The sequence below is a fragment of the Gadus macrocephalus genome, chromosome 8 (genome assembly GCF_031168955.1).
Source record: "Gadus macrocephalus chromosome 8, ASM3116895v1".
Taxonomy (NCBI): domain Eukaryota; kingdom Metazoa; phylum Chordata; class Actinopteri; order Gadiformes; family Gadidae; genus Gadus; species Gadus macrocephalus.
In genome coordinates, this window is record NC_082389.1 from 20,971,349 (window position 1) to 21,043,437 (window position 72,089).

A 72,089-nucleotide genomic window follows, 5' to 3' on the forward strand; every position below is an offset into this window, starting at 1 on the left:
CCAATCTTTTCATGATGGATCCAACTTCCAGAAGAATGATTTTTTCTCTGAAGAGGACAGACTTGGTCTTATCCTGTACATTGATGACTTTGAGGTGTGCAATCCTTTGGGAACTTCAAGGAAAAAACACAAAGTCACAGCTGCGTATTGGACCGTGGGAAACATTCCAGCACAGTCTCAATCAGCATTATCATCCATTCATTTAGCGGTTTTGTGTAAGGCAGTGGACACCAAGACATTTGGATACCCGAAAGTGTTAGAGCTATTGCTAATGGATCTGAGGACTTTAGAAAGAGATGGCTTATTTGTTCCAGGTCTGGGAAAAGTTCTCAAAGGAACTGTTGTGTGTGTGGTAGCAGACAACCTAGGAGCTCACTCAGTGGCAGGCTTTGTTGAAGCTTTTCTGGTTGTAATGCTTGCCGATTTTGTCTTGCTGAGCGGTCTGAGTATCAGTCAAGAGAGGTGAGATCTTTTTTTCAACAGAAAACTGAAGAGCAACATGCATTACATGTTCAGACGGCTTTGTCGAGTCTGAAAAATTCCCCGTGCTATGGTGTGAAAAAGCAATGTGCACTCTCTGAAAAGCTTGAGGACTTTCACGTTACATCTGGGTACCCTCCAGATGTTTTACATGACCTTCTTGAAGGCATCATTCCATTGGATTTGGCATTGTCTTTTGATGTCCTCATCAAGAAGAAGTATTTTTTTCTCATTGAACTAAATTATGTCATCCATCAGTTCCCTTACAAGTGGAGTGATAAGACAAATCGCCCTCATCTTGTCCCCGGCAACTTTTCAAAACGTAAATCGGTGGGAGGCAATGATCATGAGAATTGGTGCCTACTACGTCTGCTGCCTGTGATGATAGGTTTGAAAGTACCTGAAAATGAGCCTGCGTGGCACATGCTGATGACTTTGAAAAGCATTGAAAAGCTTGTTATGTCACCAAGTCATACAGAGGAAAGTATTTGCTATCTTGACAGTTTAATATCTGAAAATCGGAGCAGACTTCTTGAAGCTTTTCCCCAAACAGAGGCTCATTCCTAAGCACCATTTTCTTGAGCACTATCCTCAGCTTATCCGAGAATTTGGTCCTGTAGCTGCTCTGTGGACCATTAGATTCGACGCAAAGCACAGCTTCTTCAAGAGAGTTGTCAGACACACAGGATGTTTCAAGAATATTGCTTTCTCTTGCAAACAATCACCAGCTCATGATTGCAAACCATCTCCACGAATCGAATGCAGTCAAACCATCACTCTTGGTTGCAAAAACTACAAAGGTGTCTTTGGATGTTCTGAAGGATGACATTAAGTGCAGATTTCCAGGTGTCACAAGAGTACATATGGCCAACTCTGTGAACCGTTCAGGGACAACCTATGCTTCTGGAATGGTTGTGTGCCATGTTTGTACTGCTGGGTTGCCAGACTTTGCAGAGGTGCTACAAATTATGATAGTTCATAACTAACCAGTGTTTGTCATCAGACTAAAAATGGAATGGTACAATGAGCACCTTAGAAGTTATGAGTTGGAGAACACAAGCAATGAGCAAGTAACTGAGCAAAAGGATCTTTCATATTTTTATCCTTTGGCGGCATACATTCTGGCAGGAAGACATCTGGTAACCTTGAAGCACCACATTTGCCTCCCTTATTAGTGGTCACAGATGCGGGTTTGAGCTTTATTTTTGTCGGGACATTAAAAACACCCCTGTCCTGTATCCATCCACACATTCATTCACAGGGGTTTTCAAGTCGACAGCCTTAGGTGCAGCACAGATTATTCATCACCTCTCATCATATTTGTAATGACCAGCGTTTATTTCTGGCCATAAATGAGGACTTTTTTCTGGACTTAAATGAAAAACTGCAGATAATTACCATATTTTAATGAGTTAGGCTAACATCAGCACACTGTATATAGTTGCAACTTCACATCAGAATGAATATCTGTAAATGTCAACAAACAATTTGTTTTTAACCCAGCTCTGCCAGGATGGACACCCCAGCAAAGCTCCGCATAATTTTTGGAGACGATCTTTCTCCTTCCGAAGACAGGAAGTTGTAAAGCACTGCCCCGCCATCCAAGAATTCCGGGAGAGATGGCCTGCACTTTTCTCTGAAGTTCAGGTAAAACAAGTGTCTGTGTGTTGCATCCATTAAGAAATGGTGTTTGTGAAAAGAACAAAGTAAATAGCATAATCGTACCTCCTTTTTTCAGATCAAGGAGGAATTCAAAAGAATCACAACGGTTCCCTTGGAAAGAACTTTTCTCACTGAGCTGGACTTCTACACTCCAAAAATGCAGGAGATATTCAGCAAAAAGGGCGGAGTAGCTGGGACCAAAATACGACCACTTCTGGATTCACTCTAAACCTTTTCGGCTCATGACCGATTACAGATATTTGATGTTTTGCTGGGACGGACGGACGGACGGACGGACGGACGGACGGACGTCGTGTCTTCACTTTTTATTCCGCGTTTAGACGAGCGTTTTCGGGAAGAAATCTGCATGCATACGGTGACGCAAAAGTGTGTGGAATTTGATTGGGTATGCATGCCAGGCGGCTAGGTGGTGCTGTGATACACTATCACACAACACCGCCATGTCTGAGCGCATGCGTAGAATCTTACTTCTCTTACCTACACCGCGAAAAACAAAACATGGCTACCGCCGGTAACAAGAAAAATTTCGTCTGGTCAGACGAAGAAGTGGAATTATTGCTTCAGGTTACAGTACAGTACGTTATATGCTCCTATAACGGCTAGCCGCCCCAGGTTGCACAGGACTACAAAGCAACGAAGGCGCAACAAGGTGTGGACTGGGAGTCCTGCCAGACCAAATACACTGATATATGGACCGCATTCATAGAGCAGTATCCTACTCCCCCAGACGGCCAACCTAGAGTAACTTCATATCCACATGCAACTGATGAGATCAATAAAACCCAAGTTGCATCTAAACTTAAAGCCGTTAGGATGAAGTACAGGGGGGCCGTGGATACGCAATGCAAGAGTGGCCATGGGCGAGTTATCACACTATTTTTTGATTTGTGTAACGACATATGGGGTGGGTCGCCAGCCACCACCTCTTTGGAGAATGGTATTGAGACTGCCGAGGTCAACAGCGACACAGTGGACTCTTGCAGTGAATCAACCATATCTGAGCAAACTGAAGAAAGCGTCAGCCCCCAGACCTCGAGTGCCCAGACCCCACTCCAGAGACAAAAAAAAAAAAAACGTTCCTGGGGGCGGGACCATTTAGCTTTAAACCTATTGGTTGCTCTCGGCTGGCGTACATTCCAATCACATTCTTGTCATCGGCAGAGCACTGTCAATCACGCACAGCCCGGTGAACGGCACGTGTACATCCTTCGTCCCTCCCTTATCCCCATGCGGGTGTTGGCGGATGGGGGAGTCTGGGCGGTGGACTGCGACGGCATGATAGTTGTCTGACCCCTTGGAATATACTGACGTACATTCCAATCACATTCTTTTCATCGGCAGAGCACTGTCAATCACGCACAGCCCGGTGAACGGCACATGTGATTGGAATGTACGTTGGCCGAGAGCAACCAATAGGTTTAGAGCTAAATGGTCCCGCCCCCAGGAACGTTTTTTTTTTCTTCCGATTTGACTGTCAGGAGTTTCAAAACGAGTGCCTGCTTGCGCCTGTGTGGTCAAATCTCTGAAAAGTCAGTGCTGAAAAGTCAGTTCTGAAAAAATATGGTGCAATGGTGTAAACGTACACCTTTACAAGTTTTTAAAACTAAATATTCAACCTTTCAAAACTTATTTCTCAATGTATGAACACCTGTTTGCAGAATCCCATTTACAAGGTTTCAAAACCGGGAAACAATGAAATACACTGTTAGAACAGTGCCAGATTTGAAACTCTGCAAATGCGCTGGTGAAATTGTTGGAACTTTGAAAATGTGTTGGTGAAAATGATGAAGATAAAATAGAACACAAAATCATGTTTACAGATGTTTGAATTTTTGTTTGAATTTTATTCAGGTTATAATCTCTTTTTTTATAAACCTTTTCTCTTTTGGTCCCAACCAATAGTTTGGGAAAGGCTGAGGTAAAGTTTCAATTGAATAGTTACTTTGAAGTGGATTAACCTGCAGCAGTTAAGGCTACGTTTACACGATGACGGTCTGAACAGAAGACGCAAATGTGGCGTTGCGTCTTCACTTTTTATTCCGCGTTTAGACAAGCGTTTTCGGGAGGAAATCTGCGTGCATACGGTGACGCAAAAGTGTTTGGAATTCGATTGGGTATGCATGCCAGGCGGCTAGGTGGTGCTGTGATACACTATCACACAACACCGCCATGTCTGAGCGCATGCGTAGAATCTTACTTCTTCTCTTACCTACGCCGCGAAAAACAAAACATGGCTACCGACGGTAACAAGAAAAATGTTGTCTGGTCAGACGAAGAAGTGGAATTATTGCTTCAAGTTGCACAGGACTACAAAGCAACGAAGGCGCAACAAGGTGTGGACTGGGAGTCCTGCCAGACCAAATACACCGATATATGGACCGCATTCATAGAGCAGTATCCTACTCCCCCAGACGGCCAACCGAGAGTAACTTCATATCCACATGCAACTGATGAGATCAATAAAACCCAAGTTGCATCTAAACTTAAAGCCGTTAGGATGAAGTACAGGGGGGCCGGGGATACGCAATGCAAGAGTGGCCATGGGCGAGTTATCACACTATTTTTTGATTTGTGTAACGACATATGGGGTGGGTCGCCAGCCACCACCTCTTTGGAGAATGGTATTGAGACTGCCGAGGTCAACGGCGACACAGTGGACTCTTGCAGTGAATCGACCATATCTGAGCAAACTGAAGAAAGTGTCAGCCCCCAGACCTCGAGTGCCCAGACCCCACTCCAGAGACGAAAAAAAAAAACGTTCCTGGGGGCGGGACCATTTAGCTTTAAACCTATTGGTTGCTCTCGGCTGACGTACATTCCAATCACATTCTTGTCATCGGCAGAGCACTGTCAATCACGCACAGCCCGGTGAATGGCACGTGTACATCCTTCGTCCCTCCCTTATCCCCATGCGGGTGTTGGCGGATGGGGTAGTCTGGGCGGTGGACTGCGACGGCATGATAGTTGTCTGACCCCTTGGAATATACTGACCTACATTCCAATCACATTCTTTTCATCGGCAGAGCACTGTCAATCACGCACAGCCCGGTGAACGGCACATGTGATTGGAAAGTACGTTGGCCGAGAGCAACCAATAGGTTTAGAGCTAAATGGTCCCGCCCCCAGGAACGTTTTTTTTTTCTTCCGATTTGACTGTCAGGAGTTTCAAAATTAGTGCCTGCTTGCGCCTGTGTGGTCAAATCTCTGAAAAGTCAGTGCTGAAAAGTCAGTTCTGAAAAAATATGTTGCAATGGTGTAAACGTACACCTTTACAAGTTTTAAAAAATAAATATTCAACCTTTCAAAACTTATTTCTCAATGTATGAACACCTGTTTGCAGAATCCCATTTACAAGGTTTCAAAACCGGGAAACAATGAAATACACTGTTGGAACAGTGCCAGATTTGAAACTCTGCAAATGCGCTGGTGAAATTGTTGGAACTTTGAAAATGTGTTGGTGAAAATGATGAAGATAAAATAGAACACAAAATCATGTTTACAGATGTTTGAATTTTTGTTTGAATTTTATTCAGGTTATAATCTCTTTTTTCGGTGTTGCAAAACCTTTTTTTACAAGGTGTTGAGTTTTCAAACCCAGACTTACAAGCCTGTGAAACTTTTTTTTTCAGGTTTGAATTATGGCAGGAAACAGGCTCCATAGTCGCAGTCCAACGCCCAGACTCCCCCATCCACCAACACCCGCATGGGGATATGGGAGGGACGAAGGATGTACACGTGCCGTTCACCGGGCTGTGCGTGATTGATAGTGCTCTGCCGATATCAAGAATGTGATTGGAATGTACATCCGCCGAGAGCAACCAATAGGTTTAAAGCTAAATGGTCCCGCCCCCAGGAAAGTTTTTTTTTTCTTCAGACTTCACTGTCAGGAGTTTCAAAACATATGCGCGACAGAACACTGCCAATGTTCACGTGACTCAAAGCTTGCGGCTGTGTGGTCAAATCTCTGAAAAGTCAGTTCTGAAAAAATACGTTGCAATGGCGTAAACGTACACCTTTACAAGTTTTTAAAACTAAATATACAACCTTTCAAAACTTATTTCTCAATGTATGAACACCTATTTGCAGAATCCCATTTACAAGCTTTCAAAACCGGGAACAATGAAATACACTGTTAGAACAGTGCCAGATTTGAAACTCTGCAAATGCGCTGGTGAAATTGTTTGAACTTTGAAAATGTGTTGGTGAAAATGATGAAGATAAAAATAGAACACAAACTCATGTTTACAGATGTTTGAATTTTTGTTTGATTTTTTTTCAGTTTATAATCTCTTTTTTCAGTGTTGCAAAACCTTTTTTACAAGGTGTTGAGTTTTCAAACCCAGACTTACAAGCCTTTGAAACTTTTCTTTTCAGGTTTGAATTATGGCAGGAAACTGGCTCCATACCTGTTCCCCTTCGGAAAGAGTATCCCTAGTAAGCATGCCGCCAGCATTCACTCACACCACCACCCATGGCCCGAGTACATTCATACACACCACCACCCATGGGCTCCGCACATTCATACACTACACCACCCATGGGCTCCGCACATTCACACACTACACCACCTATGGGCTCCGCACATTCACACACTACACCACCCATGGGCTCCGCACATTCACGCACTACACCACCCATGGGCTCCGCACATTCACACACAGCTCAGCAGATGGGCCCTGCACCTCAATCCTGCTATAGACAATTACTGGAGGTACACTCCGATGAGGAAGACCATGATCCTGTGTCTTGGTAGGAAAACTGAGTTCAACACAATTTGTTTACACTTTGTTGCACTGTTTTTGTTCAGTACCTGCCTAGTTTTAAGCACTTTAAGTTCATTCTTTCTCACCACCAGGCAGAGGCCCACTAGTGGGCTACAAAGTGATATGGGCCACAAAGTATGATACATGTTAAGATAAGTTTACAAAAGCATTTCATGTTTACATTATCATTTAGATGCATAACCTCTGTTAACCATATTTACCAGTTTAATTTATCTGTTCTGTAAGTATGACTAGGTTTGCCCTGAAGTAAAAAAAGATTTGAGACTCTGTGGTTTGGTTAATACGGCACTTTATTATTCATTGCCTTGTTTGGTTTTTGATTTGACTATTGCAATGAAAATCAAAGTAAATGACAATTTTGCAGTCTGAACAAGTTGATGTTGCGACACACCTGAGCTTAAACATTTTGATCATGAGGATCAACTTCAAATGAACATATAAGGGAACATAGTGCTTGTTAGTTTAACTGAGTCCTAATGTAAATAATGCTATGCTGTATTTGAATATAAAGTAGGTATACTGATCTATACAATGTAAGTGCAACGTATTACAAAGTGCAAAGTGTCCTTGTAGACCCAGTATTCACCTTGCTGAAGGGAATGTACAGCCAGTAGTCAGCCACCTTGGACACTGTCCACCTGTGCACAGTCTAGTTCAAATGCCATCAGGGGTCAAGATATTTGGTGAGGATTCTCCTCACTCTCTTTCCTCTCAACTCATTACAGTCAGTCAGATAGGTGTTGGTCTGGGTGGGAGGCTGCAGATCCCTGTCATACTGTATGGCCTCCTGCACAACACGGGGATCTACAGTGTCGTTCCAGGCCTCACAGTAATTGTGGAGGACGAAGCAAGCGTAGATGACACTTGCAGGTCGGCGAGATTTATGTCCATGGGCCGTCTCAGGGCTGAAAACCTGCCCTTGAGCCGACCAAATGAACATTGTCCAAAGTACCGGAGCAGTACTTTTATGAGGTAGGGGAGAAGGGGGTAGGCAGGGTCTCCTAAGAGAAAGACAGGTATGGGCTCCTCTTCATCCACTATCTGCTTTTCCAGTGAAGGTATCTTGCCAGTCTTCAAGTAGGTGTTCACCTTGGAATTGGCAAAGACACGTGCATCATGGACACTTCCAGGCCATTGTATGGCATGAATCTGTGAGGCAAACCAATAGCATATTTTAAATTTGTACAAATACAGAGTGCTATACTTGTATACAATAACAATATAGTGAAACCTATATGGGCTATAGAAAAAGCAGAAAACCTTTAGCCTACCTATATTTGTGGTTGCAGACCGCTTGGACATTCAGGGAATACCTGCTCTTCCTGTTAATGTAGTCCATGGCATTGACGGCTGGCTGTTTAATTTCGATATGAGTCCCATCTACTGCCCCCAAACATTGGGGCATTCCATGGTCCTTCTGGAATCCGGAAACAAGCTTCTCTACTTCGGGCACAGTAGATGGCAACCGGAGGTACTTTGGACCAAGGTAGTCAGTTATGGCCTTGCAAGTTTGTCGGATGAGAATTGACACAGTTGATCGGGATAAACCGAAAGTTTTCCTTAGGCGCTGTCACGTTAAAATTGTACCGGGGGTGAAAATTGTATCGGCCTACGTCATCCATATTAATCCATTCCAAACCTGCCTGGCAACAGACGATCGCCAATGGGCGATCGAGTCGAATGACGTGGGAAGGTTCTTGAACATTCGCAAACTCGTTCATTGAGCGCGACAAGACAGATAACACTTATTTTACAAATTACATTTATTAGCGTTCCTAACATTATATTTTTATTGTATTGCATTGTATTTATCTATTTCCCTACCCAGTAATAGCTAAATGTTATGGGGATAACGTGAATTATAATAATAACATTTACCAGTTAGTAAATGCCTGCTCACCTATCTACCCATCTATCTATCTATTATCTATCCATCTATTACCTATAATCTATTCTCTAAATTAAATTAAGGAAATTCAATTATCACAAGCTAGCTAGACTATGATACACATTAAACACTAAATTCGATTAAACAATTAAATGCAATACAAATATAAAGTCAAAACAAGTGTTATCTAGCGATCCGTTATCTGTATTATATTATTTCGTCTTCGGCAACATGAGCGCGATTGAAACCTGCCTGGCAACGGACAACCCCTTACGTAATCTGTTGTCCGTTGCCTGGCAACGGACAACTGATTACGTACCCGGTACAATTTTCGCCCCCGGTACAATTTTAACGTGACAGCGCCCCTCGTCGCTCAAATAATATAACGTGCAATCTACCTTCTTCAAGACTCCGACAGGTGCCCTCATGTTGGTGGTTTCACCCTCTATGTAAGGTCGAAGTTCTTCACTTAAAGCGATAAGAGCATCTTTGCACATGCGGAAGTTTTCACGCCACGCATTTTCATCAGCTACTCCTTCCACAAAGTTATCCCACCATCGACTAGATCTCCCAGGTCTTGTCCAAAGCCGTCTGGCTCGCCTCCGACAAATTGGTGCATCCAAATGTTGATGGCGGTAATTACAGATCCTTCTCTGTTCACTGATACTATCCGTACATATCCTGTACATTACGCAGAAAGCCTCCTGTACGCTTGTTAGAGCTGCCAGAGCAGCTTGAAGGTCAGACGCATGGAAATAATCTGACATGTTTGTTTATGACTGGCACATGTATGTGACGTAAACGCGTACGCGACGTGAGCAGATCTGAGCAGTATTTTGCGTCTTGGCAGTGTAGACGGAAACGCTACGGCGGAGCGTATTCAACTTTTCCACTCTGGAGGGTGGTTTCAGATTTATGCGTTTTCATGCCCCAAAAACGCTGTCAACGTCTAAACGAAAGGCACTTCCGATAAAATATTTTGTCGTTTTTACCCGCAAGCGTCCTCGTGTAAACGGGGCCTAAGAGTAATGCCCTCTGAGGACTAACCAATGCAGATCCGGGATATCATAGTTTTTTATGAATTTTGATGTTGCTTCTATTGACAACATGTATAGATTAGTGAATTCATATGGTACTTCCAAAACAAGTATCTTCTGCCTGTTAAAACAGCGACACATTGAAGCAAGAAGGGAGGCCATTATTCGCGCCCTGATGGAATTCCTGGGGAAATCTTCGGGGGAACTCTTCAAGGACTACAAGGTAAATTCAAACATTTTCAGATCAAAAAGTTCACTCGAGTAAATTATATTGAATTCCTAATCACTTCCCCTTTAAATACAACTTGTTTGAACCATCAAATAATTGTCTGAAAATTCATTTATTTTTTAAAATGGAGCCTTTATTGGTCCCTTTTGAACATTTTTTTTTTCAAATATTTTCCAAATTTGAATCAGAATCAGAACAATTTATTTCAAACTGAATATTGTTACGTATTTTAAGCACATAAGCTGCCCCCACATAGCCACTAGGAAGCAGGATCGAACACACAAGCTTCATTACCCTCACATAGCCACTAGGAGGCAGGATCGAACACATAAGCTGCAATAACTACTCTAGCCACAGATGGCAGCACCTTTAGACAGGTGAGGAGGACGGAGCCATTACGTCACACCGGCCACACCTACTTCACATAGGCCACGCCCAATTGACCCTAACCAGCGCGGTATGAGTACCAAATGTGTTCGGCTGCCAGATCGGTTCGGGGTCCTGCGCTTACTGGTGACGTATCGACGCAAGCAAACGGCAAAACCCGGAAGTGTTTAAACGGTGCTCAATCAGTTTTGGCTTTGATTTCATTGAACGGAGCCCGTTCTCTCACAAAGCCATTGGAAACACGTCTTAAAGCACTGATGAATGCATATTTTTATTTTCACATATGTTAAAGTAAGGATTGGCATTGTTAAAGTTAGATATTAAGACAGTATTTTCTAGTTTCTATTAACTGAAAATGAAGAACTAGGACAGTCATATGATTGATGAGATTTTATCTGCTCACACAAAACAGAATAAATAAGACAAAACATTGATACAACTGAGGAACAGCTAAATGTAAATCCATAAAAAACTGCATGTTTAGATCCCATGGTGAATTGAGGATGAATGTGTTCAGATTAGTTTTTCATCCTATTCCTTGAAAATAGATTTTTTTAGGGGGGGGGGGGGGGGGGGGGAGAATGCCATCTGAAAGAAGCAGAGGTGTGCAGATGTATTTATCTTGAGACCTTCAACTTCATACAATTAGTCTCGTCAGGGATTTGTATCCATATTTACAACTTAAATGTACCTATGATCTTGGACGGCAGATGTCATCACAGTACCCCCCGTCGTAGCTGTCGGAATATATTCCTTCCAGTTTGCCTCTTTTCCCTGTACCTGTAATATATCCTAAAACAGAAATAAAAAATGAAATCAGTCTAACCACACACTTTGCATGCGGTTTATACAGGTATGACCTCAACACTTGTACTGACGCATAAGATTAGTGACTTGGAGCAGCAACCGTTGAGTGGAGGGCTACCTCGAGAACAACTTATGGCATTCTGGAATTTATGTTATCACCTCCTGTTCCAGTAGTCCCGTCTGTTTATAAGGAGGAATGGGTGTTTTGTCAAGCAAGTAGAGAGTGGCTAAGTGACACTTGAGTTATATTACGGCAACCCGATGCCGTTGCCTCCCATAAAACATTGCTGCTTAAAGTCCCTATTATCGAAGTTAAGAACCTGTGCAGACTTTGTAGAGCCGACCACATGCCATGCAGGTCCCAATACTGTACATGGTGTAGAACTCTGCTCTGGAGTTGGCGGATACTCTACACCAGGGGTGCCCAACCTTTTTTGACCCAAGATAGCCAACCTCCCGAAGCCAACCTCCCGAGATCTCCCAGTCTAGCGTCAACATTGCAAACCTACCTCCAAGTGGGGGGGGGGGGGGGGGGAGCCTACGGACTTCAGTGGGGGTTTAATTCTGTCTGCGCACGGCACCTTCTCAACAATTAGCAATAATCTTCCTCCCACTCAGGGTGAAAATGGTAGGTCTTAGCTCGTTTCCCCTCAACCATGTCAACGTTTAGGAGTGCGTAACTACTGTTGACGGCTTTCAACTACTGTTGACAGTGCATGCGCTACTGCGCGTATATGTCCCGCGCAGTCACCCCTCGCGGTCGACTTGGGATCTGTCGGCAGTCTACTGGTAGACCGCGATCGACTGGTTGGGCACTCCTGCTCTACACCATGTAGTGACGCCTGTGACAAACAAAGTGTAAGATGAAAGAGCACATTTATTTTTATAGAGCAGTAAAAACATGTATAGACCCCACAGGACATTACATTATATTAAATTAGGATATTGTACACTGATGCACCCTTCACTGAAGCACTTACTGTTGAGCCACAGAAAATGTGCCTGTCTTTTGAACTTGTCAGTGGACACTATGTCCCTGAAGGTGGAACACACCAGAGCCAGAGTTGGGTAAGCTTTATCTCCCTCTTGGAGTACCACCTCAGTGAGGATGTCAGACAGCACTGACTTTGGCAACTGTAAAATATATGTCAGGCAAGATCAAGAAGATTTCATAGATAACAACACAGTTTCAAACGCAATGGGGCTGTAACGGGTTCCAATGAGTCAGGACACAGTTCTTGGTGAAAATGAAGCGAACTCCGGTTTATTTCCCGTTCATGGCAAATAAACACAATGTACATGAACAAATGGACAACGACGAATGTTCGTTCAGTCCGTCCTGTGGTCTAGCTAAGCTCTCTCTGGCTCGCAGAGAGCGTCTTCCTTCTCTCGCTCAACCCCTCACTGAAAGACAAGCAGGCACATAAATACACACTTCCTGATTGGGTCAGATTGCAGACACCTGTCCGCAATCAGACCCCATCACCCCAGCAGATCCGGTGCTCCATACTCCCCCTGCAGGCCAGACGCCGCCCCACCTCCACAGGGGCGTTTAAAGCTTTTTTGCATAAGGCTGCAGCAATTTCAATATCGAAAATTATATGTAAATTGATTATAACACATCCCCATAGGTGCCCATTTGGTTTCCACTACCACAAAAACATATGGGATGTAAAGTGTTTAATTCTTTATCAATGTCCCTAAAGAGCTAAAGAAAGCAGTCGATGAGTTAATAATAATTACAGCACCAGTGAAGTAAAAACAATTACCTCCGAAATGAAGCACAGGTCGGACTTCTCAGACTGAACCTTTGAGGGATAAATAAACTCTTATTGTTCAATTACATTAAAAAAAGTTTAGTATGGATAAACGATGTACAGACAGATTGATATAAATATATATTGTGGCAGCCCGCTCCTTAAATGAGCCGGGTTACCGGTACAAACAACGCGTTTGGTGAAGGTTAAAGCCATTGCGGGCATTTATTAACTCAACTTTAGTCAACCAAGGCACTCTCGGTCTCTAGGGCCTCCGTGGGCCTCTAGCTGCACGTGGACCCGAGCGCTTCCTTCTTCCTCCCGTGCTGTGCCGTGCTGTCCAAGTGTCAGCCCTTTTATATCTCCTCTGCCACCGGCCAGGTGTCCCCCAATCACCCTGATTGGGGTGCCGAAAGGGCTGCTCTCTCTCGCCGGCTGGTGGGTGGGGGTGGTACACCCCGTCCTCTACGGTACCCCGGGCCCGTCCAGGCCGAGGACCACGTGGCGGGATGCCACACTCCTCCACCCTTTGTCCAAGCCCCAGGTAGCCGAGGGACCCGCCCAGGATGGTATCTCGCCGGGGCCGGGTGTCTCCTGCGGCGCCGGCTGCGTCGTCTCCGGCAGCGTCGTCTCCGGCAGCGTCGTCTCCGGCAGCGTCGTCTCCCGCCGCCTCGTCTCCCGCCGCCTCGTCTCCCGCCGCCTCGTCTCCCGCCGCCTCGTCTCCCGCTGCGCCGGCGGCGGCTGCCTCTCCTGCCGCGGCGGCGACCGCATCTCTCCTGCCCCGGGACTCTAGTGCCGGGTCCCAAAGCCGGCGAAATATCGGGCAATCCCTCCCGATTAGGAGCGGCACGGGGAGGTTGGGTACAATCCCCGCCCGTGCCGTAAACACCCCTTGTGGTGTCCGTACGACCACATGGCAGGTCTTATAGGACCGTATGTCCCCGTGCACGCAGGCCACCTCGATGGGTTTCCCCTCCCTCCCTCCCGCCAAGTCGGGGCGGAGGAGGGTGACCACGCTGCCGGTGTCCACCATGGCCTGCGTGTCCTGGTTCATAACCCTCGCCGGGATGGTCGGACTACCAGATGTCCCCTGCGCCCAGCAGGTCGCCAGCATACAGGGCCGACCCGTCCGCACGTCCGCGCCGGCCGGCGGCGCAACCCCGTCCCGGCCTCGCGCTGCGGCCTTCTCTCCCGCGGCGGCGGCGGCGTCCCTTGCGGCAGCGGCGGCGTCCCTGGCGGCGGCGGCGGCGTCCCTGGCGGCGGCGGCGGCGTCCCTGGCGGCGGCGGCGGCGTCCCTGGCGGCGGCGGCGGCGTCCCTGGCGGCGGCGTCCCTGGCGGCGGCGGCGGCGTCCCTGGCGGCGGCGGCGGCGTCCCTGGCGGCGGCGGCGGCTCTCGCGGCGCCAGCGGCGTCTGTCCCGACCGGGTTCGGCATACCGAATTGGTGGGGTACTTTACCGGGGGGTTGTAGTGGGATCTTCATGCCTGCATTCTCCACCATATGTGGCAGCCCGCTCCTTAAATGAGCCGGGTTACCGGTACAAACAACGCGTTTGGTGAAGGTTAAAGCCATTGCGGGCATTTATTAACTCAACTTTAGTCAACCAAGGCACTCTCGGTCTCTAGGGCCTCCGTGGGCCTCTAGCTGCACGTGGACCCGAGCGCTTCCTTCTTCCTCCCGTGCTGTGCCGTGCTGTCCAAGTGTCAGCCCTTTTATATCTCCTCTGCCACCGGCCAGGTGTCCCCCAATCACCCTGATTGGGGTGCCGAAAGGGCTGCTCTCTCTCGCCGGCTGGTGGGTGGGGGTGGTACACCCCGTCCTCTACGGTACCCCGGGCCCGTCCAGGCCGAGGACCACGTGGCGGGATGCCACAATATATGCATGTATGATCAAAACTCCATTTCTTCAAGCATGTCACCTTATGTTCAGTCTTTCTGGCCTTTTTGGACCCTGAACACTGGCTCCAGCAACCCTGCGAGCAATGCTCGTGCCTCCTTGGTCCAGTATGCAAGCCTCCGTCCGTGGCTTTTTTTTTTTTTAATACTTTATTTTTTAGAATCACCACGTGTCTGTACATTCAAATGTACACATGAAACAATGAGACAAAAAACACAACAACAACATTGACAACAAACTAGACACGCACATAAAGCAACATAAACAAACAAGCAAAACAAACAAACAAACAACTACATTGACAACAAACTAGACACGCACATGAAGCAACATACACAAACAAGCAAAACAAACAAACAAACAACAAAAAAAAAAAAAAAAAGCAAGCAAGCAACGAGACAAGAGACACATAAAACAGATAGAGAAAAATAATTAATAAAACAACAAAAAAAAAAAATAGACGAGTAGGATAATCACAGATATAGCATTATGATTAAGTTAATTATAGTAGGTTGACCACTTGGCCCATCTTAACTCATACTTTGAGGTTTCCCCTCATTTTATATGTTTTATACTCCATTTTGTGTACCTGCTGAGTGGTGTCCCTCCATTTTTCTATTGTGGGCGGGTTTTTTTGGAGCCAGTGTCTGGAGATTTGTTTTAAAGCGGTTATACGCAGCACTCTAAGCAAGTAGTTGTCTTTTTCCTCATGGGGTGTGTCTATGGTCTTTCCCAGCAGTATATAGTCTGTATTTAGTTCAACAGCACATCCTACAATGTGACAGATTTCTTTCTGTACCTTTTCCCAAAATATCTGCAATACAGGACATGACCAGAATATATGTTGTACGTTAGCGTATGATTCTCCACATTCTCTCCAGCAGTTTGTTGTGATTTTATTATTGTATTTAGCTTGCTGCACTGGTGTTATAAAGAATCGTGATTGTATTTTCCATGCATATTCTCTCCAATATGGCGATACAGTAGTTGTGTGAACATTCTGATTCATTTCCCTCCAGCTCTCCTCTGATATGCCTAAATTAAATTCTTCTTCCCATTTCAGTTTTGCTTTTGTGTCTTGATGTTCACAGTTATTTTCCAGAATAGTATATACTGCCGAAATTTGATTTGGGACTTTGATTTTATCATAATTCTTTATCAAAAATTGTACTAATGGATGTATGTCTCTGCTGGTCTTGTTTTTAATTTCACTATTTTGAATATAGCTTCTTATTTGTAGAAATCGGAAGAAGTGGGAATGTGGCAAATCATACTCCTTGCTTAAAGATTCAAATGATTTGATCCCCTTTTCATTCAAGCACTGTCCAAAAATGATCAGTCCCTTTTGTGCCCAGATATCAAAGGCTTCATCAATTTTATTAGGCATGAATTCAGGATCTTCTTTTATCTCTCTCAGAGCCACCAAGTCTGTCTTTATTTCAACAGTGTTTTTAATTCTGGCCCAGGGGCCGTATTCACAAAGCATTTTATCTTACCGCTAGGAGTGCTCCTAACTCGCGCTAAAACATTTTACGTAGGAGTTTTTTCTTAAAAGTTATTCACAAAGCCGCTGAGACCTACTCTTACTAAGGATAAATCACAAAGAGTGAACTAAGAGTGACGCGCCGTTGCTATGGATTACGTCAATTCTCATGCACGAGTTTAGAAGCAGTCAGTTCGGTGATTGGTTGTTCAGACGAGCCCACTGAATCACCGAAAAACAAGGAAATAGCCTAGGCTAGAAATGAATTCCTAATAAGTAGTTATAGTGCAGTTAGCAGAATACACGCATGATGACAATTTTGTGCAGACCACGATAATGACGTTGTAGCCTGCACGTTCAAGAGAGAGAAAGCAAACAATAAAAACACGTACAATTTAAAAGAAAATAAATGTTATGAACTACACAAGTGTTGACTGATTTGTGCCAAGGTGTTTACCTAAAATGTGTTTTCAAAGTGATCCCCAAATGCCGGTCCACTCGGTTCCACACGGCCAAATTCATTGTCATGTTGATCGCCATCATCATCATCATCATCATCACCATCGTCTGGCTGTGGAATGTTCCTCCGCTTGCAGAGGTTGTGTAGAATGGCACATACAGTAATGACTGTGCTTGCCCTCTCTGGGGTGAGGCGTATTTCGCCGTGGAGGACATGAACCGACGTTTCATCTGCCCAATTCCTCTCTCCACAACATTTCGTGTATGTTTGTGTGCTCTAGCATATATGGAAGAAATCAGTAAACAATAATGAATATGGATTCAACAAATAAAAGGCGTCAAAGAGCCAATACGATGTGTTTTACACGTAGGACTAAGCGTAATATGCGTAATCACTTACATGTTATACTTTAACTGTGCTCCCGGTTGTGGATTGAGGTAGGGTGTCTAGAGCCACGTCTTGCATGGATAGTCACTGTCTCCCAGCAAGTGACACCCAACTGGTACATCTCAAAAAGCTGCCTCAGACCGCTCTCCATTAAAATGCGCGAATCATGGGTAGCTGAAGATCCAGGCCACTTTGCAACAACATCCAGTAGGCTATGTTAAAATTTGCATCAAAAACAACCTGCGTGTTGATGGAATGCACTTTCGTCCTATTGACGAACACGTCCTCGTCTTTTGATGGCGCAATTATTTTTATGTGCGTCCCGTCAATAGCACCGACCACACCGGGCATACCTGCAATTGCCATGAAGTTGGCTTTGATCCTGTGTAATTGTTGAATGTCCAAAGGAAAGTTTATGGCACGGCTGACTGATGGTTGCGATATTTTTAAATCGTCGGCATTGCAAAGTTGCATTTCCCCTGTTGCTAAATAACGTAGTGTGGCCAAACATTTTATTTCGGGACTAATCGGATTATTCCTGTTAGTCGGGGATGTTATTGCATTGCGATTAACTCCACAACAAGTTTAATACCCTAACATTTCGTCTCGCAGGCATTTACGATTCTTTGTGAATAGGTCTTACTGAGTTAGGAGTCCTCTTGAGGACTTTTAAGCTCTCCTAGACTTAGGTGCTACTTTTAGGCCTAAAATACTTTGTGAATTGCTCTTAGTGAAAAAAGTTAGGAGTCCTAAATTTAAGAGTGACACGCCCATTATTTTTAGGAGTTACTCCTAAATTCGCCAGTTAGGACCTACTTTTAGCCCTAAAATCCTTTGTGAATACGGCCCCAGATTTCCAAAGTATTTCTGATTGATATATTGTCTTTTATTGGTGCTTTTCGTTGGTATTTTGTACAAAAGGGAATAGTTTTTAATGGACCCTGACACATAAACATCTCTATTGTTCTCCACTTTGCTTCTGAATTATGATTTAACCAGGTTCGTATGTGCTGCATTTGTGCTGCCATATAATAGTATCTCAGGTTTGGGAGAGCAAGTCCTCCCTTCTCCTTTGCCATTTTCAAGGTTTTCATTTTAACCCTCGGTTTTTTATCATCCCATATAAATTTACCAATCATTGTATCCCAAATTTTAAAGGTATTTGTGCATAAATATAGTGGTATTGTCTGGAATAAAAACAAAAAACGGGGTAGTACATTCATTCGGACTGCATCTATTCTTCTACCCAAAGAGCATATAGCTGATCTCCACCTATTCATATCCTGTCTAATATGTGTCTCCAAACATTTATAATTCAGCTGGTACAATAGTTTGTTATTCTGTGGTAGTACAGTTCCCAGGTATTTAATTCTGTCCTTATCCCACTGCCATAGATAATTACTCTTTAAATCGCTGTTTACTGGATCTCCTATAACCATTGCTTCACACTTCTGTATATTTAGTTTATATCCGGATACCTTACCATAGTTATCAATGACGCGCATTAGAGCTGGTAGTGATTGTTCTAAGTTTATGAGATATAAAACCACGTCATCGGCATATAAAGCTAATTTATGAGTTTGCTCTGCTATTTTAACGCCCTCTATTTCATTAGTTTCTCTAATATATGCTGCCAGGGGTTCGATACAGATTGCAAAAATTAAAGGGGATAGGGGATCTCCTTGTCTTGTTCCTCGTTGTAGCTCGAAACTGTCAGACAGAGTCCCGTTGACTCTGATCTGTGCTTTTGAACTACTGTACATAGCTCGAAGCCATTTGATGAAGTTATCATGAAAGCCGAATTTACTGCAAGTTTCAAATATAAAGGGCCATGACACCCTATCAAAAGCCTTCTCGGCATCCAGAGTGAGAATCAGCGTTTGGGTATTAATTTCCTTTGAGAAGTCTATTATATTCAATGTTCGTCTTACACTGTCTGCTAAATATCTATCTGGAATAAAGCCAGTCTGGTCCGGATCTATGATAAGTGGGATAATCTTTGTTAATCTATTTGCTATAATGCTACTTAGTAGCTTCTGGTCCACATTTAATAAGGTTATTGGTCTATAGGATCCACAACTTGTAGGGTCTTTCCCTTCTTTATGTATGACTGTGACTATGGAGTTACACCACGTATTTGCCCATTGACTGTGATCTAATGCCCAATTGAAGGCTTTCTCCAAAACTGGCAATAACTCTTTACTAAATTCAGAAAAAAATTCTCCTGTAAATCCATAATTTCCTGGGCATTTTCCCCGTCTCAACTTTTTTATCACCACCATGATCTCTTCTGGGGTAATCGGTACGATCAAGTTTGCATTTTGTTCTTCAGTTACTTGTGGTAAGCTTATTCCAGATAGGTATTCTTTAACTTCATTTTGCCGACATAAATTATTGTCTGAACTATACAGTTGTGCATAATAGTTTGCAAATTCTCGTGCAATATCACTCTTGCCTTTAACAATTGCTCCCCTTGTTTGATTTTTAATTGCTACTATATTTGATTTTTTTTTAATTTATAGGCTAAGTTTTTCATTGCTTTTGCCCCACTGTCATAGTATTTCTGTTTTGTAAAAATCAGAGCTTTTTCTGCTTCCATAGTCAATAGCCTATCCAGTTCATTTCTAAGCTTATTTAGAGATTTCAAATCAGAGCTACATCCTGTCTCCTTATGCTTAAATTCAAATGTCTTAATTGATCGCTCTAGTTCCTTTGTTCTTTTCTCCCTTTCTTTCTTTTTATATGAGGCAAAATATATAATTTCCCCTCTCAGAACAGCTTTCATTCCCTCCCACAATATAATTGGGTCTACTTCCCCAGTGTCATTGATCTCTAAGTAGTTTTTGATGGCTGATTTTATTTTAGTCTTAAAGTCATCTATTTGCAGTAGGGAGTTATTTAATCTCCATGTTTTCTGGCCACTCTCTAAGTCAAGGTTTAGTTTTAGAGATATCAGTGCATGATCAGACAGCATAATTTCACCTATGTGGCATTCTGTGACCATTGATATGTGGTTCTTAAACATGAAGAAGTAATCCAGCCTTGAATATTTACAAGATACTTTTGAAAAAAAGGTGTAGTCTCTCTCTTTCGGGTGGAGGGCTCTCCATACATCTGTCAACCCTATTTCCTTTACGGCTCCTCTCATTATTTTAGCTGCCTGATTTGAACTATGTTGTCTGGCACTCTGTGTGTCCTTACTTGGGTCCATTATGAGGTTAAAGTCTCCTGCTGCAATAGTGACTCCTTGACTTTCCAGTACTATACTTTCAACAACCTTTTTAATTAAATCTGGACCTTCTTCCGGAGGGTTGTAAATATTCATAAGTGAAACCATAACATCTTCAATCATTCCCATGACCATTACGTATCTACCTTCTTTATCAGCAATTACTTTCTTCAATATAAAACCTATTTGTGGCATTATCAAGACAGCAACCCCTCTTCTACACGATCTATGTGAGGAGTAATATACCTGGGCCTTTGTAAGTTTCTTAAGCTTTTCATGTTCTGATTTCACTAGGTGTGTCTCCTGTAGAAAAATGATATCCCCTTTTTCTTTTTTAAGTTTTTCTAATAGTTTCTTACGCTTAATTGGGTTGTTGATACCATTCACATTATATGAGATTACATTTAAAACTTTCATATATTCAGAGAGGGGTTTGAAAAGTGCAATTCATTATCCTTTTTTACATCTTCCTTGTTATTGGTTAATACATCCTTGGTCCTACTATTTTTCAACTCATTGTGATTAACCATACAAAGTGAACAACACATATAGATCCCATTAACAAAACACCCAACAAAAACCTGACTTCCAAAGGTAGCAGTCTCTACAAGACTGCCTGTAGATTGATGATTCCCAAAGAAAATATAGGAATCTGGGGTCTCCACTATGCTTTGCCCCAGTTGAAAAAGTAACAGCAGCTTAATCAACACAAGCTGCATCATTTATATCACTGTGAGTACCCGCTCCCCCCCCCCCCCCCCCCTCTATAACATACTTCCCCGTGTCTTACTGAGGTGGATTTCAATTTCCATACACGCATTTCATACAGAAGAGAAGATATAGGAGAAAAAAAAGAAAAAAAAAGTGAGTGAGATAGTAACATAATAGTTAAACCTATTTATAAAAAAAATATATTTAAGAAATTACTTTCAAAGTTCTGTCATACCCATCGATCTGGAAACGTTCCATCAGGGAAATGCACCACCATTTCCTGATGTCTGCCATGTCCAGCTAAAATTAATGGAAGAATATATGCATTAGGTTGAGTACTACATCAGCCAAAATCAGTACTTCATAACTTCTCTGCTCAACATTAAACATTTTGCACGCCAGTTACTGTTTCGAGTAAAGTCTCCATAAATCAACGTTAAAAAGAAACAACACAGTGGTGTTGGTTTTATGTCTCCTTTGTCCCATAAATAAAATACTGACCTCTGTGAAAAGAAATGGAGCATCTGTGCAGGTGCAGAATGCGTACTGTAAAAGGGAAACATATTGTGGCGAGCAGCACGGGAAGGACGAGATGGGAGCCCAGGTTTAAACGTTGACGCAACTCTCGTGCCTCAGTACACCGCACGACCCCGAGAGCTGCCTTTATTCAAAAACCCACAAACGGAGAACGACGGCACACCTGACCAACGGACATGCGACTCCGGGTAACGGTTGCCGACAACACTACACACAATAAACACACAAACAATAAAGACCCCAAACCCGTTAACCCCACTTAAAGGCCCACTATGCAACTTCGGGAATTTCTTCGCTGTTTTCTTGGTTTTGGCACGCACATTTCTCTACACAGCGCCCCCTACAGCTTCGTAGTAGATATTTTACAACACTGTCGTAACAACTCGTTGACGACCCTTCCCCATGCACTTCTACGCGAGCCATGTGCATTTGTTTTCAAAGAAGCCGGCGAATGCGTGGAGCCATGTCCGAAGTAAATGTTCTTGAAGTGTAGGCAAGATTATACATTTTTAAAATGGTGTATTTGTATTGCAATAAACATAAAGCCATCCTTTTTTATAGTTTTATAGTTTTATAGTTGAACAGAACAATCAGTGTGAGAGTGTTGGCCAACATAATAATCTAAATAAACAAGAACCTGGATTCGGGGATTCAGTCTGTATCAGGGGGACGAGACAGACGAACAGCAAAACACCAATGGAAACAAAGGTGTTTATATGGTTGCAACCAAGCAAGCTAGAAACATACAGGGCTCACAACAAAACGGTCGAGAAAACATTTCTTACAGGGCTCACAACAAAATGGTTGAGCAAACACATGTGTACAGAGACTATCAACATCAAGAATACCACGAGGACAAAGTTCACCCAAGGGTACTTTCAATTTCAAAAGCAACACGGCCAAGTCGGAGTCTGATTTGCAGTCTTCTTTTTCTTTCAGTTCACTCTATTCCTGAAAAGCTTGCCCAACGTTTACTCGTGTCTGGCCTCTCTGTCGGTCAGTCTCCCTTTTCTCTTCTTCTGTTCCTCCGACATTGGGTTTCTCTGTCTCTTTTTAGTCGGCTGATCTATGATGAATGTAACAATCCCTTAGTTACTTGTGTTTATATCGAGCCGGTTCCGTGTTTGGGGGTCTGTGGCGTAAAGCAATTCGTTACTTCGCGAGACCCGAGACTCCCGCGAGAGTGGGCGGCGGGTCGCCGGCAGAAACATATTCCTTTTCTCCGCCAAGATGCGCAAGGGGGAGTTGAAACAACGAACAATCAAACAAAAATGTATAATGGAACCATCGCAATGACTCCTAGCCTGTTATATTAAGGTAAATCAAGCCAAAAAAGTTGCATAGTTCCCCTTTCACTCGTGTCATCTCTTTTCTGGTCCATTCTTCTTTTGTTCCACCGACAGTCGCCTCTTGGGTTCCTTATCAGTCGATTGATCCATGATGAATGCAACAATTGCCTCGCAACTGGCTGTTTATATCTAGCCGGTGCCATGTTTGGGTGTGTGTCTGTGCCGTAAAGCATTTTCGAAACTACAATCTGACTACATTTTCGAGGATACTTCCGCTGCGTCACATCCGGAATGTCCCGGTCCGAGCAGATCAAGTTGCATATGTGCTTTTTCACTGTAGAGGCGACATGGGAAAATGACACACCCACCAATCGACCCAGAAATGGATGCAGAACCATCAGCATAACTCTCAACCTGCATACTTAATGTAATTTTGGCTAAAAAAGTTGCATAGTGGGCCTTTAACCTAATAACAAACAAGTTATCTAAAGACAGTAAAACCCCTTTTCCCCAAACAACATTATGAATACCCCATTACCCAGACTCCCCGGGGGGTAGGAGTCGCCACACAGCCCCCACCTTAGGGGTCAGACGTCCCGACGACCCCAACACCCAATGCACAGTCCCGAGTGTTCAGGGGGCCAGCGCAGCCGCCTTGGCCCCTGCCAGTAGCGGCCCCGTTGCGGTGCAGCCTTCCCCTCGGGTTGGGACGCCCGTCTCCAATTGTCTGCAGAGGTCCTGGGGGTGTGGTCAGGGACCACCTCCATCGGGGCCCCCACCAGGTTCCGCTGTAGGGGGCCTCTGGGGCGCCGTTCGGGCACCCCATCCTCCGCCGCCCTCCTACGTCTGGCCTTCCGACGGCCACGCCGGCGGCTGCGATGAGGATGAGTGGCACGCTGCCCCGTCCACCCGCAGTCCTCGACCAGCCCCAGCTGCCGACACTGCGCAAGGGAAGCCTCAGCCGTCTCGGTGGCGGGAAGGGTGGCCGTCCGGATCCGGCCCTTCCGCTGCCTGAACTTGACCTCCACATTCTTTGTGCCGGGGGCGGCCGCTGCCCCAGCCGCGTCCACGGATGCACCATCAGGACGGCGGCAGAGCTCCACCTCAGCCCGTTCCGCCTGGTCCAGAGCCGCATCGAGGGTCTGGGGCGCGGTGAGGCGGACATGCTGCCCCAGACTCTCCGGCTGCAGTCCCCGCAGGAAAGCGTGGAGCGCCAGGGCCTCCCGTGTAGCCGCGGAGAACTCCGGGTAACTGCGTCGGGTCAAGAGCTGGACATCCGCAGCGTAGACCCCCAGGCTCTCCTCCTCCCTGCGGTGGTGAGAAGCCAGCAACTGCTTGCTCTCGTTGCTGGAGACCCGTTCACCCAACCGCCTCTCCAATGCTTGGATCAGGGCCTGAAGGTCTCGCTGGTCCGCTTGGTCCAGGTCGAGCAGCACCCGTGCTGCCGTCCCCTCCAACGCCAGGGCAAGGTGGACAACCGCCTCCTCGGCGCCCCAGCCGTTGTGCCACGCTGCAAGCCGGAACTGGGCCAGGTATGGTTCCAACTGCGTTACCCCGGTGAACTTCGGCAGCCGAACCGCTGTCCTGTGGCGGTGGGCAGCTGCCGGTCCTCCGGGCCTTCCGGTCATGTCCACAGGGGGGGCGCTGCGCTCCCATAGCGCAGGGTGCGTTATCCATGGGCTCGACCGCGAAACTCAAATCCCCCCGCGCATGCGCAGGCCACATCCCACTTCTGACACCAATGTGGCGAGCAGTGCAGGAAGGACGAGACGGGAGCCCAGGTTTAAACGTTGACGCAACTCTCGTGCCTCAGTACACCGCACGACCCCGAGAGCTGCCTTTATTCAAAAACCCACAAACGGAGAACGACGGCACACCTGACCAACAGACATGCGACTCCGGGTAACGGTTGCCGACAACACTACACACAATAAACAATAAAGACCCCAAACCAGTTAACCCCACTTAACCTAATAACAAACAAGTTATCTAAAGACAGTAAAACCCCTTTTCCCCAAACAACATTATGAATACTCCATTACCCAGACTCCCCGGGGGGTAGGAGTCGCCACAATATGAAGCTATGACAGTGTCAAATAATACCAACACACCTTAAATAGAGACTACATAAGGTATTTAACATCAGGATGAGGACACCACATTAATTGCCGGTGGTTTGGCACGGGAAACCCTGTAAGACATAGGCAAGGCGTTAGATAGGCAATACCACCGTGACATGGGCTAAAGGAAAATAAAAACAAGCACATGCAAGTACATGAAACGAAAGAACTGTACCTCGAAGTCTCTGCCATGCTTAGTTCTCCACTGGCCTGGGGCAATGCGCTGTGCTAGGTCCCTTTGAAGACCAATCAAAATTATTAGGTGTCCTTACTTCAGAAATACCATTGCAAGCAAAATAGCATTTATAGCCAGTGAACAGGGCCAACCTTGAAAATGGCCTTTGAACGAGGCTTGATTATATTTCATAGTATCCGGCTGCAGACATATTGTTTTTTGAATGAATTGTATTAGAAATTGAATCTAAATCAGTTGACAACCCTTGCCAATAGAATACTATGAAATATGTACAATATCCATTCAAGCCACAGAACAGGGCTGATAGCTGTCCATATGTTACAAAACCTAAAAATGTCCTGGTAACTAATGTCACCAAACCCTTCTGGTTCTAGAGAGTCCAGCAAAATGAGCTCTCTATCTGCTGGTTTCATGACCTGTAAATCATTCACAGAACAGCTCAGATCACAAACAGTCCATAATTAGGAATGAAAACATATCCCAAAACTGCAGCTCATTTTTACTTCACCGGTTGAGAGTATCTGTAATAGACTCACGCAAAGCACGCAAATTGGTCTGCTTTCCCTGGCTGTCGGCTCCAGGCAGGGAGGATGATTAGGTCCTTCTGCAGCAGGTCACCCTAGCAATTTGAACACATTTTTGGGCATTTACTGTTGGTCAGTCTCAAACTACACAGAAGCTTACAGGAAATAATGACGTACTGGAAGACCAGCCATAGGGTCCACTGTTTCAGACTTCCAAGTTGGAACCACAGATGTGTCAACGACGTGGATGTCTTTTCCCTGTATTGATTGAGATGAAATATTCATAGTAATTAGTGCACCACATGAGAAAATCGCAACACAAAACTGTTGAAATTATTTGGAAAAAAATACAATGTTTCACAGGTCAACAAATGACAAAGCCTCACATGTCTTTGGGCGGCCTCAGCCACAAGTTTGAAACATGCGTTTCCAATCTGAAAAAAAGAGTAACAAAAGTAACTTTTTCAATTATTTCCCCCCAAAAATACCCTACATGTTAAAGCTTCCCTATGCCTACATTGGACTCCATGTTCCTAGGAAGGCCCAAGCTCCAAAAGTCTTCCCTTGTCAGGCAGACATCCCCCTCTTTGACAGAGATTTCACCTCCAGGTCTGCTAAGGTCAAGGGCATAGTTGAGCTACAAATGAAAGTTTGCAAAACGTACTGGAACCGTCACCTTATCGTGGTGGAGAGGTTTGCGTGTCCCTGTGAACCTGAGGGCTGTGTTGTCTGGAGCCTTGTGCTCCTGGTAGGGTCTCTCATGGCAGAGTGGTCTCAGGCGAGGGGCCAGACTAAGAATGGTTCAAAAATCCTCAATGAATAACGGAAATAGAGGAGATGTGACCCGGCCCGGAGGAAGCCCGGGGCCCCCGTCTGGAGCTAGGCCCAGACGGAGGGCTCGATGGCGAGCGCCTGGTGGCCGGGTTTGCCACGGAGCCCGGTCGGGCACAGCCCGAACAAACTACGTGGCACCCCCCCTCTCTTCATCTCATGGGCCCACCACCTGTGGGAAGACCCGTTGGGGTCGGGTGCGCAGCCACATGGGTGGCAGCGAAGGTCAGGGGTCTCGACGGACCAGACCCGGGCGGCAGAAGCTGGCTCTGGGGACGTGGAACGTCACCTCGCTGTGGGGAAAGGAACCGGAGCTTGTGAGGGAGGTGGAGCGCTATCAGTTAGATCTGGTGGGGCTTACCTCCACGCACAGTCTCAGCTCTGGTACCGTACTCCTGGATAAGGGTTGGACCCTATTCTTCTCCGGAGTTGCCAAGGGCGTGAGGCGCCGGGCGGGTGTGGGGATACTCATAAATCCCCGGCTGAGCGCCGCGGTGTTGGAGTTTACCCCGGTAGACGAGAGGGTCGCCTCCCTGCGCCTAAGGGTTGTAGGGGGGAAAACTCTGACTGTTGTTTGTGCGTATGCACCAAACAGCAGCTCAGAGTACTCGGCCTTCTTGGAGACCCTGAATGGAGTCCTGTATGGGGCTCCAGTAGGGGACTCCGTAGTTCTGCTGGGTGACTTCAACGCCCACGTGGGCAACGATGGAGACAGCTGGAGAGGCGTGGTGGGGAGGAACGGCCTCCCTGATCTAAACCCGAGTGGTCGTTTGTTATTGGACTTCTGTGCTAGTCATGGATTATCCATAACAAACACCATGTTCGAACATAAGGGTGCTCATAAGTGTACCTGGTACCAGAGTACCCTAGGCCGAAGATCAATGATCGATTTTGTGATCGTGTCATCTGATCTGAGGCCGCATGTTTTGGACACTCGGGTAAAGAGAGGGGCGGAACTGTCAACCGACCACCATCTGGTTGTGAGTTGGATCAGGGAATGGGGGAAATTTCCGGATAGACCTGGTAAGCCCAAACGCGTAGTGCGGGTGAACTGGGAACGTCTGGAGGAGGCCCCCGTCCTAGGTATCTTCAACTCACACCTCCGGCGGAGTTTTTCTAGCATTCCTGTGGAGGTTGGGGGCATTGAGCCGGAGTGGGCGGTGTTCAAAGCCTCCATTGCTGAAGCTGCGGTGGCTAGCTGTGGCCTCAGGGTCTTAGGCTCCTCAAGGGGCGGTAACCCTCGGACACCGTGGTGGACACCGGTGGTCAGGGAAGCCGTCCGATTGAAGAAGGAGGCCTTCCGGGATATGATATCCTGGAGGACTCCTGACTCGGTTGCAGGGTACCGACAGGCCCGAAGGGCTGCAGCTGCTGCCGTGTCGGAGGCTAAGCAGCGGGTGTGGGAGAAGTTCGGAGAGGCCATGGAGAAGGACTTTCGGTCGGCACCAAAGTGTTTCTGGAAGACTATCCGGCACCTCAGGAGGGGGAAACGGGGAACCGTCCAAGCTGTGTACAGTAAGGATGGGACTCTGTTGACCTCAACTGAGGAGGTCGTCGGACGTTGGAAGGAACACTTTGAGGAACTCCTGAATCCGAATAACACGCCCTCTATGTTGGAGGCAGAGCTCGAGGTTGATGGTGTTTCGTCGTCAATTTCCCTGGTGGAGGTCACTGAGGTAGTCAAACATCTCTGCAGTGGCAAAGCCCCAGGGATTGATGAGATCCAGCCAGAAATGCTAAAGGCTCTGGGTGTTGAGGGGCTGTCATGGTTGACACGCCTATTCAACATCGCGTGGGAGTCGGGTACAGTGCCAAAGGAGTGGCAAACCGGGGTGGTGGTTCCCCTGTTCAAAAAGGGGGACCAGAGAGTGTGTGCCAATTACCGGGGTATCACACTTCTCAGCCTCCCTGGTAAAGTCTACTCCAAGGTGCTGGAAAGGAGGGTTCGGCCGATCGTCGAACCTCAGATTGAAGAGGAACAATGCGGTTTTCGCCCCGGACGTGGAACTACGGACCAGCTCTTCACTCTCGCAAAGATCCTGGAGGGGGCCTGGGAGTATGCCCATCCGGTCTACATGTGTTTTGTGGATCTGGAGAAGGCGTATGACCGGGTCCCCCGGGAGAAACTGTGGGAGGTGCTGCGGGAGTATGGGATAAGGGGGTCTATCCTCAGGGCCATCCAATCCCTGTACTCCCAAAGCGAGAGCTGTGTTCGCGTCCTCGGCAGCCAGTCAGTTTCGTTCTCGGTGGGTGCTGGGCTCCGCCAGGGCTGCGCCTTGTCACCAATCCTGTTTGTGATATACATGGACAGGATATCGAGGCGTAGTCGTGGTGGGGAGGGGTTGCAGTTCGGTGGTCTGAGGATCTCATCACTGCTTTTTGCAGATGATGTGGTCCTCATGGGATCATCGGCCTGTGACCTTCAGCACTCACTGGATCGGCTGGCGGCCGAGTGTGAAGCGGCTGGGATGAGGATCAGCACCGCTAAATCTGAGGCCATGACTCTTAGCAGGAAACCGATGGATTGCTTACTCCGGGTAGGAAATGAGTCCTTAGCCCAAGTGAAGGAGTTCAAGTACCTCGGGGTCTGTTTCGCGAGTGAGGGTACTATGGAACGTGAGATTGGCCGGAGAATCGGAGCAGCGGGGGCGGTATTGCGTTCGCTTTACCGCACCGTTGTAACGAAAAGAGAGCTGAGCCGCAAGGCAAAGCTCTCGATCTACCGGTCGATCTTCGTTCCTATCCTCACCTATGGTCATGAGGGCTGGGTGATGACCGAAAGGACGAGATCGCGGGTACAAGCGGCCGAGATGAGTTTTCTCAGAAGGGTGGTTGGCGTCTCCCTTAGGGATAGGGTGAGAAGCTCAGCCATCCGTGAGGAACTCGGATTAGAGCCCCTGCTCCTTTACTTAGAAAGGAGTCAGCTGAGGTGGTTCGGGCATCTGGTAAGGATGCCCACTGGGCGCCTTCCTTGGGAGGTGTTTCAGGCACGTCCAGTGGGGAGGAGACCTCGGGGAAGACCCAGGACTAGGTGGAGAGATTATATCTCAACACTGGCCTGGGAACGCCTCGGGATCCCCCCGTCAGAGTTGGTCAATGTGGCCCGGGAAAGGGAAGTCTGGGGCCCCCTGCTTGAGCTGCTCCCCCCGCGACCCGACCCCGGATAAGCGGAAGAAAATGAGATGAGAAAAATGAGATGAGACTTTAAACCAGAAAGGAAAACATAAAAAAAATTCCCTTCTATGATTGTGTAAAAGTAGAAATCTATACCAGCATGTCCTGAACACATGGGTGGATTACTGCACGGGCACACCGGGCACATGCCCAGGGGCCCAAGGGCTCAGAGGGGCCCTTGGGCCCCCCTGAGCTGCCCCACAAGTTACTAACAGTGGGGCCCAGGGCCCCACAAGTTACTAACAGTGGGGCCCTGGGCCCCACCGTTAGTAACTTTTAATGTTGCATTGTCGAAGCAATCAGTAGAGAAATACAAAAATTCAAGCGAAAAAAGCAATAGTAGGCCTATTACTACTATGTAAATAAATTGATAAAAAGATCAATAGGGGGCACTATTTCAGTTTGTGAATTTGAGACCGGTCACGAACAAGTCACTGTCATTTAAACATGGAGCAACGGCGAACTCTAAGTGGAGCGTTGAGGCAATGAATTTATTCAGTTCAGATCATTTAACAAGCCTGGAGATGATGCAACCCCAAAAGGACTGCTACGAATTATACTCGATTGTGGACTGCAATCTATGTTTCCAAATGTGTATGTAGCGCTACGGCTTTTTCTGACTCTGCCCGTCAGTAATTGCGAAGGGGAGCGGTCATTCTCTCTTCTGTCCAGGATAAAAAATGAACTGAGGACGAAAATGTCACAAAAACGCCTCAAGGCACTTTCTCTCATGGCAATTGAGAGCGACCTTACCAATGCACTGGACTTTGATGATATTGTGGAGGATTTCGCACGGAACAGAGCCCGGAAAAAATGCATTTCATAGGTGAAATGCATTACTGTCAATTAATGTGAGGAACTGTTCGTATTGAGTTGCTTTAAGTCGTTTTTATTTGTGGTTGAAAGCGGTGCATTCGAAATTCGTTCAAATCGCCAAAAATGGCATCAATTATAAATATTTTTTATCCTGTTTTGGTTAAATAAAGATACATTTATTTGTCTAATTATTGTGAGGTTACCTTTCCTGTGCTACAAATCCTGCTGAGTTGCAGGTATAGGCCAATGACTTATTATCGCCAATAAGTGTGTGTGTATTCTGGGTGCGTGTGTTTATGTTGGAAGGGGGGGGGGGGGGGGGGGGGGGGGCTGCGGAGTCCACGTGCCCGATATGTCATAATCCGTCTATGCCTGAACAGGATTTATTTTCTTTAAATAGACCACTCCAGTGGAGGCATACTGGTGGTCAGCGGCCAATTGGGTCGGGACATCAGGCTCGGGCTTGCAGGAGTCTAATGAGAAGGATAATGTACTGTGCAAGAAAGTGTACTTGGAATGGAGATTCAAAGTGTCCTCATATTAAGAATTATATTACCTCTGAATGTAGGCCTAATGAAAGGCTTCAGCTGGGAAACATTGGCCTTCTGTTTCAGCTGAACCCCTGTCCTGCTGGTCAGCGTTGCCACACCCTTGGACGACAAGGAGGAAATTACATAAGGCCCAGACCAGTACTTGACCAGTACTAGTTTGCCCCCTTTTCGCCCTTGCTTCCTCATGTTGGCCTTCATGACCTCCCAATCTTTGAATAAGAAAGACTTAAATATCTTCCCCTTCGCCTGTTCAAAGGCCTTCTTCTGCCTTTTTTGGGCCACTTTTATGTTCTCGTATATCTGAAAAAAATATGAAATGATTGTAATGTCATTGTTTCTTAAAACTTAATTTCAGGAGTAATTGAGATATATATCTATATATATATATAGATATATATTGCCATTTTACCATCACCTTTGCATGCAGATCTGCGACTTCTGCAGTTTGTGCCTCAAGCTTCTCGTCGCTTGAGTCCAAGGTTGAATCTCAATCCTTTGCTCGCTTCAAAATCTCAGCCCTAACCCTCGCTGTTGCGCGTTCACGCGCCGTGGAGCCATGTCCCAATACCAGTTTAAAGGTAGCTTAAGGGGTAGGGGGAGGGCTAACATCCCCTCAAAATTGAGATTTTCGATGGGCACCCTCAAAGCGCTTCAGTTCTGACTTGCTCCCACAATACCTTGCGAGAAAACGGAAAATCAAGAAATATCCTAGACAAGATGGAGGGCGAAAAGATGCGACAGGATTGGAAAAACACAAATGCAAGTGTTTTCTCTGTAATTAACTAGTAATTATTTTATTAATTATACTCTGCATACTCTGCGAAGCCCGGCCGCGGACTCTCGGAAGATCGCGGAAGTCTGTGGCCGACTTTCGCGGAAGATCGCGAAAGTCCGCGGCCGACTTTCAAGGGCCGCACGACCCCGGTATTCGGCCGGGCTGCAGACCGGGCGACGGCCGGGCTGCAGACCGGGCTGCATACGACCGGGCTGGATATCATGTCGTATGATATCCAGATCTTCCATGTTCTAGTGACTCCAGGTTAAAAATAAGCTTTATACTAATATATTATATTATATTAGTAATATTCTCTAAGTAATAGTATATATACTAATATATTATATTATATTAGTAATATTCTATAAGTATTATTATACTAATATATTATATTAGTAATATTACATGGTTAATCAATGTATTTTTTGGCAGGACTATATTGTGTACATAGCTATTATATATTGTACATAACATATGGCCATATCAACCAGTTCTGGCATATAATTCCTATTTCCTTCTTATTCGTTTTCTTTCAGGACTTCGTTGAGTCCACTGCCACCAGCCCCCCCCACCTCTCCCTCATGCTCCTCCACCCCAGGCACCTCTTCCACCACCCCAGACCCCCTTCCAAGAGGAGAGTGCCAGGAGGCAGGCGAGGCATGAGGAGAGCGAGGCAAAGTTGGCGGAATGGTGGAGAAGATGTGATTCTCCACCATTCTCTCAAAAGCTGAGAGAGTGTGTGTGTGTGTTTGTATTTTTAGGTGTGCGTGTGTGTGTATTTTTAGATGCATGTGTGTGTATTTTTAGATGTGTGGTTCAGTGTTTCTTATTTAAATAAAGTGTTTCTTCTAAAGTGTTCTTGTTCATAACCGATTATCTAAGGGTGCACTCACACTAGGCCATCTGGCCGTGGCCGTGGCCGTGGCCGTTTTAGCACCTAACCGTGCTCAAATCTGCCAGTGTGAGTGTGGCCAGTCTGGCCAGGCCGGGCCAATTTGGCCACTTGGGAGAGGTGTGCTGCTACGGCACGGGCCGCTACGGTACAGATGCTAATGAGCCGACACGCGCTACGCAACCTGAGCTGGATGACGTATAGTCAATGCGACGACCACGGACATAATAAAGGCGACAAGCCTTCTTTCCCATTAAACGGTAAACATCGCGTCAAGCGGTTCAACTGTTGGTGTGTTCTCTGTGTTGTTGTCCATTGTTGTTAAAACTCTGACTGGCGGCAGACTTTATTATGGTCCATGCAGCGGACGCTTGGTGATGACGTGTTACGACGTGATGACGTATGTACAAGAGCCTTCCGTGGCCAGGCCACAGCTGCAACGGCCACGGCCAGACGGCCTAGTGTGAGTGCAGGCCAGAGAACAATGGGGCCATTTGAGCACGGTTAGGTGTGAAAACGGCCAACGGCCACGGCCAGATGGCCTAGTGTGAGTGCACCCTAATACCACCTTTAACATGTAGCTAAGTGACATTCAAAATAGAGGTATATTACGAGGGACAAATAGTATTATTTTTTTAATTAATTAATTATAACACTTTATTTAAACATGCCAATTACAAAATATAAATACCATTTCAGGCTAAACATCTTTACAATGGGTCTTGCTCGTTGCCCGAGACAATGGCAGCCAGTCTGTCACTTGTAACATTACCAGGGGTCTGGTTATCTGCTAGGGGGCACGGGGAGGCCATGATGACGTCACAGGGTAGGGTTGTCCCATTTGGTAGGGGATCGGTTAGGGGTAGCAATGAGGGGTAGCAATGAGGGGTAGCAATGAGCAATGAGGGTTAGGGTTGAGATGTAGGGTTGAGACAGTGAGCAAAGAAACGGGATTGGGCCCAAGACAGACGTAAGAGAGTCCCCATCCTTCTCTAAATTAATCACCCCAGGGGAGCGAGGGTGCCGCACAAAAAGGGCACAATAAGGTGTGAACTTGGTTGATCTCTTAATTAAAAGGGAATACAGTAGTTTATTGAAAATCTGTCGTTGTTGAATATTGTTTCCATTTGCAGTCGTTACCTAATATTACCTGTTTTGAGGTGTTGACACTTGCAACAATTCCCCTTAAATACAGATCCCAGTCATTCTGCTCTTCCCCACAGTACTTGGTAGGGGTGCAACAGATCACAAAGCTCACGGTTCGGATCGGGTCACGGTTTTTGAGTCACGGGTCGGATCATTTTCGGATCAACAACAACAATAAAGATAACAAGACAAATGTGACTTTAAATAAAATCTTTTAACTGTGTAAAAACAAAATAAATTGAAAAATTAGGTAATAATCCTGCTTCCTTTAAGCATGGTCAATATTTAAAAAATTTGCAATTTGAGGCATTATTCCTTCTTCTTTTTAACATGGATAGGATAGTAAATAATCCCTAACCCTGGATTTACAATTCAAGATGTCTGCATTGCCTGGGGAGAGTTTAGAGTCTACACTCTCCCAAGGCAATGCAGATATCCTTATCTTCTTTTTTTTAGTTTGGTAGCGAAATACAGATTTCGGTTGGGAGACTCATGCTCATTGCAAGGGGGGTTGGTTGTAGTCTTTTCGCTCGGTTCTAGCCCTACTGTTGATACGCGAAAAGACTACAACCAAACCTAAAGACGTCCGGTTCCGGTTCACGTTTCAATGGGATTTACGGAACACCAAATAAAACACAACAGAAACTGTATTTCGCTACGATACTTGATGATGTTGTTAATACCGGAATTGTCCTCTAAACATGCGCTGATCACGTCAACGCACAACTTTTTTTTTTAATCAGCCGATCCGCGGATCACTTGCGTCCCGAACCGTGATGGTTGATCCGTACGGATCACGGGAAACCCGTGAACCGTTGCACCACTAGTACTTGGCCAGGGCTGACTTTATTGTCTTATTTGTCCTCTCTGCTTGTCCATTGGCCTGTGGGTGATAGGCTGAAGTGATGCAGTGTTTCACACCGAGCGCTGCAAACACCCCATGGTTGAGCTGCAATGCATTAGTTTATGTAAATTAACTTGAAAGATAGGATTCAATGACAAATATTCTATGTCACACATACACTGTTTTAGAAACATAACTGTACCTCATTAACAAATTCCCGTCCTTGGTCTGTAATAATCCTGTCGACCAGACCGAAGTCGAGGAGGATATTCACAATTTTTCGTGACGCCTCAACGGCTGTTTTGGAGCACAGCGGATTTACCACAACCCACTTCGAGAAAAGATCAGTTGCTGTCAGAATAAATCTGCAACATAAAATGCATGTTATAAATATAGTAATAATCATTAATAGACATTCCATCCCTGTCACTAGTTTTCCTTGAAACCAAATCTTTTGCATTGATAATCTTTAAATGTGGTTACACATACATCAGCCATGCATAAAGCTACCTTTTGCCCTTTGCGGTAGTGGGAAGGGGACCAATCAGGTCAATTCCAAGGACACTCCCTGCCTTGCTGACATCAATAGGATGAAGGACAGGGGCAACCGTCTTCATCACTGTCTGACGCTGACAACGGGGACATTCATCAACCTTTAAAGCAGTGAAATAAAGTTCCATCAAGATCTACTGGTATCATGGTATTACATAAGTTAGTTAGTCCTCTTCGTGCTTGGTAGCACATAAGGTCTTCACCAACGAACGCCAATGCTGCCTGTCTGTTGCCCAATGTTGCACTTGGCCCCAGGACCATCCCAGTTGTTTCATTTCCTTCTCCACAGATCTTCTCCATGTCTCTTTTGGTCGGCCTTGTTTTCTTGTCCCAGGTGGTGTCCATCTCATGGCCACCCTTGGGATAGCGCTTGGGTCCATTCTGCACACATGTCCGATCCACATCCACCTTCTGTTTTTGATAACATTTGACAGGGGTCTCATGTCTGTTCTACTGTAGAGGTCTTCATTTGAGATTGTCCTAGGCCAAAATATTCCCAGTATCCTCCTAAGGCTTCGAGTCTGGAATACGTCTAGCTTGTGGCAGATGGTCTGTGTCACTTTCCATGATTCTGCTCCATACAGGAGAACCCCGAGGACGTTGCTCTTGAATATCCTCAGCTTTGTCTTTATGCTGATCTTTGAAGTCTTCCATATTTTTCTTAGTGCTGCAAACGCTCCCCTAGCCTTATTGATCCTGTCCTGGACATCTGCCCCTGAATCTCCATCTGTTGTTATTTTACTGCCTAAATAGGTGAATTCCTGCACCTCTTCCACGTTCATGTTATTGATGGTGAGCGGCTGGTTGGATTTTGAGTTTATTTTCATGACTTTAGTCTTGTCACTGTTGATATTTAGCCCAATCTGTTTGCCATATGTTGCTAAGTCTTCTGTTTTGCCTTGGATGTCCTTTTGGCGATGGGCTAACAAAGCAATATCATCTGCAAAATCAATGTCCTCCAGAGTTTCTGTGAATGTCCACGATATTCCTCTTTTGTTGTTTCCCTTTGTTTCTTTCATAAGCCAGTCTATGCAAAGTGAGAAAAGTAGTGGGGATAGCAAACAGCCTTGCTTGACTCCTGTTTTTATAATGAATTCTTCAGTGAGATTGGATCCACAGATAACTTTGGCACCAAAGTCTCTGTATAGCATCTTGATTATAGAGATGATTTTGTTGGGAATTCCATAATGACTTAGAATTTTCCACAGTGCTGTTCTGTTGATGCTGTCAAATGCTTTAGCAAAGTCAATGAAGTTAATGTAGATGGTTGCCCTCCATTCATTGCTCTGTTCAATTATCTGTCGCAGTGTGAATATATGTTCTGCACAGGATCTTCCCTTTCTGAACCCTGCCTGTTCTTTTCGAAGGTAATGGTCAATTGTGTCACTTAGTCGATTTAGAATGATTCGACTTAGGACTTTGCTGGTGACTGGTAGCAACATGATTCCTCTCCAATTGTTGCAATTTGACAGATCTCCCTTTTTCGGTAATTTGACGATGAGGCCCAGGATTTTCCAGGATTGTGGTGTTTCTTCTGAAGTCCAGATGTCCCTGAGAATTTCCGTAAGGGCTAGTGCTGTTTTATGTTCCTCCGCTTTCAGCAATTCTGCCTGGACTCTGTCTATTCCTGGGGCCTTTCCATTCTTCAAACCCTTTATGGCAATCTTTACCTCCTCTACATTTGGTGTCTCCGTTTCTATGTCTAAAAGGTCTACTGCTGGCGTGATGTTTGCCTCAGTTGCTGGGTCATCTCTGTTAAGTACCCTCTGAAAGTGTTCTTTCCAGCCCCTTAATTGGTCTTCCTCTTTTGTCATGGTTTTTCCGTTTGAATCTTTAATTGGAATGTCCGTTGTCTGAAATCTATTTGTAAGTGATTTTGTTAGCTTGTAGAGTGTGCCCATGTCCTGTTTTGAGGCAGCTGCTTCTGCTTCCTCTGCGATCTTCTCAATATATGCCTTCCTGTCTGCTCTAGCACTCTTTTTTACTTCTTTGTCTAGTGCACTGTATAATGTCTGTAGCTGTGCCTTCTGTCTGTGTGACTTAGTTGTTAGGATTTTCTTCTTCTTTTCTTTTCTCTCATCAATCTTCCTCCATGTTTCGTCTGATATCCAGACCTCCTTTCTTCTCTTTCTAGGTCCTAGCCATTTCTCTCCAGCTTCCAGCAGAGCTTTGTTGAAGTTGTACAGGTTATTGCATATTCTCGAAGAAAGTTGTCCAATCCCGGGTTGCTTTAAACTCACTTCATTTATTATAAAGTCGTCGGCATGTTTCGGCATGGTAAGTGAAGCTATACGGAGGGAATTGTAGCTAAAGAGTGGAACACGTGTGAGAGATAATAACTCTGGCTACTATGGGCCACGGGCAAAGGCCCGTGACCCTTCGCGGGTGTCGCTGCAAATCTCTCTGGTCTCTTCACACTGGGTGCACAGGTAAGAGACCGTTAAGTGGGCGTGGCCTAGTGGGCGTGGCCGGGGTGCCGTACTGGCTTCGGCTTCTTCGTATATATAAAAGCGCTGCTATCTGTGGCTGGAGCAGCCTCCAATAAGGTCTTGCTCCCCTTGTGGCTATGTATGGTATTTACGGCTAATATGTTTGGTCCTGCATCATTGGGTCTATGTGTGGGTAGCTTAGATTTTTAAAATACGTAACAATCCCTCCTTGGTCATCTTAGATGACCATACAATAATATTTTAAATCATAAACACCATTTACCACACCGAAAACATAGTCAAATTAGGATCAATCATCAACACCATCAACTGTGTGGAAAACTCTTGAATAGAGGAAAAAACCACAATGCGCTCATAATACTGAGACGTCATTCACCTTGTGGGTCTCATTGGGAATACAGGTCATTATTTAACAATACAACAATGAACATAAATCTTGTTATCATACAATCGCATGGCCAAACAGCACACAAACAAAACCATTCATAGAAATCCTGAGCTAATACTTTTGGTCATGTGCTACAAGGTCATACAATTTTCATCATGTGCAAAAGTAAAGTAAAAATTGGTAGTCATAATACAATTAAAAAAATTCAAGATTATTGATAGCCTAGCATGGATTCGGGTGGTTCATGTGATCTTCGTGCATTGGTTCGCTGTTGCATGTGGGTGGTTTTGGGCGTTGTTATTATCGTAGCCATTGTTTCTTCTGACGCCGTCGGGCCTGTAATTCATGAACCCAAGACTCGTCCCTCCTTGTCAAGGGCTCAACTCAGAGAGGTTACTCCTACATCATTGGAGCCTCCAAACAGGTTCTCCGTCGTCGTCGTGTCAGTAACAGGTGGCCTGTAAAACAACCGTCTCAAGGAAGATCAACAGTACCATTATCAATGCAGCGATTCAGAAATAACGGGTTGCACTGGCAACCAAGCAACACTACACAATAACAAACATAGTCTGGTATGGTTGTTTTAAAATGTGTTATTCAAGTAAATCCGGGATATTGATTATCTTAAATACAGTTGATTCTACTAGAATAGTATAGGTGTGACTATTCTAGATATTACAGCTGGATAGGGTCGGGCCCCTCAGGTAATGTAAGCCTGAATGGCACTTGGCACTTCTGTAGCGCCCATTGCTGTGGTGATCAGCAGATGCAGTAGCCCTCGTGCGCAGGGAATACAACGGCAGCCGGTGACAATTAACACGGTCTCTGCATTTATTCCCGCGACGGGCACTTACTGGATTCTGCCTTTCCACCTCCCAAACATATTCTCCATCCATCCTGTGAAAGGGTCATTAATGCCGGAGTTCTCTGCCAATTCTAATCTGAGGGATTGTAATCATACTAGCGCCCTGGCCACCAACCCATCCGGAGCGATTCAAATCCTGCTGTTATTTGATCTCCTCATGTGACTGTTGGTCCTTGCTCGGCGGTGGTAGTTTGTAGGCTCCAGGTGTGTCTGCATCTGGTTCTGGAACTTTTTTCTTCTATTGCAGAAATACAAACTCATGTACAGCAGTTAGTTGTTCAAAAACATATTTCCATGAATTCTAATTTTAATTGTTTTACAGTATCTACTTTGATTTAATTTCACACTACATCCCTCCTTGCGCATTGCTTCAGCCATGCGCATTGAAAGATGTAAAAGGGAAATAACAATGTTAAAATTTGCATGTGCAACATCACTTCTGTGTTAACCGTATCTCATAATAACAGTTACCTTAGTCATACTACCCGATTGTCCTACACTAACTATGTATATTGGATGACCTAATCTTCATTTATTCTACCTATTGCTCGCATTTGATGTTGTCCACACTTTGATTCACTCCTATGTACATCGCATACCACATCAAACGTGAATACGCCTTATTAAATCGCCACTTTCTGCATACCACATCAAACGTGAATATGTCTTAGCAAAGTGACTTATTTTATAGCTATACATGTCCCGGACACGTTCATTACTATTTCCAAAACAGTTTTTTTAGCTACGCAGGTCCCAGACCTAACTATACCATTACATGAACAGTATTTATTATTATAATTATCTAGTTTTTTGTTGGTCAACATCAAATCGATACATTAATTAAACCTTCTGACTTACCGACCTACCTGATTTCTCCCTGTGTGAGCCCGCGAATGACAACTCTCCCGGGGCCTCCCCATGAGCCCCACCGTTACCACCTCAGAACACTGCAGGAACGATTAGTCGATTAACGTGTGGCCCGGAGGCTCCCAGGAAGTGCCACAATCCTACGTCTTGACACCTGGTGAACCTTCAGCTAGGTCAATCAAAACCGTCTAAACTAGTTAGAATAAAGAGTCATTCAAACTTACAACAATTATGCACATCTGGGTATTAAATATATGGTGATATTCTACAAACTAAACAAAAACTGAACCTAAAAGAAAAATTCAGAAGTTATCGGTTGAAACAAATGTTATTGTAATTGAACTACAGCAGTTGAGCTAACTCCTGCCTTGTGCACCGGTTAAAACCATGAATGCCGGGCATCCATCACTGCTTGGGTTGCAAAGGCCTGAAGAGGAAGAACAAATTTAGTACAAATGTGAACATTTACAGATCGTTTAAACTATTAATGTTGGTGAATCAAAAAACATTGATTACAATCTACACAAATATTTGCGTGTTTTGCCGATATCAACTAGGGAGTGGCTCTCTGCATTTCAGCATCCAGACACACAGACCCTCAAATATACAAACACTTAACTCAATTTACATGTTGGTTTCAACACATGGCTAGGTGTGAGGGTGGGAGGGGGCAAGGGGAAGAAAACAATAAGACAAGAACCTCAACCCAACCAACAACAGCGAGGCCACTTGCCTCTCTATTGTTAGTTAAATCGAAGCCCCCGTCCCACCGCTCCCGATCTTCTCTAAGCAATATGAATAAGGAAGGGTAGGGGAAGAGAATGTTTGCAGGGACAAAGGGTGGGGAGGGGGGGATCTGACGACTGGACCTGTGGACAGGGGGATGGGGGGGGGGGTCTGACTACCGGACCTGGAAGACTGGGGCAAGGGGAGTGGGGGGGTTTCATGATAGGATCTTCTGGGGAGGGGGGGGGTGGAGGGGGAGGGAGAGAGAGAGGGGGGGGGTGGAGAGGGAGAGAGAAGGGGGGGGGGGGGGGGGGAAGAGGAGAGAGAGAGAGAGAGAGAGGGGGGGGGGGAGAGAGGGAGAGAATGTAACACTGTAGTTGGGCTCCCCGCTGCTCCAAGATGGCGGACGTCTGGACAAAGGAAACCCACGTCACGAAGACGTGCCGTCTCTTTAACACCACGTGGTTACACTCTACGGCTGCGTTCTATACTAATCAAAATTGCACATTAGACTTAACTGAACCGGGAGGAATCAATCCAATTTGGCCAAGCCTCCGTTTTAATATGCAACTAAGCTAGATTAACGTTAAAAACCTGACCTTTCCTCCCCCCACCGTAAAGAGTTTGGAAGTTTATGGTCGGTAATAAATATACCTTATGGTGGCCCGGCTGAACTTCGGAGCTTATCACCACTTACCCTATGTTGGCCCGACTGAACTCGAAGCTTATCAACATTTACCTTATGATGGTCTCGGCTTAACTTCGAGACATTCACCAATTACCTTATGATGGTCTCGGCTTAACTTCGAGACATTCATCATATAACACAAAAACCACAGGTAATACGTCTCCCACGTGGTACAGACAGACACAGAGACAGAGACAGAGACAGAGACAGACAGACAGCATAACACACCGGGGGTCCCTTTGTGCAGGCTACCATTGCCTTATCAAACAGCCAGGAGAGCCCAGGTAAACAGGGGGGGTGGGGAGAGGGGGGGTAGAAGAGGGAGAGAGAGAGAGGGTGGGGGGGGGGGGGGTGGGGACTTCACGTGTGTAGGGGGTCAGGGGGGCTTTTACCTTAATAATTCATCGTCTTTAATAACAAAATACCAACAGACTTGAATGTAAAATGTTTTGTTAAGTCGAGGTCTAAGCCTCTGGAGCAGCACGACCGGACGGTGGCTAAAACAAACTTACACCTGAATGTTCTTATAACCAATCCTATTTCAGATTAAATCTTTAAGACAAAGAGTTCTACTTACCTCAGACGTGCGGGCCTGTTGAAGTTGTTTTAGCGTCGCGCCGGGACGGGACTTTCTTCCAAACGTCGGGGGTCACCATCTATTGCATATTCTCGAAGAAAGTTGTCCAATCCCGGGTTGCTTTAAACTCACTTCATTTATTATAAAGTCGTCGGCATGTTTCGGCATGGTAAGTGAAGCTATACGGAGGGAATTGTAGCTAAAGAGTGGAACACGTGTGAGAGATAATAACTCTGGCTACTATGGGCCACGGGCAAAGGCCCGTGACCCTTCGCGGGTGTCGCTGCAAATCTCTCTGGTCTCTTCACACTGGGTGCACAGGTAAGAGACCGTTAAGTGGGCGTGGCCTAGTGGGCGTGGCCGGGGTGCCGTACTGGCTTCGGCTTCTTCGTATATATAAAAGCGCTGCTATCTGTGGCTGGAGCAGCCTCCAATAAGGTCTTGCTCCCCTTGTGGCTATGTATGGTATTTACGGCTAATATGTTTGGTCCTGCATCATTGGGTCTATGTGTGGGTAGCTTAGATTTTTAAAATACGTAACAAGGTCTAGTTCTTGCTGGTTCTGTAAAACTGTAAACCTGTTCTTCACCTGGGTTTGGAAGGATTTCCTCACGTCTGGATCTTTTAGTTTTGCTACATTCATAGCTGGTTCCCGTTGGTCTATTTTCTTGGTCTTTCTGAGTTTTAATCTTATCTTTGCTACGACAAGTGTGTGGTCACTGCCAACATCTGCTCCTCGTTTTGCCACTACATCCTGAAGGCTACTTCTCCATCTGTTGTTGATAATTATATGATCGATCTGGTTTCTGGTATTACATCTGGGGATGTCCAAGTTAGTTTATGGATGTTTTTATGTTCAAAGATTGTTCCTCCTATCACTAGTCTGTTTTCCTGGCATAATGCTGTTAATCTCTCTCCATTGTCATTTATCTCTCCCATACCTTGCTTCCCCATGGTGCTCTCTTTACCCTAATTTTTGGATCCAACCTTTGCATTTAGATCACCCATGATGAGGAGTACATCGTGTGAAGGTGTTTCATCTACTAGTTCTTGCAGTTTATCGTAGAAGATGTCTTTTTCCACTTCCGGCGAGTCCTCTGTGGGTGCATAGCAGACTATGACTGTCAACTTTGCGAATGATGAGTTGTACCTGGCTTTAATTATCCGTTCATTAACGGGCTTCCACTCCAACAGGCATTTATGAACCTGTTTTGTTGTGATGATGGCTACTCCTCTACTATGATGGTCGTCTGTTCTTCCAGAATACATTATCTGGTGCCCTGTTGCTAACTGTCTATTTCCACTACCAGTCCATCTTGTTTCACTCACTCCTATTAATTCTAAATTATAGCTTTCCATCTCCTTTATGACTTGAGCTAGTTTCCCTGTCTGGTAGAGTGTTCGCACATTCCAGCAACCTACTCTAAGTGTTACTTTCGGTTTGAGGATATCCGCCCTCGAGATGCCAGCTTCCAGATGGGTTTGGCTGTCATCTGTCATCAAATCAGTTTCCTGAAGTGCATCTATCCTACTTGCCGCATTTGGTTAGTTGGCTAAGATTTCTGTAGCAAGCGTTTTTTTTACATGGCAGGGTTGCTAGCCCTGTGCAAAACCCCCGCCAGGGGGAAGGTGGAGTTGGTTTGTTAGTCCTCTCCCCAAAAACCTAGAGTCTTCTCGGTAAAGGATTACAGGCTCACACCACATGAGCCCAGACAGGTTTTAGGTCGTGTACAAGCTGCCCCGGCACGTCAAGCCCAAACAACTCCTGCTGCCATGCATGTGGTAGTTTGTTACCAAGTTTGGTGCAAAATTCCCATTACTGGCAGCACAGGACAGGACAGGACAACACATTACATAAGTACGACAAAGCAAATAACAAGTTCTCTGTATATTTGTTGCAATTTAAGGAGGTTACAGGAGACAGATTAAAATACTTCTACAGAATATCTAAATTTTAAAAAAATCCATCTCAATTCAGTCTCATAACTCACCTTTCAAAAAGTCCAAAAACGTACCCATTTCATAACGTCCTCTCGCATGGTTGCCCAGTGGTAGGATGCCTTTATTTTGTCCATTGTCCTGCGCCTCCCTGGATGACCTCCAGTGCCGAGTTTGTCATGGCACTCCCGGAGGACATCACAAGCCTGCTCATTAGAGCACACCACCAATCTCGCTTCGTTTTTGTGCCTATAATACAACTCCTCATCTGATGCAGCGGGAAAAAAACATTCATTTTAGAGCTGCCCTGACTAAGAGTTTTCCATTTAGAATATTCCCTCTCATTTCTTTTGTATAACAACATTACTAGTAAAACCAACAAGTTAACTATTAGGGGGCAGCCCTACTTCATTTATGAATGTGTATGTACAATCTGTGGTTAGATAACATTATGACAACAGGGTTAGGGTTAACTTAGTAGCTTCAGGAAATCTAGTGAAATTGCCAAGTTACAAATACAGGTTAAATACAAGCAAATGTTTTGGGCAGTACTTGGAAGAAAAAAGCAAAAGAATAGTGCCAATACAGAATACTTCCGATAAACTGGCTCAAATGTGCATTTGCGTTTGACACACTGTGACTTACCTTTCAGAAGGTAGGTCTTTGAGACCCTCCTAATGTTGGCCTTCCTGCTCTCTGGGTTTGGGGTGGTTGTTGTTAGGCTGTGATATGTGTTTAGATTGAGGTAATGCTTGACTTCCGTGTAAAACGCTTCCAATTCTGTGAAAATAAATGAAATAAACAAAGACAGACAGACTGAAAGTTTTCAGAATTAAGGCCAGAAAACAATAAATTCAATGGTATTAGGGAAAGGGTAATTATCACCTACAAAAGCAGCCCCCCCCCCACAACTTCATCAAATGAAGTTCATTTTTAAAATGTCTATTTATTTTATATTGTTTTTGCTTTATTATAAGTTGTCTGTAGTTATTTTGTACTATTTCTCAAGAATGCACTTTAGAATAGTTTGTGGCGTGTTTATTCACATAAAAACGCCTCTTTAATAGGCTTATTTGAAAAGGTTGAAATAATTAGCTCCGTAATGCCATCAATCTGATTATTATTCATAGATTAGAAAAGAAAAGGAGATTGTTAATACTTACCTAAAGAGCGGAAAAATACGTCAGCGTTAGCGTTAGTATGCGCATGCGCATTTAATGACATCGTTTACAGGAAGTGCGTCAGCGTTTTAGTATGCGCGCATGCGCATTTAATGACATCGTTTACAGGAAGTGCGTCAGCGTTTTAGTATGCGCATGCGCATTTAATGACATCGTTTACAGGAAGTGCGTCATTATTGCGCATCTAGGACCCCCGAAACCGATCTGGCAGCCGAACACATATGGTACCCACAGCGGCAGTGAGATTGGAGTTGAGAGACCTAGGCAGACCCGCAGAGAGCCCCGGGCCCAAGGCCGCTCTCAGTATCTTCAGTATGTCGCTCACACGCGTGTTGGACACAATTCCCTCCCTTTTGCTTCAAAGTTACCATACCGAAATACTTTAACAAATAAAGTGAGTTAAAAGCGACCACGGATTGGACTACTTTCTTCAAAAACGCGACAATATTCACAAGACACCAAATGCCGCAGCAGACGGTATACAGTACTACAACAGTTTGAAAATGGGTTGGAATAAGCAAAGGTTATACGTTTCCAGACCCTAACAACACAAATGAATACAAAAAAAGAGACAAATAACAACATCATCATATAGGATGCACTCTCTAGTTCCCTGCTACCCCCTTTCCTGCTCAGTTGGCAGTATCCCCCTTTCTGCATGATTCAAAGACTCAATTTCTTAACTTCCTAAAGTCAGTGAAATTATTTCAAATATTTAGGATCAATAGGTATTGAAAAATTGATATTTTTGACACTAGTCTGTAACTTTAAAAAAAAATTAAGCTGTACTATGCATCTGAACGTGGATTTACATATATTTTACAGGATATCGGCAGAGAGGCAGCTCAAGAGGACCAGGCTGAGCAAGTCCTGAAGGTCTGCGTCTTCCACAAAAGTGAAGAAGATGAAGGTGCATCCGACGCTGATATGTCGATTGTTGTGGAAGGGACTGAGGTACTTGGCAACTGTGGAAGTGTTGCAAAGGCCGGTCTCCTGCTGATGGGCATCATTTATGCCATGAACTTGAGTTACCCACCAAAAATGAAGTACACTTTTGAAGTGTTTCAAAAAATTCGGTAGCACTTTCTATGAAGCCCAGCGTTATAAGGCCCTATAAGGACATTATAAGGGCCTTAATAATGACTTATAGCGATTGCTACAATGACTTATAGCTACTTTATAACTACGTATAATGTCTTCATGATGACTCATAATCACCTTTATGATACATTATATCAGTTCATTATGAATGGTTATAATTAAAGACGGAATAATGCATTATAAATATGTGACTGTCGGGTAACACTTGCTATGAAGCCTGCCTTTATAAGGTCCTATAGGGACATTTATGATGACGTTTAAAAGTAGCTATAAGTCATTGTAGCACTCTTTATAACTATGTTTAGCATCTCCACAATGACTCATATCCACTGCTCTGAAACGTTATGTCAGTTAATTATAAATGGTTATAATCTAAGGTAAAATGATGCATTATAAATGTGATCATAGGTTTGTGTGGGTAATCATGAATCCTATGAAGCCTGCATATATGAAGCACTATAAGAACATTCATAATACCTTTAAAAACTAGTTAAGTCATTGTGGCACTCATTATAACTATGTATATAGGTCTCCACGGCACATCATAACCACCTTTGTGATATATGATTATTCATTAATGGTTATTATTATATTTTATTTAAAGTAAATCTAAAGTTGGTGTTTCACTATAAATGTAACAATTTAAAGGGGCATAAAACAATGATGCCATGAAAGATAAAGTTTACAAACTAGTTATGACATTTTTCAAATTAGTGCTCTAACAGTAAATACAGAAATAATGTGAAAACTCTGTTTTATTGTCAATCAATGTGCATCAAATGAAAATAATCTTTGTGAGAACTTAATAAATCAACACAGTAAATAAACAATGTCCCATGACTTTGTGCAACTAATAAGGGTATCAATAGTTTAAAAGTATTTTTGCCACCCACATACAAAGTATAATGTTACAACTTTAGCACTCATGTACATTGTATTTCCTTATATCATGAATGATTCGACCCAGGATATGAGAACTGTGATTTCTGGCAAGCCAGTATTCCCATTCTATTACTTTCAGGTGTTGTTTCAGAAGTTTTGATGTGCGGTTACCACGATGCCGCCACACATCCACCTTGAAGGTCTGCCATGCACGCTCTAAATGCTGAGAATGGGCTCTGGTTGTCGGATGAACAAAGTTTCTTTTGTGGCACACAGTGAAATGCTTATGGCCCAACTCTGTTAAAGCCCTGCGGTAGGCTCTCCACTCATCTGTGATGATAGTTGAGCGTCTTCTGATATGCCGTTGAATGATCGGTAGGAGATCATTCTTTGACCTTCCACGAACAATCTTGAGGATAGGTCTTCGACTGTTCTTTCCCACTTCTAAGATCCCAAAAACCCATTTTTTGGAGCGGCGCCAAGTTGGACCAACCCTGCCACAGTTATGCTGCGAAAGACATTTCACATATCATATGTTTATATATTACATTCCATATGTGTGTGTGTGTGTGTGTGTGTGTGTGTGTGTGTGTGTGTGTGTGTGTGTTTTTCTGCACCTTTCTTTTATGTGAGAATTTGCTTTCATCCAGTACAACAAAACGGTGACGGCCACGGCCACCAACCCTCATTTGTCCACGATGGCGAAGTTTGTCAACTGCCCGAATGCAGACCTTAGCCAAATGAGGGCACATCATTATTGTCATGTTTGGATATAACTGAAGCAGTTTCTTCAATCTTGACTTCATTCAGTGGTTTACTTTAAATTAAGTCAGGGAATGAATGCTCTACAACGATGAACTCGTCAGTAGTTGCACATAATATCTGACATGAGGCTATATCTTGTTTGAATGGGGGCATATATTTCACTCCATACCTTTCTCAAGGTGGCAGCCATTCGGCTTAGAGTTCTGCTGCTTGCTGCAACACCATCATCCATTAGGTCTACTTGTCTCATCCTCAGTCCTTGTGAGAACCTTGGCAACCAGCAGGCATAGATCAAAGTGTTTAGTTTTATTATACATAACAACTCACATACGTTTTTAAAAGCAGTTGCCTATTGCTCTGTATAGTTTATTGAAATCATTAGCGATTCAGTCTTCCTAGGATAAATCCACAGCAAGGTAGCACACATAGCCTACTATTAGCCTACTACAAACCTGAAGATAAATGGAAGTCAATAAGAAATGAACAAAAGACTACACAGTTGGACATGGGTGTGTTTCCTTAACCAAGTCAATGGTTTAATGGCTGAAGAAATTGGTTTTGGGCTATGGGTAAGCTATCCTTGGTTATACCACAACAAATGGCAATTCCAAACAATTTCCATTTTTCTTTTTCTTTTTTAAAAATCATCAGATGTTGGATATCAGGTTTGATGTGCATGTCTATACAAACCTGTAGATGAATTCCAGATGATTCTGCAATGATCTGCGTGAATGGTAGAATATGGTCCCCTTACGAACAGACGAAGTCCCTCGACAAGAGCGATTCTTGCAATTCCTGCAAGTCGTGGTTTTAAATCAAATAAATGTAAATCAAGAAATAAATGAAAAAAAACAGCAAAATATAAAAATAATAGGCAATGAGAATAGGCTACTCACCATTGGAATCCATCTTGGCGAGATATTTTCCAAAGTTTCATAGACACTTTGCATTTGTTGCAAATCATAGAGCGCAGCAAAAGCCCCTTCTTTTGCATCCACAATACCAGTTCTCTTTTGTTGAGCAACGTGTTTTGTGCCCGTAAAATGCGACAAACTTCATTTTTAATTGACATTTTTCATTGATACCTACACATCAGTTGCAGAAACGTCGAAATATTAAAGTTGTCTACCTGAAAGCATAACTTTTACACCGCGCGCTTTTGGACCAATGAAATCTGTTCGTCAACCAGTCAAGCAAACGTCGATGGTAATACAGCTTTCAGACCTGAGAGCACGCTCAAGAAGGTAGACGTAGGACTGAGAAGGTAAGAGTTTACAGATAGTTGCTTCTATGAATTATTATTCGTATTGGCAGTATAGGATTTCGAAATGTTTGACAAGACAATAATAATCAGTTTTCTTAATTAGTGTAAGCTTGCCCCTTATAAACTATCTTTGTCAAACTAGCTGGCTCTCATCTCATTTTCGTCCGCTTATCCGGGGTCGGGTCGCGGGGGGAGCAGCTCAAGCAGGGGGCCCCAGACTTCCCTTTCCCGGGCCACATTGACCAACTCTGACGGGGGGATCCCGAGGCGTTCCCAGGCCAGTGTTGAGATATAATCTCTCCACCTAGTCCTGGGTCTTCCCCGAGGTCTCCTCCCCACTGGACGTGCCTGAAACACCTCCCAAGGAAGGCGCCCAGTGGGCATCCTTACCAGATGCCCGAACCACCTCAGTTAGCTTAGCTGGCTAGCTAACGTATCTATCTAGCTTTCAATTGATTATCCTCAATACAGTAGTCTATCGAATAGGATGGCATCGTGTGATTGACTTATCAATATCGAAAATGTGGTAAATACGGAAGGTACATAATAAGGTTCTAGTTGATTCTGTTTGTAGCAAACTAACTTTTTGAATAAAAAGTGTTGTGCTTCACCGGGTTCGCTAGCTAATATTAACTATGCCGTCCCTGCAGAAATTAGCAAGAAAAGAACACGTGCAGCTACTGGAGTAGCGGGAGCCAGCAACGGCACCGCGTTGACCTCCTCACCAACTCGTAAGTTTTACTCAAATAAGTAACATGCTGTGGTTTGACATGAAATAACAGGTTAGCCTGAATCGGCTCTGGCAAATAAAACGAAATTAACGGTAGATAAGCTGTTCTTAGGTGTTAGGAAGGTAACCGTCCCCAGCTGTGGACCCTCCCTTTGTGCAGACCATGCACGATTGGAAGTTGACAAGACAAGGTGTTTTCAGTTCCTCTAAGAGTATTTCACAGCAATTCTGTTTTGCAGATGCACCTGCTCCAACAGCGCTGCATGAGATTGAGATGTTAAAAGTAAAGCTGGAGGCTGAGAGGGAGAAAGTTAATTTGAAAGAGGAGATGATCGATGTGCTAAAAAAAGACAAGATCTACCTCCAGGGGGAGCTCACCAAGAAAGATGCTTACTACCAGGAGCAGCTGGCCAAGAAAGACGCCAACATGCTACTAGATAAAATGAAAAATAAGAAAATTAGGAAGCAAGCCGGTAAACTCCTACTTACAACATCATTGTGCAGTGGTCAGTTTAATATGATGTAACCTTGGTAATTCCTGCTACTAAATATTTCTTGATTGTTTTTCAGAAGTAAAAAATTCCTCAAGCTCGTTTGAAAGTACCCAAGACCTCGTGTCTTCCTTGTCCGATTCGTCTGTGGAGGCACCCAAAAAAAAAAAAGGAAAGCAAAAGCTTAAAACATTTTGTAAATCAACTCCACTGGAGCAGCAGCTAGACTCCGAAGGCCCTTCACACAGCCGTGTTCGGAGTAAGTAGTGATAAGACCAAGCAAGGTTACTAAAAAGAGAAATGCTGTGTTGTGTAGACAATGATATTACTACACCAGGTAAGGCAGAGGACACTGGGGTAAGTATCAATATAAAAAAGACAAGAAGGCAACCTGTAACAAATTGTAAGGAAGAGAGAATTCATCATTTTTCAGAGGGAATAAGTGAGGGCAGCTTTGCTCTTCTTATTTTACCATTCAAAACCATATGAGGCATATGTTTTCACATTAGTTTCAGTAAGAACAGAATGGGTTTGATAGAAATTAATGTTTTTGTATAAAATGCAATGCGAGGGTGTGCTGTGGCTTTAAAAAAGAACAATTTTGGGAAGTGTTGGCTTTGCCGTAATTTACAATCAAGTTCTGAATGGTGTTGTGAGTTACTATTTCAGGTAGATGAACATGTACCTTTTTCTTCTTATGCCTCTTTTTGTTTAGTTCGGAACACCAAAGGGGTTATTTTAAGATATGTGGCCGCCCTGGAAGCATTCAGAAGAGGGAAGTCCATGAAGGCAGCATTCGATGCTGTCGGGGTGGACCGAAACACGGTGGCGAGGACTGCCATTGTGGCAGAACTGCATCTGGCAGCACCAGAAGTGTTCGAGTCCATCAGCTGGAATGAGCGAGTGGAGTCACTCTCCACCTTTATTGCTAGGTGCCGTTCACTTGTGACACCAGAAATTAAAGATAAAATAAGCAAGATGAAAACGGATGGGGACTTGCTCCCGATGGCCGTCCATTAAAATTTCACATCAAAGACACATCAAAGTTGTCTGCAGCAGGCTTGCTGTTTTTTTTTTATTTTAAACACCCTTACAATACTATATACTGGGCTATGTTCAGCCAGTGCTGATTTAAATAAAAGGGTTTTCATCTGTATCCTGTTGTATTTACTGTCAGCACTATTAACAAGTTCATAATGCCTTATCTTCTCTTTTATCGTATAATAATCTTATATCTGTTTAAAACAACATTACCCTTTTGTCACTTTACTTAAAGCTGACAAAGTACACTTATAGAATCTTATATCTGTTCATAACAACACCACCCTTTTGTCACTTTACTTAAAGCTGACAAAGTACACTTATAGGATCTTCTAAAAGTCTATAATATTCTATGTCTGTATAGCAGCCTAGTCACCATACTAATAACCATTAATGAATAATCATAATATATCACAAAGGTGGTTATGATGTGCCGTGAAGACCTATATACATAGTTATAATGAGTGCCACAATGACTTAACTAGTTTTTAAAGGTATTATGAATGTTCTTATAGTGCTTCATATATGCAGGCTTCATAGGATTCATGATTACCCACACAAACCTATGATCACATTTATAATGCATCATTTTACCTTAGATTATAACCATTTATAATTAACTGACATAACGTTTCAGAGCAGTGGATATGAGTCATTGTGGAGATGCTAAACATAGTTATAAAGAGTGCTACAATGACTTATAGCTACTTTTAAACGTCATCATAAATGTCCCTATAGGACCTTATAAAGGCAGGCTTCATAGCAAGTGTTACCCGACAGTCACATATTTATAATGCATTATTCCGTCTTTAATTATAACCATTCATAATGAACTGATATAATGTATCATAAAGGTGATTATGAGTCATCATGAAGACATTATACGTAGTTATAAAGTAGCTATAAGTCATTGTAGCAATCGCTATAAGTCATTATTAAGGCCCTTATAATGTCCTTATAGGGCCTTATAACGCTGGGCTTCATAGAAAGTGTTACCAAAAATTCTTCTAGAGCTTGATGTCCTTAAGCTGTCCCCGAAAATCCTGTCTCTGCAAAACAAGCTTATAGCTTGAGTGCACATTTGACCCAAGAGTTGTCCTTTCATGTGGGTATTTCTCTTTTTTATTATTTTTCTCTCGTTTTAATGATGCAATTTTTATTTCACCTTGTTGTACTATATTAAAGGGGTAGTTCGTAATTTTGGACATAGGGCCTGATTCTCAAGTAAGCCTTGGTGTTCTTTGTTGCGTTTTTTCTTGAAGAAAGTAGTCCAATCCTTGGTCGCTCACTTTATTTGTTAAAGTAAGCATATTTCGGTACGGTAACTATGAAGCATAAGGAAAGGAATTGTATCTAACGCGTATTGAAAATAATATCGTGCACTACTTCGAGACCCGGGCATGGGCCCGGTCCTCTCGGCGGGGCTACCTTTTGATTCTGCCCTCTCAATCTGAATTCCGTGCTGTGATCGTCCAGTGGGCGTGGCCTATGTGAAGTGGGCTTGACCGGTGTGACGTAATGGCTCCGCCATCCTCACCTGTCTAAAGGTGCTGCCATCTGTGGCAGTTATTGCAGCTTATGTGTTAGATCCTGCTTCCTAATGGCTAGTGGCGGCTCGCCTATCGAGGGCGCTGGGGCGCCGCCCTCCCGCCGACCGGCCATCTTTTCTTTTTTAAATATATTTATATATTTTTTTTTTTATAATCTTCTCATTTTGAGAATTAATAAATTTTAATTGCATTCGAATAATGCATTTACTTTAGAATATCTTTATAATCCCCCATAATTTAATCTTCATTCACTTACATGTTCAACGTTCATTTTGGTGAAGTAGATGTCTTCCGTGGGGCGCAGTTCGCTCAGCCCCACATGCCTGAATTATTAGCCAATGGTTCCCCCGTTGCTAGGCAGAATAGTACATAATTTCGCCAATCAGCGTCGTCGAATTGTATGGCTTTGGGGCGCTCAAGATATAGCCCCAAGCGCAGTGCACCGTCCACTGCGTGTAACCGCGCATTTGCCATTACCTCAGAGATCAGCAAGATGGCGACTTTGAGTACTGCTACCACTGTTTCCCTGTGAGTTCAGCTAGCCCCAAATTCAGTTAAGTCTTTGCTTATGAATCCCTTCGAAAGAAGAACATTTGCAGAAAAATTGCAAGTAAAAGAACTCAGAGCAGAAAAGCCAGAAGTGAACATAACCCAACAAGCAAGAGAAAAGGATAGAGCCTACAAGAGAATTCTTTCCAGAGTTTGGTTCAGGCTTGGCTAACTAGCTGGCTAACTTGCCAATGCAATTTATTTGCTTTCCTTGTATACTTTTTTAAATAAGTGCATGTGATAGTTCGTGGACACAGACAGGGTTGACAGACTTGAAAGAGTGCATATGAACTACTGTGTGAAGCTAGCCATTCTAGAAGTAAGCAACTTCTATTTATTTCACTAGCCTATATGTATTTCCCTTGAGATGGACACTGGTTGCAGACCCTCACAACCTCCCCCCACCCCTTTCAAGTGTACTGTATATAGTTCTCTGCAAAACCTATGGTGGGACCAGGCCTTCATTGTGCATATTGTATATAGTCCTCTGCAAACCTTTTCAGTGTACATACTGTATATAGTTCTCTGCAAACATGGTGGTATCAGGCCTTCAGTGTGCATATTCAACCCGGTCTCACGAAAAGACGTGACACTGTCACGTTATTTAATCTATTGAAACGTGTTCAGGATCACGTATTTTCAAATTTTTCGTGTTTACAAGCACAAATTCCAAACCCATGTATTTCAATTGGAAGTATTTGTCGTGTCACCAGCACGACTTCCAAACTAAGGTTCTGTGCGGGAGCGTTTCTCCCTAATGTCCCTTAAGGAGCTCCGTACAGTACATTTATTGTTAAAAATTGTGAACGATATGACAGCTTTAGGCCACCCGTTTCTACTTTCACCTTTGATTCTGAGAAATTGTGACAATTCACGGATATAGGCTATTAAATGCAGGTGCGCTGCTCAGGCAAACCGCGAAAGAAAAAAGGGTAGCTGCTTAATCTGATCTTTTTAGAATTGTATGTCTTGATGTTTTGATCTAACCATAGATCTATTGTCTTGTTTTTGGCTATGTGAATGGAAGTCCGCGTCGATGCCTCGCAAGTCCAGTGTCGCGAGCGGACGTGACATCTAGAAGTCATACCGTATAATAATGGGTTATCACTATCCTCGGGCCGGGCCTTTGATCGAGCGTTTTTACTTTTATTTTATCATTATCATAAATTAGCCTAATCTGAGGAGAAATCTATGCCATAAACAGAAATATTATGGGTCTTTATTACACGGGTCTTCTCAATGCCGTGGAACGCTCCGTTCACTTGCATGGGTCCGGGGATATCTCGGGATTGGTTTCTTTATTAATCGAATGGGAAATGCAATAGGCCTATTTTAGGACCGAATCACCGTTGAACTTGTTTCTAATAACATTTCTAGCGAGAAATATACTTTTTACTTGCATAATCTTTAGTCAGTGATTACGTATGATCTTTAGTTTTATAGTTATTAGGAAGATTTTATCGGCTCGCTCGCATGTTTCAATGACGTCAGGTTGCTAAGGACGCTGCTTTCGCTAAACTAACACACACACGCACACACACAATGCATTTCGCTGCAGATATTCCCGCAATTATTATTACTTTCAAAACGTTGGCCAAGGTTGAATATCCTTTTTATTTGGGCTGCTTCTAGGACATTTTGGGTGGATTTTGAACGGTATGTGGGCGGGACGTTTTTTGCAGGACCTGGCAACCCTGCGCTGTTGCCCGGGGTGCTGAAATGCTCCGGAACAGATCTGGATCCACTATGGCCAAAAGACTTGTATGCCCCCCCCCCCCCCCCCTTAAATAAATTCTATGGCAGAATAAAGAATAAATTCATGCATTATCATTCAACTTGAACATGTGTTTTTACAGTATAGCGTGGTGGAGGGCTGACGTATGTTGCCCAACCCGGAAGTGAGCGTCGCCCTGGTTTCCCTTGACAAAAAGCCAACGGGTTTTTCCATTGGATTTTGGATTATTGCAGAAAAATTTGCATCTTTGAAGCACCTCCTCAAAAACTGAAAATAAATAAATAAATAAAAAATATCTGTGCTCCAAAGAACGAAATGTAAACCAATGCATTCTGAATAATAATAATAATAATAATACATTTAATTTAGAGGCGCCTTTCAAGACACCCAAGGTCACTTTACAGAGCATATAGTCAGCATTCAAAACTATGTAAAACAGACTAGGAATAAAAGAAAAACAGAGGTTAAACATGAATAATAATAATAATTAATAACACTCAAAGACGCCTACAGTGAAGGGGGGACCTCACTAACCACCACCAATGAGTAGCACCCACTTGGGTGATGAATGGGAGTGTTTCTCCGATTTTTCCATGCTACACAGAACGAAATGTAAACCATGCAAATAAAGACTTCATGTTCATAATCATTTAAATATCATTAATCTCCTGAGTGTGTCGAGTGGTATTCTATTTTTTTCAACAGGGCTGCATCCAGTCACTTGACCGTCATGGTTGCTATGGTGGTTGCTATCGACCGCCCCCTCTAATCCTTACATGGTTCTAAAAACCACGTGGCAAAGGAGCTGCCGTCCATTGTGTTGTTTTTGTCGTAAACTAGGGTCAGATGGTTAAAAAATAGACAGATATTCCAAGGTATCCTTAAAAGGCAGCTTGGATGTTTTTATTTTGTGCAGTTTAGACTTCTTCTATAACCTATTTTTGAAAGCAAAACACCAAGCTCATTGATTTAACGAGGCAGGGTTATTTGAAACAATTTATTGAATAAATATTTATGAGAGGTCATTCCTTCTCCTGAGTTTGCTTCCTATTTATGTCTAGTGTACACCCCTACTGTCAGCAAGCATCACCCCCCCCCCCCCCCCTCCCCATATGGATTTGGAGAATTGCTGCCACGTCCCGGTGGTGGAGGTATCATATATATGAAAGAGGGCATTCAATTATACTACAATGATCAATTAGGAGGCCGAAGCCCTAAAGGAAGTGATGCAATAGGTGACTGAGTCGACAACATTTAAGTAAGCCTTGGGGTCTCTTATATATCAAAGGGGGTCTCAAAGGACGCATATACGCTTCAACCTGTGGCTTACAGGAAATGACTCAGCAAGTGCTCCATCTTGTTGCACCCACCCAGCGGCTCGCTTGCAAGATTTTGGCCTGAAGTTCTTCCCAGACCTACACCGTAGCCATCCAACCTGCATATCGGAGAATCAGGCCTCTCTTTAATAATGACAAAAAGTTATGAGAGGAATACACATAAACTTTTGTTGTCTCATAAGCGGCGTGGTGTCGGCTGCTTTTGACCTTTTGACCCCAGACTTCTGAGGGAATAGCTGAATCAATTAATTAGTCAATCAGAAGTATGTAAATATCTTCCCGGTGTCGTAAGAGGGCGAACAAGGTGTCCTTCAACATCTACGCTTCCAGGCGATTGCAATGGTGCCACACATGAGCATATTCGAACATGTTTAATTAGCTGTCGAAATTGGAGGCCTTAATCAATAATGAGCAGCTATTGATTTACTTTCCGATAGAAATTTGTGACAAATGACATATTATTTAGCATCTACACGTTGAGTTGAGTCAAATGACACCAAGCATGACACTCTAGCAAATGTATTTTACATGGTACATATGGTCTAGGACATGATCTCGGTGTGGCAAGAGGGCAAGCTTGATCTCATTGGACTCAGTTTAACGTGTAGATGCTAAATAACATGTAATTTGTCAAGAATCTCCATCGGGAAGCAAATCTATAGCTGGTCATTATTGATAAAGGCCCCCAAAATCGACAGCTAATTACTACCCCGAAACATATTCAAATATGATCATGTGTGACACTGTTGCAATCGCCTCGAAACGTAGATGTCAAAGGACACCTTGTTTTCCCCCTTACGCCTCCGGGAAGATATTTTCATACTTCTAATGGATTGATTCATATTTTAAGGTTCGCGGAGTGAGACTTTAGGCGGCTGCAGCAGAAGTGTTGAGACGAAAGATGATATCAAGACATTTATAGAATATTCAGATTCACATTATGATTCTTCGTCATAACTATCCGACCAAACATCCTTCACATTCACTGAGCGAAGATTATGAAAGTCCAGGCCCCCCCTTCCTGCATTCGGGTTCCGACTGGGCCAAGTTTCGGGCAGGAAGGGCCCTCCGGGTCCGACCGGGCCAAGTTTCGGTGCAGGGGTCCCAGTTAGGCCCTAGAATAAGGTATTCAAATTTCAGGGCGGTACGACCTTCCTATCTCAAAAACTGTTTTTCCACCACATTCTGGACCATTAGGTCTTGCAGGCAACACTTCTGAGGGGCTTTGTCCAAATGACAGTCCATTTGGGAAAACTTTTTTTCTCTAAGGGCTACAATTCCAAATCTTGGATATGTCGTTCTCTGGGCCCCGGGAAATGTGTGTAAACATTTCAGTATCCCTAGCTCTCTCGAAAAGGCCGGAAAAGGGGCGTGACCTCCAACAGTACAGTAAATGTACATAAGACAGAGGTTAGTTTCTAGTCCCCATTTTTTGTGGGATGGATGTGTACATTTGTGGCTTAAGGTGTGTAGACACAGCTGGCCTGTGGCCACGTTTTTGAAGTCTGGGGTCAAAAGGTCAAAAGGAGCCGGCACCACACCGCTTATGAGGTAACAAAAAGTTCATGTGTATTTCTCTCATAACTTTTTGTCACTATTAAAGAGAGGCCTGATTCTAAGATATGCATGTTGGATGGCTAGGGTGTAGGTCTGGGAAGAACTTCAGGCCAAAATCAAACAAGCGAGCCGCTGGGTGTAGGTGCAACGAGATGGAGGGGGGCCTGGACTTTCATAATCTTCGCTCGGTGAATGTGAAGGATGTTTGGTCGGATAGTTATGACGAAGAATCATAATGTGAATCGGAATATTCTATAAATGTCTTGATATCATCTTTCGTCTCAACACTTCTGCTGCAGCCGCCTAAAGTCTCACTCCGAGAACCTTAAAATATGAATCAATCCATTAGAAGTATGAAAATATCTTCCCGGAGGGGTAAGGGGGAAAACAAGGTGTCCTTTGACATCTACGTTTCGAGGCGATTGCAACAGTGTCACACATGATCATATTTGAATATGTTTCGGGGTAGTAATTAGCTGTCGATTTTGGGGGCCTTTATCAATAATGACCAGCTATAGATTTGCTTCCCGATGGAGATTCTTGACAAATTACATGTTATTTAGCATCTACACGTTAAGCTGAGTCCAATGAGATCAAGCTTGCCCTCTTGCCACACCGAGATCATGTCCTAGACCATATGTACCATGTAAAATACATTTGCTAGAGTGTCATGCTTGGTGTCATTGGACTCAGCTCAACGTGTAGATGCTAAATAATATGTCATTTGTCACAAATTTTTATCGGAAAGTAAATCAATAGCTGCTCATTATTGATTAAGGCCTCCGATTTCGACAGCTAATTACTACCATTAAACATGTTCGAATATGCTCATGTGTGGCACCATTGCAATCGCCTGGAAGCGTAGATGTTGAAGGACACCTTGTTCGCCCTCTTACGACACCGGGAAGATATTTACATACTTCTGATTGACTAATGAATTGATTCAGCTATTCCCTCAGAAGTCTGGGGTCAAAAGGTCAAAAGCAGCCGACACCACGCCGCTTATGAGACAACAAAAGTTTATGTGTATTCCTCTCATAACTTTTTGTCATTATTACAGAGAGGCCTGATTCTCCGATATGCAGGTTGGATGGCTACGGTGTAGGTCTGGGAAGAACTTCAGGCCTAAATCTTGCAAGCGAGCCGCTGGGTGGGTGCAACAAGATGGAGCACTTGCTGAGTCATTTCCTGTAAGCCACAGGTTGAAGCGTATATGCGTCCTTTGAGACCCCCTTTGATATATAAGAGACCCCAAGGCTTACTTAAATGTTGTCGACTCAGTCACCTATTGCATCACTTCCTTTAGGGCTTCGGCCTCCTAATTGATCATTGTAGTATAATTGAATGCCCTCTTTCATATATATGATACCTCCACCACCGGGACGTGGCAGCAATTCTCCAAATCCATATGGGGAGGGGGGGTGATGCTTGCTGACAGTAGGGGTGTACACTAGACATAAATAGGAAGCAAACTCAGGAGAAGGAATGACCTCTCATAAATATTTATTCAATAAATTGTTTCAAATAACCCTGCCTCGTTAAATCAATGAGCTTGGTGTTTTGCTTTCAAAAATAGGTTATAGAAGAAGTCTAAACTGCACAAAATAAAAACATCCAAGCTGCCTTTTAAGGATACCTTGGAATATCTGTCTATTTTTTAACCATCTGACCCTAGTTTACGACAAAAACAACACAATGGACGGCAGCTCCTTTGCCGCGTGGTTTTTAGAACCATGTAAGGATTAGAGGGGGCGGTCAAGTGACTGGATGCAGCCCCGTTGAAAAAAATAGAATACCACTCGACACACTCAGGAGATTAATGATATTTAAATGATTATGAACATGAAGTCTTTATTTGCATGGTTTACATTTCGTTCTGTGTAGCATGGAAAAATCGGAGAAACACTCCCATTCATCACCCAAGTGGGTGCTACTCATTGGTGGTGGTTAGTGAGGTCCCCCCTTCACTGTAGGCGTCTTTGAGTGTTATTAATTATTATTATTCTTCATGTTTAACCTCTGTTTTTCTTTTATTCCTAGTCTGTTTTACATAGTTTTGAATGAGGACTAGGCCTATATGCTCTGTAAAGTGACCTTGGGTGTCTTGAAAGGTGCCTCTAAATTAAATGTATTATTATTATTATTATTCAGAATGCATTGGTTTACATTTCGTTCTTTGGAGCACAGATATTTTTTATTTATTTATTTATTTTCAGTTTTTGAGGAGGTGCTTCAAAGATGCTAATTTTTCTGCAATAATCCAAAATCCAATGGAAAAACCCGTTGGCTTTTTGTCAAGGGAAACCAGGGCGACGCTCACTTCCGGGTTGGGCAACATACGTCAGCCCTCCACCACGCTATAGAGTGGCGAAGTCACGCCCCTTCCGGTAGGGCTCATGGGACCTATGAGATCGAAAAATATGAATGGGTGTCAATGGAGAGAAAATAATTATTTTCTGGTCCCAGTCTTTATATGCCCTGGATTACACATATGTTGTTTGTGGATTTAAATGATAATTTTTCATGCAAAGAAAACTAAAAATTTTCGTGAAGAAGTTTGATAATTTTAGGTTTTATGTGAGGCCGCTTTGTGAACTACAGCTCTTCGCTGCTCTCGACGCATATGATATACGTCACCACACCCGCCCTTGGAACTCGGCACAGAGATGGCGATCTCTCTGCCCCACTTCACCGCTTTTTCCAAGGGGAGGATAAAAGCATCGAAAGAGGTGAAAACCATTATAAATCGGGGCACGTGTAGAGTTTCAGTTATGCCGATGGGAAGATTGTCGGTCTTCTCCACGCCAGTCGCAGGTAGCGTGACGTCACATACGAGCCGTGTAGTCTTTCTCGTTGTGTTTTCTCTACAGCCTTTATCTGAACAATTGCACAATAAACGGTCGAACTCTTTGCATGAAAAATGATCCTTTAAATCCACAAACAACATATGTGTAATCCAGGGCATATAAAGACCGGGACCAGAAAATAATTATTTTCTCTCCATTGACACCCATTCATATTTTTCGATCTCATAGGTCCCATGAGCCCTACCGGAAGGGGCGTGACTTCGCCACTCTATACTGTAAAAACACATGTTCAAGTTGAATGATAATGCATGAATTTATTCTTTATTCTGCCATATAATTTATTTAAGGGGGGGGGGGGGGGGGGGGCATACAAGTCTTTTGGCCATAGTGGATCCAGATCTGTTCCGGAGCACCCCGGGCAACAGCGCAGGGTTGCCAGGTCCTGCAAAAAACGTCCCGCCCACATACCGTTCAAAATCCACCCAAAATGTCCTAGAAGCAGCCCAAATAAAAAGGATATTCAACCTTGGCCAACGTTTTGAAAGTAATAATAATTGCGGGAATATCTGCAGCGAAATGCATTGTGTGTGTGTGTGTGTGTGTGTGTGTGTGTGTGTGTGTGTGTGTGTGTGTGCTAGTTTAGCGAAAGCAGCGTCCTTAGCAACCTGACGTCATTGAAACATGCGAGCGAGCCGATAAAATCTTCCTAATAACTATAAAACTAAAGATCATACGTAATCACTGACTAAAGATTATGCAAGTAAAAAGTATATTTCTCGCTAGAAATGTTATTAGAAACAAGTTCAACGGTGATTCGGTCCTAAAATAGGCCTATTGCATTTCCCATTCGATTAATAAAGAAACCAATCCCGAGATATCCCCGGACCCATGCAAGTGAACGGAGCGTTCCACGGCATTGAGAAGACCCGTGTAATAAAGACCCATAATATTTCTGTTTATGGCATAGATTTCTCCTCAGATTAGGCTAATTTATGATAATGATAAAATAAAAGTAAAAACGCTCGATCAAAGGCCCGGCCCGAGGATAGTGATAACCCATTATTATACGGTATGACTTCTAGATGTCACGTCCGCTCGCGACACTGGACTTGCGAGGCATCGACGCGGACTTCCATTCACATAGCCAAAAACAAGACAATAGATCTATGGTTAGATCAAAACATCAAGACATACAATTCTAAAAAGATCAGATTAAGCAGCTACCCTTTTTTCTTTCGCGGTTTGCCTGAGCAGCGCACCTGCATTTAATAGCCTATATCCGTGAATTGTCACAATTTCTCAGAATCAAAGGTGAAAGTAGAAACGGGTGGCCTAAAGCTGTCATATCGTTCACAATTTTTAACAATAAATGTACTGTACGGAGCTCCTTAAGGGACATTAGGGAGAAACGCTCCCGCACAGAACCTTAGTTTGGAAGTCGTGCTGGTGACACGACAAATACTTCCAATTGAAATACATGGGTTTGGAATTTGTGCTTGTAAACACGAAAAATTTGAAAATACGTGATCCTGAACACGTTTCAATAGATTAAATAACGTGACAGTGTCACGTCTTTTCGTGAGACCGGGTTGGCATATTGTATATAGTCCTCTGTAAACCTATTCAGTGTACATACTGTCTATAGTTCTCTGCAAACCTATGGTTGCTTCAGGCCTTCAGTGTTCATATTGTATGTAGTCCTTTGCAAACCTATTCAGTGTACATACTGTATATAGTCCTCTGCAAACCTATGGTGGCATCAGGCCTTCAGTGTGCATATTGTACTGTATGTAGTCCTCTGCAAACCTATGTTGGTATCATGCCTTAAGTGTGTCTTCAACAACCACACACAAAAGTTTGCACATTTACATGAATTTTGTGGAATTCATATTTCGTTGTATTTGTCTAAATGCATACTAATGCAGACTGTAGATATATTGGTGCCATGCCGTAATTCCGACGCCTCATTGTTCCGACGTCTCAATGTTCCGAAATATTTCCCATTAGATCGACATGCCACTATTCCGACGGTTCAATGTTACGAAAACGAAACCCATTGGTCCGAAGGTCCGTTAGTCCGACTTTTCGAAAAGGAGGCGCATTAGGCCGACGGTTCAATATGCCGAATAGGAAAAATAGTTGTATACCTCGCTCGCTCCCTCTCCCTCTCTCTCTCACTCTCACTTTCACTCTCTCTCTGTCTCCAAAATACAACCTAGGCCTACATATCACGTTCACGATGAATTTTGGAGGGCAAAAAGACAACGCTTCACTTCATTTCGACACGGTGTTGCAGCACCATGGACAGAGAGCGGAGGTCTAATTCTCAACACGGGAACGAACACACACACACACACACACACACACACACACACACACACACACACACACACACACACACACACACACTGAGAGTGAGAGTGAGAGGGAGCGAGCGAGGTATAAAACTCTTTTTCCTATTCGGCATATTGAACCGTCGGCCTAATGCGCCTCCTATTTGAAAAGTCGGACTAACGGACCTTCGGACCAATGGGTTTCGTTTTCGGAACATTGAATCGTCGGAATAGTGGCATGTCGATCTAATGGGAAATATTTCGGAACATTGAGACGTCGGAACAATGAGGCGTCGGAATTACGGGCAGGCCCCGATATATTTATGAGTGACGTTTACCAACACAATGGCTTGGCCGTAACACGCACCCATTATCTCTCTCTCTCTCTCTCTCTCTCTCTCTCTCTCTCTCTCTCTCTCTCTCTCTCTCTCTCTCTCTCTCTCTCTCTCTCTCTCTCTCTCTCACACACACACACAGAGAGAATGTGTTACCTTGTGTGTAATTCAAAGTTATTGTTGATGTATCTGAACTCTTAATGTTGCTGATTTCTACAAGGCAAAAAAATAACTTAAAACTTAGTTCCCTGGCCCCATTCGTCTTTGTAAGTAAATGTTATTTTTTTGCCTTTACTAGTTTGTCAGAATGCACCAGAATGCTTCGTTTGTTTGTGAAAATCCCAAAAAAATCTTGTGGGGGAGGATGCCCCCAGACCCCCCTACAGGGGTTTGGAATGCAAACGTTCAGCCCCCCCTCAAATAAATTCCACCAGCCGCCACTGCTAGTGGCTATGTGAGGGTAATGCAGCTTGTGTGTTCGATCCTGCTTCCTAGTGGCTATGTGGGGGCAGCTTATGTGCTTAAAATACGGTGCCATGCCGTAATTCCGACGCCTCATTGTTCCGACGCCTCATTGTTCCGACGTCTCAATGGTCCGAAATATTTCCCATTAGATCGACATGCCACTATGCCGACGGTTCAATGTTCCGAAAACGGAACCCATTGGTCCGAAGGTCCGTTTGTCCGACTTTTCAAAAAGGAGGCGCATTAGGCCAACGGTTCAATATGCCGAATAGGCCAAGGCACAATTCCACATGTGTGATTATGAAACCAAAAATAAAAGACGATGTTCCAGCAGTGCTGGAACATCGTCTAAGTTCCAGTGCATCGTCTAAGTTCCATCGTCTAAGTTCCAAGTTCCAGTGCTGGAACTTAGCATAAGGCTAAGTTCCAGCAGTGCACTTCACCAAGCCAGACTGTTGCTGTGGGCTTGAACGGTCACAAGAGGTGAATTTATGAAGCGCACGTTATACAAGGACTAATACTTTTCCCATAAAGAAGTCAAACAGTGAGTGAAAAACAAATTCAATTTTTATCTTTAGTAGCTGTGTGTGGGCCTATATGTGTTGTTTACTGTGTTTACAGTGGGCTTTTAGCCTAAATAATTTCGCTGGTATTGATTTAGTCAAACTTATATCTCATACCGTGTACTTAGTCAAGAGTGTGTGTGTGTACTTAGTCAAGTGTGTGTGTGTGTGTGTGTGTGTGTGTGTGTGTGTGTGTGTGTGTGTGTGTGTGTGTGTGTGTTCGTGCCCGTGTTGAGAATTAGACCTACGCTCTCTGTCCATGGGGCTGAAACACCCTGTCGAAATGAAGTGAAGCGTTGTCACTTTGCTCTCCAATATTCATCGTGAACGTGATATGTAGGCCTATGTTGTATTTTCAAGAGAGAGTGAGAGAGAGCGAGAGAGCGAGAGAGAGCGAGAGCGCCAGCGAGGTATAAAACTCTTTATATGTAGGCTTATTCGGCATATTGAACCGTCGGCCTAATGCGCCTCCTTTTTGAAAAGTCGGACAAACGGACCTTCGGACCAATGGGTTCCGTTTTCGGAACATTGAACCGTCGGCATAGTGGCATGTCAATCTAATGGGAAATATTTCGGACCATTGAGACGTCGGAACAATGAGGTGTCGGAATTACGGGCAGGCCCCTAAAATACTTAACATCTTTATCATTGGAGACAGTTTTCAATGCATTTCATTCAGTCCTTCTAGTTGCAGAGTTTGCTCGTGCTAGGCTAGCGCACGGCAATGGGCAATACTAGCCTGCTAATAAAACAGTCTTACCCACTCCACAGTACACCGTTATAATGGATTTACCTTGGGTGTACTGCGGAGTGGGGAAGGCAGAGCCAAGCAAGCAGGAGTTTTATCCGAGAACAGAGCGATCGGGCTCCTAGAGTGCTTTGTTCCGGCTAATGGAAAAGGAGTATTGAGTATGATGGGACAACAGACTTTCAGTTTGCCACCAGGGCCCCGTTTCCCGAAAGCATCGTGAGGCTAAGGGGTTCTCAAAGTTTTGATAGCTGAGGGCCAATTTAGGAACCCAAATTTGACTGAGGGCCGCCAAAGGAAAGGAAAATAGGAGGGAAACGCTGTCAGCATCCCAGCTGTGAAAAAAAACATTGCACCGTGGAGAGTGAGGTCAAGTGAGGTCTAAATCACGAAACTGAGCTTCATCCTTTTGTTGGGAAAAATAGCCTGATGAGCACATCACATGGCAGTCACATTACAATATAGTCAACTTTTAACACATAACACAAACATGATAATATAGTCAGGTCAAGGCCAGAGCCAAGGCCCCATTTCCCAAGCAGGCAAATGGTAGACACTCAGACAATGCACCAGTCATCCTCAAGAACGGGAGAGCCACATTAATTTATCACACAGGAGACACTTTGAGGAGCTCTCCCCCGTTAGGAGGACACATGCATATACCAGGGGCCTGGGAGCCAAGGTCAAGCAAAAACACACAGAACCACACACCTCAAACGCACACACCTCATCGAGAGGAGGATACAGCATAAGACTGTATCACACAGGGACTCTTGATCTTCTTCTGAAGCAGACCTTCCACGGAGGCGAAGCTCTGGACGAACCATCAGCGCTGATTAGGGACTTAGACATATTCGATCTCTCACGCTTTATGACTCTGCATAACCGTTGCCACTTTACTTAATAAATCCAAGGTCCTCGTGCCGACAGACTTTATTACCTCTCCGTCTCATTTCGTCTGGTCCAGTAACTAGACAGACCGTTTTTCCCCTCAATTTGGTGACCCCGACGTGATCTTTCGTTGAATTGAACCGCAACTGGGAAACGAGAGACGGAGAGCGGCACGACCTCGGGACCCCGGAGCACCGGACCGATTCCTGCAGTCTCACCTCGCGATCGCCCAACAAAAGGTAGGCAGAACCTGTTGATAAAATCCAAACTCTGCATAGTTATATAGGAACCACATTAGGAGGTGAGACTGTGAGAGCGGTTCGCTACGGGATATCTCGTGGGGACGAATAGGACTGCATCCCAGCATTTCCCCATAAACCCGATTGACCCTGAACGCGTGACACATCGAATATCGGCTTGTTGCATGGTGAAGGAATACCCACGAGACCATAGGGCCTATAAGAATCGGGCATAGTGATACAAGACTACCGATGGCCAAGTAATGGATGTGTAATAAATGCACCTGTGTAAAGAGGGTTAGAGTCCCCACCTGTGTATCAAGAGGGTTAGAGTCCCCACCAGTGTATCAAGAGGGTTAGAGTCCCCACCAGTGTATCAAGAGGGTTAGAGTCCCCACCAGTGTATCAAGAGGGTTAGAGTCCCCACCAGTGTATCAAGAGGGTTAGAGTCCCCACCAGTGTATCAAGAGGGTTAGAGTCCCCACCAGTGTATCAAGAGGGTTAGAGTCCCCACCAGTGTATCAAGAGGGTTAGAGTCCCCACCAGTGTATCAAGAGGGTTAGAGTCCCCACCAGTGTATCAAGAGGGTTAGAGTCCCCACCAGTGTATCAAGAGGGTTAGAGTCCCCACCTGTGTATCAAGAGGGTTAGAGTCCCCACCTGTGTATCAAGAGGGTTAGAGTCCCCACCTGTGTATTAGGAGGGTTAGAGTCCCCACCTGTGTCTTAAGAGGGTTAGAGTCCCCACCTGTGTATTAAGAGGGTTAGAGTCCCCACCTGTGACTAAAGGGGGTTAGAGTCCCCTTCTTTGTTTGTGTATTAAATAATTCTATGTGGTAAGAAGGTTAGAGTCCCTTTGCAGAGGAAACGGTATGCCTGGGGCATGAGTGACACACAGAGAGAATAAGATAAACTAGGCTTGTTGCGTGGTGAAAGAACACCCTCGAGGCCTAAGGCTCGCCGCCCTTGATAAGTGAATCTGAGGTGCCCGAAGAAGCACAACGATTTCTTGGCCATATATTCATTGCATATGCGGGGACTAACGGACAGACACCTGAACTGACGCAGACTAGGGATAGCAGAGACCTCTCACCCCCACCTTCACGACCAGAGAGCAAGTGCGTGTGTATGGAGTCGAGAACGAGAGTCAGCGTGGGTGGAAGAATAGGAGAGCATGGGTGAAAGAGAGACAGAGAGACAGTGTGTGTATGCGCGTGAGAGAGAGAGAAAGGCTGTGAGCGACTGTGTGTGCGCGGGTACGCATGAGGCGATGTTTTTGTGTGTGCGTTTAGAGGAGACAGAGTGAGAAAGACTGTGTGCGTCTCTGTGCGCGTGTACGCAAGAGGTGATGTTTCTGTGTGCGTCTGCGGGAGACAGAATGAGAAGTCTGTTGATATGTTTCTGTGTGCGTCTGCGGGAGACAGAATGAGAGGAGCCATGTGTGTGTGTGTGTGTGTGTGTTTGTGTGAGAGGGAGCGAGAGAGATAGCAAGGAGAGCTAAAGTCGGAGGACGATCGAGAGGGACCATTTTCCCTCTAGACAGTTGGAGGTAGGGAAGAGAAGGGACTCTGTTGAGTTTTCAGGCCCAGAGTGTAATCCCCTTTCCCATATATGTAGTCCTCCCATTTGAGGTCCCCGTCCACCATATTTGAAGTCCTCTACTCCACCTCATGTTGTAGTTCCCCTCCCTAGAATTGTATGGAAGTTAGAACCTGTGAGGGTGTTTTGGTTCGGCCTGACGAGGCCTGTACCAATTTCGGTGGTCAGCTTCGTAGTTTTGTGTATATAGAAATTTGGAAAGGGGGAGCAGTATTAAGTTATATATAATAAAGTGAAAAGTTATTTGGGAATGAAGGGACAGAAGGATCTTTTTGTGTGTGAGAGATAGTTATTAGGCCTTGTTCCATGATGGATAGTTCAGGATGTTGCATTCCAGGCTTATCTGTTAACGGTCCTAGCTGCTGCTTGACCCTAAGGGGAGTGAGGAAGGGTGAGAGAGAGAGAACACATTTCCCCCCCATTTGTCGACCTACACCATTCAGGCAGTACAGAGAGACACACTAACACACAGTACAGAGAAAGGAAATAGAGAGTGTGTTCAACTGAAAGCGTGTGGTGGCCATACGCCATAAAATACCACATATCCAAGGAATGCAGGTAGAGCTCTGTTGAGTTTTCAGGCTTTGATAAATTTGTAGTTCCCTGTCTGCCATGTTTGAAGTTCTTTGTAGTCTCTGTCCATAGGTTTCACCTGAACAACCCCTCTGCTGGCCGAGAAAAGGAACTACCCATGGTTTCTCTCACACCCAGCCCCCAGAGCACGCTCGCTTTCAAGGCGTTATGGCCGCACCCAACGTGGGAGGGAGACACCCTTATCTGTTGTCTTGCACCAAACAGCACCCCGTACTGAGGAGGGAGAGAGAGCGTGTTCTCCTGAAGGAGGGAGAGAATCACAGGGAGACACGCAGGGGACATTCACATTATGGCTAATTTGTTTTTCTTTAAGTTTAGTTTTAGTTTTGTTTTTTATTCAGGATGATGAACATCCTGACACAGTTATCATTCAGGATGAAGAACATCAAAGTTCATGAGGAGGTTATAAGGACAATAACGTTGATACTTTACTAGGACAACAGTGATGATAATCTAATGCAATTGGACTAAAGAAGGTGTTGCTATTAACTAAGTGATTCATATTATTTTCACACAGGAAAGAATAATTGAATAAATATGGATATGATTAAAGAAGGAGAATAATAATAAAATAAAGTAATCTTGATAAACTGTACAAGTAGGACTACACCTATTAAAATATGGGGTGTATCTCTTTGGTCAAGGATGACAGGTGGATTGACGCCACATCTCTTGGGAAGGGGTCCTACATGCTATGTTGTCAATTTGGATTCGGAAGTAGTGGGTTTACCTTTCAAATGCCACTACTGCTGCTGCAATAATTGTAACTCTGATCAATTACCTTTTGTCTTATAGTCCCCCTGATGTGTATCCATTACGCACGCTTGGCTGCATAGGGCAGATGGGGCTGAAGACTCTGTCTCCATCCCTCCACTTTGCGATCTATACTACCATATGGGTGGGGGTTGATTGTATTCCAGGTACGGCATCCTGCAGCGAGCCAGTATGGAAGGCTGGTTAGCCAACGACGGGTAAGATCCCACCTTGACACCCGGGACGACCTAAGGCAGGCACAGTCACGATTACTTGGCAGAGTCGCTGTGGGCACTGGCTCACTTGATCATGAAGTGACGAGCTGCAACAATCATGGGAAGTGCCGGGTGGGGTGTAGGGTGGAGGAGGGACAGGAGCCAGATATGTCAGCTCTGGCAGCAGAGGTGGTCTTGGAACGGGGCATGTCGCGTTTTATTTTATTTTATTTTACCTTTGTGGTATAGAAGCCCACTAACGCATGTACGTTTTTCGGTTTAGTGCATGACTTTGGAACAGCGTGGTCTCCGGCGGCTGATGGTAAACCCACCCATATTGGGCTTTGGTTTTGGACATACTGGTTTCGATTTCCCTTCCCAAAAGATTGGTTTTAGTTTGCTGATGGTTAAGGTTAGACGGTTCGACGTTGGTTGCACCAACGGCGTTCTTAGATTGGCTTATCATTTAATGTGCATGGTTTTGACCATTGCGCAAGGGGGGAGGTATTGAGGAGAATTAAAAAAAAAAAAAAATAATAATAATAATAATAATAATAATAATAAAAAAAAAATAAAAAAAAAAAATAATAATAATAATTAGAAAACAAGGTTTTTCTTCACCATACTTGCAAACAATGATTGACATCCAGCTAAATGAGTGTGAAATACAGTGTTCAACAGATGGGTAGAAGCAGTCCCATCAAAAGACCAAAGTGCGACTACAGTAATCAAGTTTCTGACTGGAGAAGTCAAGGCGAGGTTTGGACTTCCGTCAGAAATAAGCTCAGACAAAACGTTTATTCAGAGAACACTCAAACATGTGATTCAACATTTGCATGTCAAATAAAGACTAGATTACGCCCCAATCCTCAACCACAAGGTATGGTGGAAAGAGTGAATGGGACGCTCAAGACAAAAAATTAACAACATTTGTGCAAGCACTAAATTGAACTAATGCACTACGACTGACACTAAAGAGTTATCGCATGAAAACTAACAGAACGACGCATCTAACCCCGCATGAAATGCTTAAGGGTCGACCCATGCATTCACCTAACATTCAAGGGTCCCAAAAGGGACTTCCATTAGAGTAATTAGAAATAGAATTAAGGAAAATATGTTTGAACATCTAACTGTTGTACATAAGTTTGTAATTCCAGCAAGAGAAACACAAAGTTCCAGGGCCAGAGGAGGAGCCAGATGCAGACACGCCCGGAGCCGACGAACTACCCAAGAATGATGCAATCAAATTTCGGCAGGGTTTGAATCAGTCCTGTTTTGGTGGTCCACTATTAACAAAAATGTTGATTGGATAAATAATATATACTATAATCAGCAACCGAAGCAGCCCCCCTCATGCCCCTGCTGGATTTCCCGGACCAGTTTCCCCTGGACGACCAGATAGCGCCTGCAAACTTTGACTATGGAGCTCGGGGATACACACGGGCGAGATTCCAGGGGCCTTGATTGCCCGTTTATCAGATGAGGTCCTGAGCGCAGTTGAATAAAAGGGTCTAATGCTCAGGTGGCGCCTTGCGACCACCTGCCCGTGATGACGCTCAGGACTTTTCCGTGGTTTCAGTTGTTCCCGTGCCCCGGGCCTACCCTGAGGGGTGTTCCACGAACGGAGGTTAAACAAACACTGAGTTAACGCTGAACTCTAGGTTGATTGACCCTGTGCCGACCAACCCAGAGTTTTCGGTTCCACAGCAGCGGTTATGCATTAGTTCAATCAACTTGCGGTTGGTTAACCCAGGGTTGTGCGCGTCCACGCCAAACCTATAAAGACGTGATGTATGGATCATGGAATTACCGATCAATATGGCGAAACGGGCCGCATATTTCTCAGATCTCGACCTCCAGGTTCTCCTGGAGAGTTACGATGAGGAAAAGGGAGTGATAATGAGGAAATGCAACACAAAAGCATCTGCCATAATGAGAAATAAAGCCTGGCAGAGGATAGCTGACCGCGTAAATTCGTAAGTGTCATGGTAAAAGCACTATCCTAAATATTTGAACTATGAATATATTCATTACCTATCTCAGTTAAGCTTTCTTAACATTCCATAATCTGTTATCTATAAAGATGTAATCCGACGGCCCCCAAACGAACTCGGGAACAAGTAAAAATGAAATACAAAAACGTTGTACAAGCTGGTAAGCTTTTCCCACCATCGTCCTACATATTTGTCATATCATAGGCCTATTTGTCACTCCTCCTGTATTTTAATACCCCATTTTTTTATTTTTAAAGCCAATCGTAAGAGGGCCGACAGTCGGCAGACTGGATCGGGCCCTCCAATTACCTTCACCCCGGTTGAGGAGCTGGCTCTAACCATTAATGCAGGGCGCCCTGGCATGGAGGGGATACCTGGAGGTACCTCCTCCGAGAGTCCGGGGCCAT

General features: G+C 44.3%; 1 protein-coding gene and 1 long non-coding RNA gene across 5 annotated transcripts in view; one reads left to right on the forward strand and one right to left on the reverse strand.

Moving 5' to 3' along the window:
- Window positions 1-10,894: 10,894 nt before the first annotated feature.
- Window positions 10,895-21,763, reverse strand: LOC132463587 (uncharacterized). 2 transcript variants are annotated; one of them, XR_009527069.1, is made up of 7 exons: window positions 21,718-21,763; window positions 21,452-21,516; window positions 14,969-15,075; window positions 13,065-13,103; window positions 12,123-12,699; window positions 11,616-11,704; window positions 10,898-11,280 (listed from the first exon to the last, which is right to left on the reverse strand). It is a non-coding gene; the product is annotated as an uncharacterized LOC132463587 (long non-coding RNA). The 2 variants fall into 2 exon arrangements; XR_009527068.1 differs by having other exon boundaries at window positions 10,895-11,704.
- Window positions 21,764-71,289: 49,526 nt separating this feature from the next.
- The window catches only part of LOC132463588 (uncharacterized), a 1,639-nt gene continuing 839 nt past the window's right edge, over window positions 71,290-72,089 (forward strand). For 2 of the 3 annotated variants that reach the window (XM_060059865.1, XM_060059866.1), the window contains exons 1-3: window positions 71,489-71,664; window positions 71,772-71,842; window positions 71,940-72,089. The exon at window positions 71,940-72,089 is cut by the window's right edge and continues 30 nt beyond it. In XM_060059865.1, the coding sequence (XP_059915848.1) occupies window positions 71,489-71,664; window positions 71,772-71,842; window positions 71,940-72,089 (397 nt within the window). Of the gene's footprint in view, window positions 71,843-71,939 lie in introns of all 3 variants that reach the window. The other variant, XM_060059867.1, reaches the window with a different exon arrangement.